This window comes from Haemaphysalis longicornis, unplaced genomic scaffold (assembly GCF_048455015.1).
Source record: "Haemaphysalis longicornis isolate Haplotype H1 unplaced genomic scaffold, Haemaphysalis longicornis Haplotype H1 scaffold_2, whole genome shotgun sequence".
Lineage (NCBI taxonomy): Eukaryota > Metazoa > Arthropoda > Arachnida > Ixodida > Ixodidae > Haemaphysalis > Haemaphysalis longicornis.
Genome location: NW_027526295.1, coordinates 167374729 through 167446547, shown reverse-complemented (window position 1 = coordinate 167446547; position 71819 = coordinate 167374729). Strand labels below are relative to the sequence as shown.

At 50.2% G+C, this 71819-nt stretch overlaps 2 protein-coding genes across 6 annotated transcripts in view; both read left to right on the top strand.

Moving 5' to 3' along the window:
• Window positions 1-23679: 23679 nt before the first annotated feature.
• Window positions 23680-56043, top strand: LOC144167493 (uncharacterized). The gene is made up of 3 exons (XM_077696743.1): window positions 23680-24072; window positions 54691-55125; window positions 55975-56043. The coding sequence occupies exons 1-2, from the start codon at window positions 24061-24063 to the stop codon at window positions 55093-55095; spliced, it is 417 nt and encodes a 138-aa protein (XP_077552869.1). The 5' UTR covers window positions 23680-24060; the 3' UTR covers window positions 55096-55125; window positions 55975-56043.
• Window positions 56044-65438: 9395 nt separating this feature from the next.
• LOC144169447 (uncharacterized) overlaps window positions 65439-71819 on the top strand; it is a 13048-nt gene continuing 6667 nt past the window's right edge. For 2 of the 5 annotated variants that reach the window (XM_077698612.1, XM_077698611.1), the window contains exon 1: window positions 65439-65558. In XM_077698612.1, the coding sequence (XP_077554738.1) occupies window positions 65447-65558 (112 nt within the window). In that variant the 5' untranslated portion in view covers window positions 65439-65446. Of the gene's footprint in view, window positions 65559-68513; window positions 68643-71819 lie in introns of those variants that run through there. The other 3 variants (XM_077698614.1, XM_077698613.1, XM_077698617.1) reach the window with 2 other exon arrangements.

The following is a 71819-nucleotide window of genomic DNA, read 5'->3' as shown; positions in this document are numbered from 1 at the left end:
AACCAAATTGCCTGACAGAAAATTAAGAATTGTATGGACGCCTGCACATGCTTCAATGGAGGGCAACGAATTTGCCCACCAAAAGGCCCGAGAACTTGCCGACCAGGCCTCGGAGGATGTGGAGAAACCTGTACCTCTTCTAACGTACCACGAAATAACACAACATTACAAGCTTAATCGACGGACTTTCCCGCTACCTCACCCAAACCTCACGAAATCTCAAGAAACAACACTTAGACTCCTACAAACCAACACCTTCCCGCATCCAATTAGGCTTCACCGGATATCCCCCACCCAGTATCCAGCAGAATGCAAATACTGCCAAGAACCTGGTACACTACGACATATCATCCTAGAGTGTCGAAAAAACATGCACCCACCACCCCTTCCCCGCATTTCAAATCCCCCAGAGCAGTGGGAGACACTGCTGTCCAGCCCCTGCCTCTCGGACCAGCTCCTGCTCATCGAGAGGGCAGCCGCTGCTAAGACAGCTCATGGATTCCTGTGAAGAGGGAGCCACTCCTACAAGAACACCGTAAATGCTCTCACAATAAACGTTTTCTCTCTCTCTCTCTCTCCATACTATGCGCGCCTATAATTGTGCTCCACGCCGCCGAAATTCCTTTGATTTGTAAACACGTCGAGCGCCCAAAAATGCCTGGTCGCCTACCCAGTGACGCATCCCAGGCACCGAGTCGCGAGGGCCGGACGTGCAGCGAATAGAACTTCGCCCAGTAGCTTTTAGCGTTGTAACCACGGTACACAGAACATCTGGTGCCCCCTTCCCATCTTTGACCCCTTGACTGACTTCCAGTTCCCGTCCGGTTTGGGCATTTTCATTGCGGTAATCGCTGTCGTTAAAATGTCGGCGGTTCCCCTCTGCCAGCTTTCCAAACGAACGAAAGGAAATGCTCCTTTGAAAGCTAACATCGCTTTCAACTAGTTTTGGGTGACCGACGCATTTGTATAAATCCTATCCGGGTCCTCTGGCCGGGTGAACATAATAGCGCGGCGAACAAAAAAGAAGCTTCCGCGGCTTCTCCCCACTCCCACCGCACCCAAGTCAACTCGGCTGGCGTGAACACAAAGAGTGGAGGTACGAACGATATCTAGTTGCTGGGCGATTTTAATTAAGTAAGGTGCTTAACTTAACAAGAGTGTTGTCAAAACCATTGGTAAAGTTCGGTATTGATCTCGTTTTCTGTAGGCGCCACCTTTTTCAAAGATTTAGCTCTTTTCACAATGAAAGCGTTTAAATAATAAACCGTCTAAATTATTTGCTATGCGCAGTCGGCATATACAATATACATAATAATACGCTTTGTATGGAAACGCTCCCCTAGGAGAGCCTAAAGTTGTTGTTGGATGAAATGACGAAACAGTTAGGCGAGTGGTAGCGTATTTACGGTAAGGATATGCGAACAGTTTTTGAAAGGCCCACCCGTCTACTTCGGCAGTCCTCACATGCGTGCAACCCAAGCGTGCGCTGCAGAATTAGAGACGCAAATAGAGGAAGCCATTTTTCACGAATGCACTTCCTGATATTCGAGGGAAGATGTTGTCTATTGAAACAAGGGTAAACTGGGATAGAGGTTAAGAAGAATGGAAGAAACACTTAAACTGCACTTCCTAGTGCCGTATGTATGTCTTTTTTAATGCGTAGATTGTTTGCCGAGTACCCTCCCAACCAGGACCGTGTAACGCCCTGCATTTTTAAAAAAATGAAGATATCGCGGAAGTTCCACCTGCAATCGCTTTAATGGCGTAAATGGAGATAACTGGTCGTGCGAAATTTTAAAAGATCTAAAAAATAGGACAAACATAGAAAAATTACGGAAAATGGCAAAACTGATAACGCATGGTATTTCCATAATAATGCAGATTCAGTGTTGTACACGTTCCTCTTAAATAGGAACGAAATCTCGTTCCTTGTTCCTTCCCAATTTTGAAATGAGTTCCTGTTACAAGTTCCTATATTGCGAAATGAACGCGTTTCAGTTACACTTCAAACATTGTAACGTGCCATTACATTAACGTTACATATGATTGTTTAAAATGAAAATCTGGTGCTGGATAATCCTGGGGCGAAATGAAGTGAGCAATTTAACACTCAAATCGAACTACGTGTATTATAAAAATATGAACACCGCCGGCACCAGATTACGTAGAAACGATCCTAGAAGAATATGTTTATGGAACACCGGACATATTCCAGACACGTTTGACGGCAAGTGCGGTGCTCCTCTATTACAAGTGCAACACATATGGTGCTCTCCACTTGGTCTTCAAATGCGGAGTCAGGGTACTGCGCTTCAGATGTGCAAACAGAAAGTTACTTCCATGCACGAACATAAATGTCTTGCACAAGAACCCACATCGAAAAGAACAACACATAGGCGTTTAAGGAATGCCGATTCAATGTTACAGTATGAGTGAAAAAAGAATGTTCATAATACACATTCGCAACTTAGTAGACTCCTTTGTTTGAATTCAGCAAGAAATTCATCGGTTCAACGTTGGTGTCGGACACACGAACACGTTTTTTGTCAACACTTCGTTTGTAATATTGAAGAGCCTTTCCCCCAAAGCTGCTGAGAGTTCTACCGTGTTGTACTTGATAGGTTGTATCAGTCTCTCAGGCTCATGTGACTGCCTCCGCAAATGCTCATAAGCGTGTGCTAGCACACAACCCGCGCCCTCCACGGACAGTGGTTGCTTTGTGTATATTTTGTTTGACGGCCGTTGAAACGCTCTGTGGTGCCGTGCACATAACTTTGACCGTTGGGGCTTGGTTCTTGAACTCTCGCAAGCGCAAGCATAGGAGCCAGTGCGTCAACAACAGAGATTTAGAGTGTTACTTTGCCGGGTTGAAACTTCATGGTCACCGTGTTGCCGCAGCCTCGTCTGCTGACTTTATGCTACAGATTTTAACTTTGGCCTCCGGCTTCTCTTTGTCGGAACGGAGAAACTCTGCGCACGGCAGCAGCAACCAGCTTACTGTTACCAACTCGTCAATGAAGTAAGTCGGGACGGGGGAAGGAGGGGGGTAGCGTGCACTAACATTGTGAGATAACGAAACCAGTTTTCTTTATGGGTGTATTTTCCAGATGAATTCATTGTTTCATTGTTGTTGCGGCCTCTTGAAGTGGTACTTCATCCGGCTACATGCTGCTCGCAATAATTTTTCTTGCTGGAGAATGTACTCCTAAATGTTTTCGCACTTCACGTGCAAGTTCAGCTTTACCCGAAGGTCTGCCTGGACAAGTTCGAGCTAACTTTGTGTTCCGAAGCGTGACGTGCCTTGTTGAGCATGTTTTGGATCGCAACAAAATCATAACTGGGAGGTCTGCAACAAATCCTAGAAATATAGCTGTCCCGACAGGGACGGCGAGGGACTCGGGACGTTGTATGAAAAGTCGGGGCAGTCCCGCAAAGTCCGCGACGTTCAGTAACTGTACGTGAGTATACGCTACTCAGCTCGCCATCCGTGGAGGACTGAAGCACTGGTCGGAACCGGTCCGTAACAATACACCACAGTCGTCGCACTGCTGTGATGCGAAGGAATGGTGGCGCAATGACAGCCAGCTAAATTCGAAAACCAATCGTCAAAGTTCAAACCAAGAATGACAGCGGGCGCATCACGAAACCGATGGACCGCGCGATGCGTGAGAAATTTTACGGCGGCGCGTTCGATCGCCATGTCTGTGCCGTAGGGCGTAAGAATGCCCAAGGTCAGATTCGGCTTGCAACTCTCAGGGTTGGTTGCTGTTGTGAATATGATCAGATAGGTCTCGCCTGGCTTTGGACGGCAGCGGCAATATTTCAAGAATCTGAGGCTCAGAACTTGACGCCTTGTTTTTACACGCCATGAGCGCAACGCTGGCGACCCAGGTGTTGACAGACAGCAGAGAAGTCTCGTATGGCCCTTCGGCTGGCACGGCTGCCTGTGTATACTGTAGATAACACATGTACGATGAACCTGTCTTCTCCTTTTCGGCTTTCGCGTTCCCCTCTTATGCACAGAAGAAGAGGCCGCGGCTGAAGACGAATCAAAGGAGCGCCGAAGTATCTGTATCATACGCATCTGCAGCCGACGTAGCGACAAGGCCGTGCTCACTCAGCGCAGCCTGCTCGACAGGCTGCGGCCCGCTGCGTGGTTATTCTTCTGTCTTTGTCCTTCGAAGAAGCACTGTTCTGCGGAAGGGCGGGCAACTGGGCAGCTTATAGTAAGATAAACACATTAGCGGCCTGTGTCTTTTTGTTCTAGCTTCAGCGCCGTAAAGGCGCGGCATCAAAAACAGCCAAATCCTAGCGATGGAACGCTTCTAGAAGGAACGCCGTTCCCTTTGTCGTTCCTTCGTAAACGTAACGAGTTACCGTTACTCTTCCACTCAATCTTAATGGAACGGTGGCGTTCCTCCGTTCCTCACAAAAGGAACTAATTTCGGGAACGCCGTTCTGTACAACAACACTGTGCAGATTTCGCGAACTTTCCACCTGTACTCGTTATAATAGAGAAAATAGGGATAATTGTTAGAACAAAATTTTTAAAACCTAAAGCATCAGAAAAATATACAATATTTACGGAATATGGCGAACCGTGTAGCGCCCTGCATTTCCACAATAATGTAGATTGCGGGAAAGTTCCACCTGTAGTCGGTATATTAGCGTAAATAAGATAATTGGTAGAAAGAAATTTTGAAACAATAACAAAACAAGAAAAATATAAAAAATGCGAAAATGGCGAACTACTTAGAAATACAATAATGACGACTTGTGGCTACCCATTATTTTGGTGCCACATTGTGCCGCAAGCGGGAGGGGCGTTCACTTTTTCGACGTAGTTTAAACGAACTTGCCATAGGAACTGCAGTGACGGAAACCGCTATTTAAAATACAGCTTTACTTCTGTGGATTGCAGTCATTTATGATGAACTGCGTCGCGCTTGTGGCACCAAGTAAAAATCTGAAAAAAAAAATCCTTCGCATTGGAGCGGAAATGCGTTAATAGCAACACACACACACACAGATATATATATATATATATATATATATATATATATATATATATATATAGTAATCCTTCGTTATAACGAAGTCAGCAGGACCGCTAAAAATTTCGTTATAAGCGGTATTTCGATATAAGGTTCCACTTGAGAAAAGCTAAAGTTGTTAAACTTTAATTGCGCCACAACTATGAGGAATCAAAACAATGTATTCAGTAAAGCAAAACTTTATTCAGGTGCTAAAAAGGCAGTGGTGGTGGTGGTAAAACATTTATTCAAGAGATTTGCGCTTGAAAGCGGGAGAAGCCCTCAGTCCAGGGCCCCTGCGGCAGCTGTGGTCCTGCGTTTCCGATCCACCAACGGTCGCTCTTCCTCCGGGTCCGAACTGCACAGCGCGGCCTCCCACTGCTCGAGGGTGGGGGTGCGAATAATAGGGGATGCTGGTGTGTTCTGGCAATCCCACATGGTGTGGTACAGTGTTGCATGTTCGCTGGAGTGTGGGCATGTTGGTCGGTATATTGTGGGGTGTATGATGTGCAGGAAGCTAAGGTGGGGGTATGTGTTGATCTGTAGTTGCCGCCAGGCTACAGCCTCTTCTCGGGTAAGCTTCTGGTGCGGTGGTGGGTAGGCACATCTGGCAAGGCGACGGTGTTGCAGAAGTGCGCGGTACTGCTGCTGGACAGGCTCTAGGTCACAGAGCAACTGGTGTTGTGCCCGGAGGGGGCATGCACGGGCTGTAGCGTGGGCTAGCTCGTTTCCGTCGAGCCCTGCGTGACCTGGCGTCCATATCAGTATGGTAGGGTTCAGGGTATCCTTGTGCTTTTTTAGTAACCGGGGGGCGGATGTTGAGATATGACCGTTGCCGTACTTTCGGCATGCCTGTTGCCAGTCCGTAATTACGTGAAGCGGTTTATTCGAAGTTGGAGACGTCATCGCCAGTGCGATGGCCATTTCTTCGGCTTCAACGATGTTTTTGGTTTTTACGGTCGCAGTGAAAACGACATCGCCTGAGCCGTCGATGACGCTTACTGCTGTGGCTGGATGGGATGCATAGTGTGCTGCGTCCGTGAATCGCACATGGGTGTGGTCAGAGTACTTCCTTTGTAGGAATTGTACTCGTGCTTGCATGCGCTGTACGTGATGCTCAGGGTGCATTTTTCGCGGGAGCGGAACAATCCTGATTAGTGTACGGATGTCCTGGGGCAGATTCCGATCTAAAGTGGCTGGCGTCCACTATTTGGTAGCCTAGTTGCCTCAGCAGTGTGCGGCAGGTCGACGTTTGCCTTAGCCGCTCTAGTCGGCTGACAAGGTGGGCATCAATTATCTCCCGCACCTTGTTGTGCACCCCGAGCGCTTCCAGCTTACTAGTGGTGGTGTGAGGAGGGAGGCCTAGCGCTTGCTTGTACGCCTTCCGCAGTAGTATGTCAAGTTGGTCCATTTCGCTCGGTTTCAGCGGGAGGTAAGGCGTAGAGTAGACCACGCGGCTGACAACCAGTGCTTGCACCAACTTGATGACATTATTCTCGTTCATCCCCTGGTGCCGGTTTATTACTCGACTCACCATACGCATGATTTGCGAGGTAGTGTGGTTGAGGCGCTGGATGGTTAGCGTTCCTTCTCCGTCTTGCTGGATGTAAAGTCCTAGTATGCGGATGGTTGCGACTACGGGGATGATGCTACCTTGAAGCTTTATTTGTATTGTGGTGGGTTCCAGTGGCTTGCCACGTGGCTTGCGTCTCAGAATGGTGAGCTCGGACTTCTCCGGGGAGCACTGGAGGCAGCTCTGGCTCTTTTATGTTCTTGCAGGGCGCGAGCAACCCCTTCTCCACTTTGACCAAGCAGTGACTGGCGTCCGAACGCCTCGCAGACTGCAGAGCGAATGAAGAGAAGAAGACAGTGGCCACTTTTATAGGGGACGGGGTTGGCGGGGACGTCGAGGAACGCTACGAGAACTTCACACTGGATGATGATGATGATGATGAACCGCTATTCTGGGTACATGGTGCAAGCATGAAAACTGGCCGGTTTTTAGGGTTTTGCATGATCACTGGGTAATTTTCCCCCTAGGTGTGCAACCGTGAAGCTTTGAACACTAGAATTTTTCGGCGCCCCGCCGTCGATGACACTGCTAATTCTACGCTTCGACTGTCAGCGTCGCGCACCAATGTCTAAGAACAAAATTTATTCACTCTACCACGCTTTTGGACCGTTTGTCTAAAGTTGGATGGCGCGAATCGAGCATGACCGGCTCGAGAACATCGCCGGGGAAACACCAGCTTGTTAACTCGCCATGTTGACCGCCTGACTCGCCGCTGGGTCGCCGCCACGCGGCGACGCCTCCGCTCGCCACTTCGCTCTAAGCGGGTCCAGCTCTTCGTGAGCTTCGAGTAATGGGGCCTAAAATGCATGCGTTTGGGCTGGGACAAGAAGAAATTTCGACTAAAGCGATACTTCGAGTAAAGCGATTTCGTTATAACGCGGGATTACTGTATATATATTGTAAGCGCTGGTTAGGGCCACGACGTCAGAGGAATATGCATCCGGACAATCCCCCGCTGGTTGTATACAAACTCTGTGCCAACTACTAGCAGAAGGGTATGCGCCTGTGGACTCGTATATTTCGCACGTATGCTATTTCACACGCAATCATGCTTTATCGTCATCATCAGTTGATTATCCTCATCAACGCCCGTCTTGGCTTGGGTTCAACGCTGGTCGACCACTCTCGACATGTCTTAGACACTAGAGTCACGGCCCGGGGGTTAAAAAGAAGGTCCCCTTCACCCGGAGTAGTCGGAGTGGCGCGGGCTACGCACCTAAACACACGTGCGTGTGTTATGTTCGAGCATTGAAGAAGCGCGACCGGCATATCTTGTGGATCGCGCGCCAGCAAGGAGTCTCGCGATTACCCTGCGCAGAAGTATGCGCGGTGGCTCGGCTAATTCTTTATAACCGGCGTGCGCGGCAGCCCACGGGGCTCTTTTTTTGCTTGCTTGCTTGCAGAGGCATCTGCTTACGACTGCGCCGGACACCACCCCCGCGGAGCAAGACCCGTGGACAGGACCCTGCCACGCTTGGGCCTTCTGCAAGGACCCCCGGGTCTTAGGAGGCCACCTGTGGAACCGGTCTACTGCCATCCGGGCTGAGCCATGGGAGCTCCTGCGGAAGGCGGACGCCTTCACGCACGGTTCCTGTCGAGAGGACCGGCGACTGCAGCCGAGGGCAGCCAGCGTCGGCCGTGAACGTGCCGCCGCCGAGACTTCGGGAAGGACCACCCGGTTTCCGGAAGATCACCACTGGCGCCCGACTGCACCCGTCAAGCACCAGTTGTTGTGAGCGGCGAATAAACCGCTGTCTTATTGAACCACTGCTTCAGCGTATGCTCCTTGTCGGTACCAGCAAGGCCGAACTGCTACTGTGGCTGCCAACGTGGTTTTGCAACCGGCTTGTGTGCTATGTTTTTACGGTGGTTCCGTTACTTCTTTTATTATATGCTTTTCACTGCTGTGGTTATCTTTTTTTTGTTAGCAGCGATGGTGAATGTAGACGACGCCCTTGGGAAAGTGGCCAGTCTTTGCGCCGTCATGCCTTTGCGCCAGCCTTTGCACCAGCACCGGCAGTTACAGTTCGAGTCTACTGCAGCTACGATCACCCGCAGAGCGATGCGGACTTTTTGGACCTCCTGGGCGTGTACAGGTGCTCCAAAAATTATACGGAGCACGGTAGCGGTGGCTGGAGCGGGCAAAACTGCATGGCAGCGTGCTGTATGCGTAGATGCGCCACAGATAGCGATAGTGCGTGGGTGGCGTGGGCACATACGGCTGGCCCCTCTCGATGTTCTGACGCTCGCCTTATCGCCGGCTCAAGCGAAGCCGCGCTGCTGCCACCCCTGCTCGCCAGGGGCGCTTTCGGAGCTTCATGAAGGCCTGTTTACGCAGAGCCAGCGAAGAAAGCTTCGTCTGCAGCGGGGTCCGCTATCTGCTTCATCTTGAATGCCACTGATTTCACTATGGGTGCCTGCCGTGCTTCGCGATCCGCTTGAGTTTGTATCATGTGGCTATAATAATGCTTTGCTAGGCTAACGCGTAAAAAAATGAGCAAAAAACGAGAATTTCATGCGCGTACTGGCTGCATTTCTTTAACAATACAGATGGGCTGTCAAATAAAATGAGAAGTGATACCATTGGAGTCGACTTACTTCAACACAAATATATTTTATTACGCGGGAGACACAACCTACACAAATTCACTTAAAAATGGAGGGTGTCACGGCTTGAGAAGGAAGCGATTGGGCATATTTTGCAACAATGCTTGGAGAAATTAATCAAGGGTGGTTACCATTGAAGCAAATTCTGAAGCAGCCCTTTTTCTTGTCAAGGTATGCTGTTAGTAAACGGTGACATTTCGGTTACCTTCATTGCTTCGGCCATCCCCGAGCGAACTACTCACACCAATAAAGTTATCCGGGTCGCTCGCGGAGGTTGTTTCTGTCTTTTGTGACTATGTTCTAAAGACATCTGAAGTTGTGATGTGGATAACACGTGCAAGCTTTCACTTCAAGGTTGTAAAAACGTTTTAAATAGATTTGTACGTGCCCCTTTGGCGTGCGGTTCAGTAGCTGGGCACCTTGTTCATTTGTCTGCGCCTGCGGGTTCTGTCCTGCATCTATAGGAAGTTTTGCGTGCGCTCAACAACTATATTTTATGCACGAAGTCTGCTTCGCCGACAATGTCATCTCACCTTCACTGTCCGGCAGAGTGCGTGCCCTAAGTGTGTTGCTTGGCCGCGTTCGTTCCGTTACCGGATCAACGTTCATTGTATCATCTAGATAATCCAATATGAGAACGATTGCCACACGCCCACATGCACATATATCGACGGGTATTGTAGCACTTTCCAGTGCAAGAAAGGAAGATACCGCCTAGAGTACCACTCAGCGCCAGGCGGGAAATCGTCCTTCTTTCAGTTCAAGGAGTGCCGCAAGGTGAGATTTGTCGTCGTATTGGAAGGTCTATGACTGCTGTGAACAGAAATATTCAAGCCTGCCGGGACGAAGACGGTCGCCTTGCCGACGCTCCACGTTCAGGCCACCAGCACTGCACTTCCGACGAGGTGGACCATTGCTGCAGCCTTCGAGGATACTTTTCAGAGTGCGAGGGAAATTCGTGATGCCCTGAACCTCAACATCAGTCTGGGCACAGTTCGAAACCGTCTGGAAGACGCCGATCTAAACGAATGTGTGGTGGCGCAAAAGCCGTACTAGCGGCAAAGCAAAAGGAACAACGCCTCGCGTTTGCTCGTGCTCACGATCAGTGGACTGTGGACGAGTCGCGAGAGGTCGTCTTCACCGATGAATCAACCTTCTCTACGAGATAGGGCCAACAGCGGCGTGCACAACGTCCAACAAGTTGCAGGTACCCCGCAAACTTATTTGTACAAAGCGAGAGGGAGGTTGTTAATAAGCTCTCTCATTTGCACGACAGTGATAGTAGAGAAGTTCAATTGGTTGCGTGTTTTAGATGCGACTGCATCTCATTCACTCGCCTTGTCCCTCCATACGGCATTGTTGTTGCCCGTCCACACCCCTCCCCCATTCTCCTCGCCGCGCGAGCTGCGCTCTCCGCCGCTCACCCCCTCACCTCTCCGATAGCGAACACTCTCTTGCGAGGGTCATTGGCTTGGATTAGATTGGATTGGATTTGGATTGGATTGGACTAAAGTGGATTGTGTTGGATTGTGTTGCGTCATAGCCGCGCCAAGTTGCGTCATAGCCGCGGCAGGGGGTTCACAGCACGTTTCACGCGATGGGAGAATCAACCTAACGGGAACAACGGAACCCCCTATGCGTCGCATCTACACAGGGGTTCCCGCGAGGGGAGGTGGGAGAAATTTTTAGGTAATTGTGAAGCCAAAAAGTGATTATTCCTCTCTATTATTGCTTCACCAGTGAAATGTTTGAGTTAAACATCCTTTTCAGTTATATACTACGTGGGCCTGGGTCTCTACCACTAAATATTTTGTTTCCTCATGAGATACCTGCCGGCCTTTATGACGCAAGTGTTCAGCAGCAGTCGTTGTTGCGTGAACGTCTGGGGAGCTGTCAGCGCAGAAGGCCAAGGTCCACTGGTCCGTCTGCCACCGAACTTCAACGATGAGAGCTACTGCGACCTACTTGAAGAACATCTGCTCCCCTATCTGCTGGACGGGCCTTTTAAACATGACATTTTCCTTTTTTTTTCTTCAGCAAGATTACAGCCCCGTCCACACTGCGCGTAAAGTAAAAAAAGCCTTGCTAGAAGAACGACCTGTCCGGTTGCTGGAGTGGGCACCTAAAGGCGCTGATATGAATATCATTGAGAATGTCTGAGAATACCTCAAATATAGAATTTCTCGATATAATCATGCCACAACTACAGACGACCTTTTGGTAGGCAGCAAGAGAGGAACGGTAAACTATTCGAGAGTTGCCCTGAAACGTTGATACTTTGTATGCGTCGATGCCTCGGCGCATTGCAGAGGTAATCAACGGGGGTGGCAACTCCACCCGTTATTAATTAAACTCTTGTGTCTGCCGAAGAAGTCTGTTTCAACTATTTGTTTCATTGTCAGCACCTTTGATACATGTTTTTCATCAGTGCAAGATATTGTCGCAAAGCCCTCGCTAAGGAAACTACATTCCCATTTCTTGTATACACTTTATTGAACTTTATGTAATAAAACCGATTTGTTTTGAAGCAACTGGCCTCCGCTCCGCTCACTTTCTCAATTTTCTTGAGTGCTGATTAGAAACATCGAAGCAATGCAGCCAGTACATGCATGAAATTCTCGTTTTTTGCTCATTTTTTACGCGTTAGCTTGAGCCAAGCATTATTCCAGCCACATGATACAAAATCAAGCGGATCAAGCGGAAAAGCGGATCAAGCGGAAGGCACTCATAGTGAAATCGGTGGCATTCAAGATGAAGCAGAAAGCGGACCCCGCTGCAGACGAAGATTTCCTCAATGGCTCTGCGTAAACAGGCCTTCATGAAGCTCCGAAAGCGCCCCTGGCGAGCAGGGGTGGCAGCAGCGCGGCTTCGCTTGAGCCGGCGATAAGGCGAGCGTCACAACATCAAGAGGGGCCAGCCGGATGTACCCACGCACAATCGCTATCTGCGGCGCATCTACGCATAGATCGCGCTGCAACGCAGTTCTTCCTAGAGTTCCTGTATATCGCTTAGCGCAAGAGTTGCGCGTCTGATTGCCACATGCCGCGGGTTCCAGTTGGACAGAAAGCCCGCTTTCAATGCTGCGCACAGTCAGTTCTACTCTACTGGGCATCGGCGGTTGTGGAAGCGGCGGCAGCGGCGGCCGCTCATCTGATAAGCGGTCCAATATCGCGCGCCAGTTTTAAATGCAGAGCATTTCTTAACCTCGCCTCTTCCTGCGTCTGACGGCGTCCACAGCTCCGCGTCCGCAGCAGGTGCGCCTCTCCTCCTTCCCTCCTCTCTCTCAACAGCAGCTGGCGCGCGCATGCGTCGTAGTCAGCCCGTTCGCTGCGCCGCGGTCTCGGCGTAACAGGTGCGTGATAGCAGCGCGGTGGGGCGTGGAAGGGCGCGCGCTGCTTGCGCATGCGCGCTCTCCCCCCCGTACTGCTCTCCCTCTACTGCGCGCGCTGCAAATATGAAGCGGCTAGCGGTCGCTCGTGCTTCACTCACTGCGTTGCTCCTTCCTTCCTTGGTTGACGCTCGCTCCCACGTTTACTCGTGTCTGCTACTCCAGCATCACGGAAGAAGCGATGGAAGCAACACTGCCTTCAACCAGTACTGAGGCCCCAATGCTCTGCATTTACTCGTGTTCCCCTCGCGGGAAGGCGCGGGAATTTTTTTGCCCGGCCGCTCCTCGCCACTCCTCCTCGCCGCTGCCACTGGCGCGGCGGCCCGGCAGCAGCTTTTTCACGCGAGAAGGGTGGCTTTCCCGCACGACCTGGAACCCAAGATGGTGGATGGACGCGCAACTCTGCTCCCCTAGGGGAGCTATATACAGCAACTCTAGTTTTGCCCGCTCCTGCCACCGCTCCCGCGCTCCGTATTATTTTTGGAGCACCTGTACAAAGCAGCTGTCGGAGCGTCGGAGTTCAACTGGGTACTGCCGCTGGCATTTCATGGTTCAGCGGCATGTTTATGGCGCCTGCAGGCTCCATTGCAAACGTGGGACGAGTTCTGTCGGCGTTTACGCGGCGAATTCCTGCCCCCAAGGTATGAATAGCGTATACTCTGTGAACTTGACCACGGAGCAAGATATAAAGAGGAGCGCCGACTGTGGCCCAGAAAAAATCATTTGCTCGGGCCGATAATGTCCACGCGTCGCCGGCCGCTCAGCTTTCCCTTTGCTCCCTTCCTCCTTCGTTTGCCCTCTCGTCGCTGTGGCTCTGTACATGGCTCTTCCCTTCTTCGCTCTCCCCAGAGGCGTCTTTTCTTTAGTAGCGACGTCTGTCCTGTGTCTGTCCTGCTATGCAGGAGGAATGCGTTCACGCGCGGAATTTAAACACCTGGGCTCAGCCGCAATTGACGGCGCAGATATTTGCACGCCTCCGCACACACAGTCTAGCGTGATTCTGCTTACGACAAATCAATGCAGCGCAAAAGTTACCCTCTGTTGTTAGCCCGCTCTCCGGCCACATGCTTAATTATTTATGCTGCTTCTGCGCACGAACAACGCTTATAAGGGTCGCCCGGAGTCTCCATCGGCAAACGGCAATGATGCACATTTCTGTGCTATTAACTGAATTGGACGGCTGCCCTGTTGTATAAAGTATACAAAAACACTGCCAGCTTGATAAGGCACCCAAGAGTATCAAACGCACACTCTAAGAAAAAAGGGTAGAAAAAGGGAGGAAATGGAGGCTTAAATTTTCTCCCCCGGACCAGCGAGATTCTCTCTTTAGCTAATTACACGTAGCGCCCTCTGTACGGCCTCTACGAAACACCGAAACGGGGCAGGAAATATTCTCCCCTATCGTCTGCAATCTGCTGTTGGCGCCGACGCCGAAAACGAAACCGCTCATCGTATCACTGTGGCATTCGCCGATCGGGCGCATACGACGACTATGAGCAACACCTCCCCTGTGGTGTGCTGCTGGCTTGTTTTCTCGCTGTTTTTCTTTTTATTATTACCATGTACCCGCCACGCTAACGCACGGCTCGCCATCCGGGTGTTTGAAGCACATTCTGTGGGCACCGCTGCATGCTTGCTGTGGGCGAATCGCCTGCGCCCTGTTCAACGTTACCACTGCATTTGTGGACGTTCTGTACTGACGCCCAAGGGTAAAAGAGGTCAGCGATGATAGCAAACTGCCCCTTTTTTCGTCAACGAGCACGGACCGCAGCATATTGACGCATCAGTTACCAACAACAAAAGGCCCCCATTCGGTAACACCTTGGCTGAATGGTTGCCAGACCAGTGGTGCGCTCTACGCTGCGAAGGCGAGGCAATGAGTGAATGTCATTACCCAAACACACCTGCCGTACTGTTTCGTGAAACGTTTTTTTCTTCTTTGAGCTATTTTGCTGCTTCTTACAAAACCTCAAATTAATAAAAGTTTGCAATTGCACGGGTTACATTTGATGAAATAACAAAACCCACCTAAGGCTTACGCACTGCCATGGGTTATCGAAACAAGCAACGATCTCACTGTTCCTACTTGCATTCTCGGCGATCAGGGTTATAAATACTTTGTGGCCGTTTCAATGTTTAGTTGTGGCTTGTGATCAAGTGGATATGTGAAAAGTGTACTATATGTTGTGGTGTATACGTGTATTATGCTTGCGATGTTGTGTGTTGCGTGTATTGCGCGTTGGCAGTGCCTTTAATGAAGTGTATGTCGCTGTGTTGTGCTATGTTTCTTCCCAGTATGTGCCCGCCCACATGCGGCTTTCGTGATGTTGGCTGTAATAATATACGTTATCCATAAAGGAAACCAAGGAAACGCCTTGATGTAAGAGCCTACTGATGGTGATACTTAGTAGCTGCCCCTCTCCACCCCTACTTTTTTTTTGCGTCATCTATCGGTCATTTTAAAACGTTTATGATTGCTTTACTTCGAGCACGCTAGAAGGCGAGCACTGTCGAGGATGCGACAGCGACGGATACGTTTTCCGTGTTGCCTGCATTGCCTTTGCGCTGAGATTTACGATTGCAGACGATCCGCGTTGTGATGCATCGGTTGTAGCAAGGTGAGGCGACTAACAACAACTGGTTGTTCTCAAACGGCCGCATTGGATGCTTGTGATCTCGTGTGCGGTGAACGGTGGGGTTACTAGCCTTTCGGAAATAAAGGCGGCATTTTGGAAGCAATCGGTATGACTTCTACTGTGTTTACGGCGGCGTGTTCGCTCTGAACGTGTAGGCGGGGCGCGCAGCGAGACGAATGCAAGTCGCGCATATACGATTGGCGACATCGCTTGCTAACCGCAGTTCTGGTGCTCGGTAGGTAATTTCTTGGTTATTTTAGCGCATTTTAAGCGCACACAACCACAGTAACCTACTTATTTGTACTTCCTCGATCCTCAAACCGATCAGCTCGCTAGGCCTTTCTCGCATGACAAGCCTTGCTCGGGTGACGCTGCCAGGGGAGGAGCGCTCCTCCATTAGCTCACGAAAGGGGGAAATCTTCCTCCACTCCTAGGGGTAGAAACGCGCTTCTCCCTCTTAAAGGGAGAATCTTTCTACCTCTTAGGGGGCAATATATGATAGATTCCTGTTTCACCCTTAAGGGAGAAACTACCAGACCCTTTTTTCTTAGAGTGCAGTCTTCATTGTAACTCGTGCCGCAACTTACCGCCCGATGTTCACTGTCGCTCTACAGTCGTGTTATCTCGTCGATAACGCCGCGGACTCCAAATAAAATGCTGCGACTTGTATGGCTGCAATTTTGAGCCTACCAGGGTTCCCGGCGTTTTTTTTTTGTCTTTAAGCGGCTGACCAGCAAAACAACCGGCTCGTTAAACCTTTTCTTTCTGCGAGTCATCACCACAGAGATATAGGGTCCGGACGAATTCAAATATCGCGAAATAAAAGCTTGTGAAAAGACCGCAACCTCAGGGCCTTGATCTTGAGCAGATTGCTACGTCGGGGGCAGTGGCGGGTGATGTTATCGCGTTTCTGTTATTTTCTGATGAGCGTGTGAGTGCCGGTCCGTGTTCTAGGCACACTCTGTTTTGGACGTAAGTTGGAGAACTGCGAGAAAGCTGAGGGAACTTTTATAATCGCTATTGATCAGATGCAGTTGCTCCTTTCGCCTTTTGTAAAACCTGTTAAAATACAGCCGAATTGGTGTTCACAAATTTACAAAACGGAGTCGTATTTTCTGCAAGCACTGCGCAAAAGGTAGTGTCTTTATAGCAGCCATGTGTCTATATGTGGTCTCTACATTTTATTTTCCCGCCATGCAAACCAATCCTTAACGTATCATTGCCGTACGACCACTCAATTCCTTCGGGTCAGGGTTACCCAGAAGGTGCTGTCGAATTAGTTAATCAAGCCGTGCGAAGGGGGAGCGCAATGAATGCGAAGCGGCGCCAAAGCAGACCCAAAGCACTCCGTGCCCAAAACTACCGTCGCAGAAAGCAAACGACAAAAGCCGACGGAGTGCGTTCCGCCAACGCGCCCGCCGGCGCACGAGGAACACCGGCGCTGTGTAAGGTCCCTAAAATTACTAAGGTAGCGCCAACTGCTCCCTCCTTCTCCGCTGCCCTCCTCTTTTAGATGCAGAGCATCTGATTCACTCGCCTTGTCCCTCCGGCGTCGTCGTCGTTGTTGTCGTCGGCGTTGTCCACCCCTCTGCCATTCTCCTCGCCGCGCGAGCTGCGCTCTCCGCCGCTCTCCGCCGCTCACCCCCTCTCCTCTCCGATAACGAACACTCTCTCGCGAGGGGCATTGGATTGGATTTGATTTGATTGGATTGGATTGGATTGGCTTGGCTTGGCTTGGCTTGGCTTGGCTTGGATTCGGTTGGATTGGATTTGGATTGGATTGGATTAAAGTGGATTGTGTTGGATTGCGTTGCGTCATAGCCGCGGCACGTTGCGTCATAGCCGCGGCACGTTGCGTCATAGCCGCGGCACGTTGCGTCATAGCCGCGGCAGACGCGCTGGGGCCGGCGCATGTGCAGTACTCTCTCTTCCGCGGTTTCCTCTCCTTCGGGCGCGCTGCGCATATAACCGGTGTGCCGTTCTCCGGCGAAGCAACATCCACGCTTGGCTCAAACACCTAGAGTCCACGCCGCTTTACAAGTACGCCAACGTCGTCATCGACTGGGACCAGCTTACGCAGTCCCCTCAACGTTATGAGCGCTATAAAACGCGTTCCCTTCGCCGCTCCGCCAATGCGTCGCATCTACACAGGGGTTCCCGCGGGGGGAGGTGGGAGTTTTTTTCTCTCCCCTCACCCGCGGTGCCGCGGTCCCTTTAACTCCGCGGCGGGGCGCCATTTTTGTTGGCTTCCTCAGAGCAGACGCCCTCGCAACGCTTCGGGCCGCTCGATGCAGTTTTTCGTGCAGTTGGCTCTTGTTTTCGCGCCGCAATCGCTCTTTGGTAGCATTAATAAAATTTCTAGAGCCCCGTTTTACCAACACGCATTAAGTGAGGCTATTTTGTTGTATATTTTTGTCTAGAAGGGGATATTTGCGGGGTGGATGCTGCTGGCGCTACGGACAGCGCTATGTTTGTTTACGTGGGCGGCATGCTCAGGATAGTTCGTGAACGCGAAAGGATCGGACGTGGACGTTTCAAACTTCTCTGTTACATAGTATTTCTAGAGCCCCGTATTACCAACACGCCCTAAGTGAGGCTGTTTTGTTGTATATTTTTGTGTGGAAGGGGATATTTGCGGGATGGATGCCATTGGCGCATACGGTCAGCGCGGTGTTTGTTTACGTGTGCGGCATGTTCAGGATAGTTCGTGAACGCGAAAGAATCGCACGTGGACGTTTCAAATTGCTCTGTTACAGTAATTCCGTTCTTGTATTTGCGTGTATAAGTTGTGGTCGTGCAAGCGCTGCACAGAGGGCTTGCGCATGGTTCGCGGTGACCTTGGTTCGCGGCAGTTCGAGCGCTGCGCTGGCTTTTTTGGGTTCGAGTTTTTTTCGTTAGTTGTAGATCATTAGGCAGCGCTCAGTATGCGTCCCGCATTAGCTACTGACATTCATGCCACCTTTATTCCGTGCACTTTCCGGTGCTTTGACGCTGTTGCAAAATGTATGTCACCTTCACGTCGTTATAGGCTGCTGGCAGCGTCAAAGTTCTCGCGTCTCCTCGTTGGCCTCGCCCATGACGGCTGTACTTTTTGCAGTGCGTCCGTGGCATAGCAATGCCCGTGCGATTGGCGTTCACAATTACTTCGATTAAGGCCCTGTCGGGCATATCTGGAAAAGGCTGGCACAAAAAGCACGCAGTTAAAAAATGCGCTCAGCTTACAATTAGCTGTAGTGCCCAGTTCTATAATAACTACCGTATTCCAAGGCCAGAAGTGCTCTAACAAACGCAATTGTGAATCCTTTCTATGCTGTACAGCTAACATTGATTCATGTGTGGGCTTTGATAAATTACAGCTTGCATCAGCCGAGCTGGCCGTGACTACACTGACCTTATTCGAGCAGCCGAAGGTACAACTTGGCATCGCGAAGCTACATAAAGTGACGCCGACGCAACACTTGTTTGAAACGAGCAGCTGACTCTTCGGTTTTTATCGGTTTTTATGCGCTGGCGGCTTCGATAAGGCCTGCTCCGAGGCAGATTAGCCTAAAATGGCGGATTGAAATGGACAGTGGCGGCGAAGAGAAGAAAAAACAAACAACGCGGGGCCGAGGTACTAGGTCACTGGCCATTGGCCAATGGCGCGCGGCGTTCGCCGGCGAAAAAGAAAATGGCAAAAAACGAAGGAGGAAAGGAGCGCGGGCGAGGGCGAAAGGCGGCGAGATCTAAAGATGGCGCTACCTAGGGACCTTAGCGCTGTGCCATTCGCTGCGCCATCTACATTGTGCTCCGCGAGTGATGGACATTAAGAGCCCGCCGGAGAGAGCGAAGTCGGCGCTCCTGTTTATCTTGCTCGGTGAACTTGACCTTCGAACCCAGCATCCGAACGAATGTCTTTTGGAGTACGTTCGAGCTTTGCAGGACTTGTACCGCAGAGCAAACCCGCTAACGCCAGAGTCTGACCGCGTAGCGAGGCTTCTGCGACAGTGCCACCCTCGCTTCATGCGTTACCTTCATGTGCGCAGATTTTCGAGCCTTCAGGACGTTGCCAAACATGCGCGTTCTATTCAGGAGTGCTTGCTCGCAGCCGCCGAGTACGTGTCTCCACCAACATGTGACGTGTCCTTGGAACCCAGCTGTGCCTGGAGGGGAGATCCTGACTACGAACCATGGCATTCAGCACCAGCAGCAACGAGGCCTAAGCGGTACCGTTCCTGCGCACTCAACAAAGCGGGCTACGGGGCCAGAGGCCACTCGGTTCCTGACGACGCGGGCTACGGGGCCAGAGGCCACCCGGTCTCTGACGAGGCGGGCTACGGGGCCAGATGCCACCCGGTTCCTGACGACGCGGGCTACGGGGCCACAGGCCACCCGGGTCTTGCCAACCTGGGCTACGGGGCTGAAAGCCACCCGGCCCTAGACGAACCTACAACTGGGTCGCATTTGCCGGCACGTGATTAGAAACAGGAGGGGGCCAATACCGAACCTTGAGGTACACCTGATGTTACTTTGAGATAGTCGGAAGATTTATTATTGACATTCACGAACTGAGAACGGTTAGTTAGAAATGCTTCGATCCAATTTAGTACACTTGGGTCTAAGTTTAACTGGGATAGTTTTAGCATTATTTTTTGGTGGGGTATGTCGAATGCCTTTGCGTAATCTAGAAAGATTGCGTCAGTTTGTAAGTTGTTGTCAAGGTTAGCATGCAGGTCGTGAATAAATATTGCTAGTTGTGTTTCGCAAGAGAATCCTTTCCTAAAACCACGCAGGCTGGGGTGAAAGAAGTTGTTAGAATCTAGAAAGTTTTCTGATGGAAGCGAAAAGCAAAAACGCCCGCTTCTGCGAGATTTCGGCGCACGTTAAAGATCCTCAGGTGGTCAAAATTAATCAGGAGCCCTCCACTACGGCACGCCTTATTGCCTGCGTTGCGTCGGCGCGTTAAACCCTACAATCAATCAGAATCTAGAAAGTTTATAATCTTAGAGTAGATGACATGTTCCATGATTTTGCACGGGGCTCTTGTTAAAGAAATGGGATGGTAGTTCAATGGACATTTTTTATCACCTTATTTGTAGATGGGAACGACCTTGCCCATGTTCCAGTAATCTGGAAGAATGCCTGTGGAGAGCGACTGCGCATACATCAAGCACAGCAATGGGGCGATTGTGTCATGGATATTTTTTAACACTTTTAGATGCGAAGCATCTCATGCTAGGGGCTGTGTCCCTCCTTCCCTTGTCATTGTTGTCCGCCGTCCGCACACCCATTGCGCATGCCTGGCCAGGCACCGCTGATGACGATTGTGGCAGGATGCCCATAGGGATTGACCAATCAAAGAATCCATCACGAGTTAGCTTCGCATTCAACCACCGTCGTCATCTTCCCCTAGGGGAACCCTGAGTAGTATGCGAGGTATTCCTCCTCTCCTCTCCGACACTCCTCTCCTCTCTTGCTTTCCTCCTCTCCTCTCCAATGCTCCTCTCCTCTCCGTGTTTGCGCAACGAATGGCAACACCTGCGGCTCCGCGCGCGTTAAAATGCGAAGCAGCTTAGGGCTAGAGACGCGACGGTAGCCGCTGCATACTCCGCTGGGGGCGCCACTGTAGCTCCGCGGTATAAATGACGCGCGCGCGCGCTCGGCTCCCCCCATTCTCCTCCCGCAACGCCGCGGTCGAACTGAAAACTAATGGGAACTTGAGTCAACCCCATGGCTGCGTCGCATACTACTCAGGGTTCCCCTACAGGAAGATGGTGAAATTTTTTGAGTTAATATCATCGACGCCACCTGATGAGGACAGTTTCATGTTTTGAATAACACATGAAATACTGTCTGCGCAAAAAACAATCGAACACATACTGGATGTGAACAGCTCCGGGGCAGGAGGGGAAGGTAGGCTAGATTCGTTAGTATGAAAACGTGGTGTTAAAAACATCAGCGCATTGATTATCTGAAAGCACGGGACCAGAGTCATTAGTAAGGTGCATGGTGCTTGAAGACCGAGGGTTCACGATTTGCCAGAATTTTCGTGTGTTAGTGGTTAGCATTGTTACGAATCGGCCAGCGCCGCAGTACTTCCCCGCACCACTCCTAGGCTGTGCGGCGAAGCCACTCGTGCGCCTTCGAAAACAGGCGCAATCATGTCGGTGGCAAGTTGCGACAAAGCCGCGTCAGACGCTTTGCTCTCGGCAAAACTTCGGCGGCTGGCGGCGTGGCTCGTCTCCACGCTCTTCAAGGACACAGAGGCCCCGTCGATCGCAACGGAGTCCTCCTCTCTCCCCTCTCTCGGACTCAACGCAACGTGCCCGAGGCTATGAACGGCTTACGAACTCTGGAAAGAGTGTTGTGCGTGTTCCAGCGTGTTGGCGTTTTGACCGTTGTCGCTTTTGGGTATAAATAGAGCTGCCCAAGCGTTGTAAACCATTCCTGTTAGAGCAGCGAATCGATGTTGTCGCTCTGCTCGAGTCCTGTATTGTAACCTCGCCCGTCGGGGCATTGTTCTTTGGCTTCGGCTCACCTATCGCTATGAAGTAAACAGTTACGTTAGCCTACGGCTTCTGGACTTCTTCACGGCTGCAACAGCGGCTGGCCGCTCGCATCATACACGCTACCACTCGTATGTCGGAGGCCACGAAGATCGGATCGGGTGCCCCCGCCCGGTCGCAACAGCATGCATGGTAAATCCTGGTTCGAAAACGTACATTTCGCGTTACTAATAGCGGTGGTATATTCCTTTTCGGGTGTGCTGTATTTCGCCCAAGCGTCAGGTGTTTCTTTTGCTTTTGCTGTGCGAAAAAGGCGCTTTTTTCTATTCGCCAAGCTCTTCACTTTGTTTGTAAACCAGGGCTTCTGCGGCGTGCTACGGAATGATGTTGTGGGGATAAATGTGCCAGTTAATTCATTCATTCTATTTTTAAAAATCTCCCAGTTATCGTTCATAGATCGGGTATGAAAGCTATGCTCGAAGACTGGAAAGAAGTTTTTAAGCTCGTTGTTCATACACGATACACCACATAAATCATACACCCCATGGCAGTACGTCAAATTAAGGTCGCTTAGGGCACATAAAACATACACCACATAACAATAAGTCAGCTTGTGGTCGCTCAGGGTACATAAATCATGCACCACATAACAGTACGTCAGCTTGGGGTCGCTCAAGGAACATAAATCATACACCATATAGCAGTACGTCAAATTGAGGTCGCTCAGGCTACGTAAATCATACACCACATACCAGTACGTCAAATTAAGGTTGCTCAGGGTACTTAAAGCATACACCCCATACCAGTACGTCAGATTAGGGTCGCTCAGTTCATACACCACATAATAGTACGTCAGATTAAGGTCGTTCAGGGTACATAAATCATACACCACATAACAATACGTCAGCTTGGGGTCGCTCAGGGTAGATAAATCATACACCACATAGCAGTACGTCAAATGGAGGTCGCTCAGGGTACATAAATCATACACCACATAACAGTACGTCAGTTAAGGTCGCTCAGCATTTCCTTTGGGCTTGTTGCGTGATCGTTGGCTATCAACTTTGGTGTTGGGAAGGGGGGGGGGGAAGTTCGACTGGTTTTGGACTTTGGTGGTGCGAAGTTAGACTGGCTTTAGACTTTGTTGGTGTGGGCTTGGAAGTTGGCTTTGGGCTTTGGCCGAATTGAAGTAGACGTTGGCTTTGTACTTTGGCCGTTTTGATTTTAAACTTTAAGAGAGTGGATTTTGGACTTTGGGTTTGATTCAGGTAGCCTGGGAGAAAGCTTCACGTTTTCACGATCTTTCTCTTGAGAAAGGGGCTTTAATTTTTTAACCTAATCCCATATTGCCGCAGCTCGGACCGTCAACGAAGACCACAAACTTCTATAAGCTGACCATATCTCCCTCACGCTCCTACCTTCACCCGATTTGGCCGATGGCCTTCCGCTCTCGTACAGTTTTCTACGTATACCCCAGAACGAAAGCTACTGGGACGGCAGCGCACTACGCAACAATTTATGAACGCAAGATACGCCGGAAGACTGCGCAGACAATAAAACACGCAGCCAGACTTGCTAGCAAGCGAAACAGGAAAAGAAAAGCGCCTAAACAGCACTCTAAGCTGCTCAACCTGTTTCGGGCTTCAGCCAGGGCACGGTAGAACAAGCGTGCGCAAATTAGCGGAGGAAGCGGCGGATAATGGGCAACGTATGCGCGCTGCTGGCGTCGCTGGAGCTCAGCATTCAGAGCCTGAAAGGGCGCGTGCCGTTTCTCCCGGACAAGAACATCGACGCCTGAGATACGGCCTGCGCTGATAAAGAAATGCTTCGCCGCCGACGGGCGCGGAAGCTGGTATACGCATGCTTAGACACGGAATGTTTTACGCCATTTCGCAGGAAGAAAGAGTATAGAACAAAGGTGTTAGCGTCCAGCTTGAGTTCTTTAGTTAGTTCTGGCTCTGTTGGCACGGCTGCGCCACTAAAGCGGATTAAGCTAGGCGTTATCCGGAGTGAGCAGAGCGGGTCGTGAGGAAATATTATAGAAAATACTCGCATCGAGTTGCACTTTTTTTTTCAGGTTAGGATGCAATTGAGAAGCAGATTTGACAGGGTGCTATGGGGCGCTGCTGCACCACGCGGAAAAGGGAGAAAGAAGGGTGGGTGTTGCGACGCGCTAATGAGTCACGACTCGAGGCGTTTTCTTTACCCATTGAAGAACGAAGGCAACGGGGCGCTTGGGCGCGCTTGAAGCGCACAATATAAGAACTGGCTTTCGCCCTTGACCCTTTGCTCACAGCACGCCTAGACACGACCCGAGCTACACCATACCGGCAGGAACATGAACGCACTGGTGAGTAGGTTGGGGAATCACTGGTTGTTTCCATCACGCCGTTTCCTAATACGTGGAATATGTTTTGGCAAAAGTCGTCAATAGTATACCCTCCAGGGCGGCCTTTATATGTGAAGGATATCTTAGCAATCAAAATGAAGTTCATGAATGACGCTGAACAGGTGTGATCTTTATAACCTGGAGGGTTGACAGGTCACCTTGGCCGATGTAATGAGTTCTAAGATAAATTTACCTTCGTACGTGAAGTGTCGACGTGAAGTAACGTGCCGAGGAGACTACGTGCTGTGTTACATTTTTCAACGCAAAGAATAAGACCGATGTATTTTAGTCGAGATAACTGGTGCATGCGGAACAAAATGTATGCAGACTGATTGGGAACGTGGTCTTCCACAGTGCCTACGCAAAAATGCGGCCTTGCCATCGTCGGCCATCTTGCTGCACGCTGGAAATTGGTAGCGGCGCGTATACTGTGGGCAGGAGCAGTCGTAGCTCTCCTTCCAGTGGGGACACACGGAAGGAAGAGGACAACACATGCGCTCATTTTGTTCGCCTGTTTCTGTACACCGCGTAACATAAATAGAAGCGGAACCACAAGTACGAAAAAGCAACTAGCCCACTTCCTTGTATTGCATTAGTGTACAACTCCTAACGTGTCGGCCTGTCAAATCTCCACCGTCCTCTTCCCTTAGCGATTTCTATTCCCGGTGCCACTGCTGAAAAACTTTGTTGACGAAAAGGCGGGAGGGGTGGGGTGATAATAGAAGGGACTAAAGGCGAAAGCCTACGTGTAAGGCTTCCGAGGCGCGGGCCCCTGTGCTCGCTCTCTCGACCAGCGTAAACTGGTCAGAGAAGGAGGAGCTGATAATGGCAGCCTGCCATGCGTCAAGGGTATTGGAGATAACGTGAGAGTGTTCTAGAGGGGCCGCCATATAACCTGGCGGGCGCATGTGGCATACAAGAGGGCACAAGGTGGCCACGTTTCCGTGTTCGCACTACTCGCGCGCCATCTGTTGTGGCAACGCCGTAAATTGTTGGTTGTAGTGGACGCCGCAGGATGGCGATGCTGTTGCACGCCAAGCAAAGAAGGCGTTCCGCGAAAATGTGCTTTGTTACCAGCTTAACTGCTTCATTTATAATTACCATGTTCAAAATACTTATGTATTCCGAGCACACGTTTCTAACTCATTGGCCACAACGCATTGAATAGACCTAACTTAAGTCAGCTACAGTTGTGTAACTGTATTGGCATATGCGATGCGCTCTAGACTAGTATTCATCTAGCCCCGGGTTTGATTCTCATCCAGGACGAAATTTAACCAGTTTTCATTTTAACTCAATCATTTTGCTTTGTTTAAAGGACCTTCCGTGGGAAATCTGCCGTCAAAGCGAGCATTCTTTCACCCGTTTTGATGCTTAAGTTTTACTTACGCATTACTTGGCTCACTTGGCAAAAAAAAAAAAAATGCACCGTCCCCAGATTCTGGTAGGTAGGACCCATCAGCAAAATTACTGTTGGCTACCAAACGTGGGAGCAACACTCTCATTGGCTGTGAAACCATGGACCGCCCCCTTAAGGAGCACGAAGTACGAGGTGCCATTCACAGTATAAAGGAGGCTATGCATTCACAACCTGCGAACCCGCTCCGCCCCGGGTCCAGACGGCATTACAAATAAAATGCTACCGAATCTGGACAACAATTCTGTCGGGGCCTTAACCCGGTACATGAACGTGTGCTGGGAACGGGGTCAAATCCCGGGCCAGTGGAAAACCGCGAAGGTAGTCATGATTCCCAAATCAGGCAAAAAGCTCTAGATAGAAAACTTAAGACCTATATATCTTACTTCATGTGCCGGGAAACTTATGGAACACGTGATCCTCATCAGAATCAACAAATACATGGAGGAAAAAGGCCTATTTCCACACACAATGATCGGTTTTCGGCCGAAACTCTCAACACAAGACGTGATGCTTCGACTTAAACATGACATCATAGACGGAGCGCATTGCTCACCACTAGACACATGGGCTATACTGGGAATTGATCTTACAAAAGCATTTAACTGCGTCAGACACACGGCCATCCTCGAAAACCTAACCAAACTGGGTCTAGGCCACAGGACGTACGATTACGTTAGCAACTTTCTTTCGGACCGCACGGCTACGCTCAGCGTAGGGGGTATTCAATCGGACACGCTGGAACTGGGGAGCAGGGGGACGCCGCAAGGCTCTGTCCTCTCTCCGTTCCTGTTCAACGTAGCCACGATTGGCCTCCCCAAACTCCTTGATAACATTCACGGCTTGCAATACAGCCTGTATGCAGATGACGTCACGCTGTGGGTTCCGGGTGGCAGTGACGGACAGATACGACATACTACAAAGGGCAATAGAGGTAATAGAAACTTACGTGATCCCTCGTGGCCTGAACTGCTCTCCAGAGAAATCAGCGCTTCTACTCTATCGCCCGACTAGCAGGGGACGCCGGACAGACTCAGTACCTCCGGACATTCAGCTCTTTACATGCGGAGGCCAACGAATCCCGACAGTTTCAAGTATCCGAGTCCTGGGCCTCCGCATCCAGGCCAACGGGCACAATTCAGAGACCATATTTGCTCTCGAAAAGAGCGTACACCAAACAACTCGCCTGATCCCCCGAAAAGCCAATCGACACCACGGGATGAAAGAACACAACCTCGTGAGATTGGTACAAGCCTTCGTCATTAGTAGAGTAACATATGTCGCCCCATTCCTGCACCTGAAACGCGATGAAGAAGCCAAGCTAAATGCCATGATAAGGCGGGCTTATAAACAAGCCATTGGGATCCCGTTAACAGCCCCAAACGAACGGTTCGAGGCACTCGGGCTTCGCAATACCCTCAGCGAGATTATCGAAGCTCAAAGGCTGTCACAGCGGGAGCGACTTATCAAGAGTCTAACAGGCAGACAGATCCTCAAATCGCTTGGCATTTTTCCCGCAGGGATACCCCTGAGCCAAAATGGACCTACCAGCGGAAATAGGGGATCGCATGTACATACCACCGCTACCGAAACACATGCACCCCGTACATAACCAAGAGCGGCGACAGGCCAGGGCCAAAGCCCTACACAAAAGATGAAAAATCTGAGGACGTGGTATACGTAGACGCCGCTGATTACATTGCTCGCGACGCCATGGCCCTCGCAGTGGTCAATTTCCGTGGGGATTCAATTTCCTCATGCTCGGTCCACACGACGGACACAGAGGTGGGCGAAGAGGCGGCCATCGCCCTGGCGATGACAGCTTCTCCAAAAATTAAATTCATTGTTAGCGACTCTAAGTCGGTTATTTTAAATTATTCGAGAGGGCGAATTTCATCCGAGGCGTCCCAAATCCTAAAATCTCGATCCCATGACGAGCGGAACGGGAAGATTACTTGATATGGGCACCGGCGAGTGTGCGCACGATGCGGCTCGAGGCTTTACCGACCGAGCTGGCGTCGACACTTCTGACCCAGACGCTCACTCGCTTCGCTGGACGGGCAGAGACAGGCTTGTGTCTTACAAGGAGCTGACTACTCATTACCGGCTTGAACGAGCCCGCTACCCCACCGATCATCCATCCCTCAGTAAAAGGCAATCTGTGGTTTGGCGGCTTCTTCAGACGAACTCGTACCCGAACCCCGTCGCGTATAGTCATTGTTATCCTGGACAGTTTTCAGATAAATGTCGGAGATGCAAGGAACGGGCTGATCTGGCTCATATATTATGGGCATGTCCTCAGGCGACTCCTCAGAGACGGAAAATTAGCAGTAATGAGCAGTGGGAGACCGTACTGTTCAGCTCAGACCCGGCGGATCAAGTCTGGGCCATCCAGTTAGGCGAAGAGGCTGCTAGGACCCAAGGGCTCCTGGCCGACGCCTGGGGTGGAGGTCTAGCTCTCCTCCACAAACTGGACAAATAAAAGTTATTTCTCTCTCTTTCTGGCGCAGGACCTCTAATGGAAATTCACACTGGCTGCAATGTCCTACACCCACCAAGGTGGATTGGCGAGTCCAAATGACTGCAGCTGCAAGAAGCGCACAGCCAATTCCGATTCGACAAAATTCCCATGGTACTGCAAAAGCGGGTCTACAAAGGAGGAGTCATTGTAGGAGCAGGGAAGCCTGCAGTGGTTAGCGTGACATCACTTCTTCGTTTCTCTCGTCTTGGTTCACCTCCTTTTCCTCGTCGTTTGCTGCATGTGCTGGGAGAATGGCGGACATTACCGCCCTCGTCCTGGCTGCGAGATTGTATGTCGGCACCATCTTCTTCATAACTTGCCCCTAAGCCTGACATACCAACTCACATGGATTGCCCAGTGACGATGGCAGCAGCCGTTAGAGGCTCACGTCCGTCCGATGCTCCACGTTTCGAATGGCTGCGACGTTAACATTCTCACCCACAAATCATGAGCACCCTCTCAAGGGAATTGGCTTTAAGGATCTCAGCCACCAAGAGAAGTTACCAGGGCAATGTTGTAACTAACAAAAGGTTGACAACAACGACAACCCAATTTGGCTGTGACTTCAACATACCAACCCCCTATTCTCACGTACGCAGTCGGGGGGATTGGGCTGGCGACGAGGACCGCAGCTTTCCGAAGCTGATGGACGATTCACCAATTACTCAACATACCCGTTCACACATACGCGTTCCCAACTCGGCGAGACGTGATGCTCTAGCAATATGACATGACATTAGCTTCGGTACTACGGAAATTTGTTATCATTTGCGCCGTCGGAAATTTTTGTGCCATCTGTCGGCCATTTTGTGTGCCATCTTTCGGTCACGAGGACACCGGAATCGTGACCTACAGAATAAGCTTAGTTAGGCCTCCGGGTTCTCGGAGTTTTCTTTGGGGGGGGGGGGGGTGAAATTCATGGGGTGTTTTCGGAGTTTATTTTTTCGCGATATTTCGGTGTTTTTGGGTATTTCGATAATACTCCGAAAGTGGGATTTAATTAGGAACTGTTTTAAATGTTCCTAATGAATAGCTCAAAACTAACACTTCAGAACGCTTTTTCTTTTTTTTACGAGAGATTGCCCTACCGCGCAAGACAATGTTTTCATATGTACAGCACTGCACCAGTAACGCGCAAAAATCCGAGAAGAGACCAGTGCTGGGGCTCCCATATCCAGCGCTTGAGATCTGGGGGTCTCCCAGGACGAAGCCCGGTGCCCCGTAGGTGTTTCGTTCGGGCGTCTCTAAGGACAAGTCCACAGCAAGTGCTCAACATCAGCTTCTGACGCAGGCAGCTCGCAGAAGGGGCAAGTGTCCGCCAACGGCTCGCGATAACGGGCAGGCCAAGCGTGAGTAACTGCTGGGGATAAATAACGCCATCCCAAGTTGAAGCCTCCGCAGCACGACCTCCTCCCAACGGGCGAGCCCACTAGGCAGGTCAGTTCCACGCGGTGGAAGTAAAGCACGCGTGGCGCGACCGAGGGTTTGCTTTTCCACCAGCAGTTCTTCTATGGTAGATACTGGTAGTGGTCGTGGAAGGCCTCTGTGGCAGGCGCGATCTGCGGCTGTGTGGGCAGGAAGCATGTCCCGGCGAATCCACAAAACGCGGACAGGGCATGGAGAAGTGCCCATGATATATGTGCGGTAAGGCTTGCACAAAGCGCAACGCGGCGCAAATCCCGAATCGGTGCCGTTGAGCCAGTATAAAGTTCCAGCTTGTCCGCACTGTTCAATGTCGGTGCAAGAGCCTGTAGACCATCCCGAATGGCAGTAAGTTCTGCTAGCAGGCTTCGTAGTGCACGGAGTGTCTCGTACGCGCAACTTTGTTATACGGCAGGGTGAGAGGGACACGTCAAGGCCGAGGTGACGAAGCAGTCGTACGCCCCGGCGTTCACAAAAACCTGGACAACCAGCGGTTGCGTCTCAGGCGCCCAGTCAGGTTCATGGAGGACGGCATCTGGAGGCTGGTGAAGGCCCGTGGTACGGACGTGTAGCCTTGCCAGAGGAGTATTGCGCGTCACCTGATGGTACAGCCAGGGAGGCCTGACGGCGGAAAAGGCTGGCATCGTATCCGGCGGCTGGCCCATATAAGCGACGAGAGCTGCTGCCTCTGGAATCAGTTCACGTTTCAGCAGGCGTGCGAAACGATGCTGATGAATTAATTCATCTAGCGTGTTTAGCTGGGCTTCTGCTTGGAGATGTGGAATTGGTGTTAGGCGGGGGAGGGCAGTAATGGTGCGCTTGGCGGCCGTGTTAATGGCCTCCAACCGGCCCCGTCCGCTCGCGTCATGTTCTGGAACTGTGCCTAGTACACAAGCCTAGGTTGCATTACGGAGCGCACTAAGAGACGGGCAATCGTCCAGCAGGCTCCGCTTGACTTATGAGAGATGCGACAAACAAGGTGGAGCATTTGTCCGGCTTTCTGTAGAGCAGAAAGGAGCCACTGAGCCCCTGAACCTGCAGCCGATATCTCCAATCCCAGAACATGAAGGGCCCCAACGATGGGAATAGCGGACCCATTCAGCTGCAGACTGATCGGAGATAATGAAAGAGAGCGACGGCCCCAAGCACTCACGACGGGAAGCGCAACAATCTTCTCTGGAGGGAGGGTGAGGCCAGCATACTCGCACCATTTCTGGTTGTCTGCCAGGCTTGCTGGAGGCACTCTGCTTGTCATGACAGGTCTAGATGAACTGTCCATGCAGTAATATCATTCCCGTACATGAGGAAATACAAGTATTGGATAGTGCAAAAGTGCCAAGCTGGCGACAGCAAGACAGCGTTAAAAAAAGCAGCGGAGACAGAACACAGCCTTGCGGTGCGCCACGTACTGGTGAAAACGAGCCGAAACGGCCGCAAATGATGCCTATAGAAAAAGACCAGTGTTTAAGAAAGTGTCGCATTAAGTCACAGTCTTTGTCTGGGAGACCAAGACAGCTTAGGACTTGTAATATTGCAGCCTGACTAGCGTTTTCATACGCCTTGCATATGTCCATAGCTAGTACAGTCCCAACACGGCGAGAACGGCCTGCCACCAAAACCATAGATGACAGGTATTCCAAGCCATCTTCAGTACCAAGATGAGGCCTGAATCCGATTTGCGCCTGGTGATACCATTGAAAAGTGTCAAGCCACCACTAAAGACCAGTGGCAAGCATCCGCTCTATCAGCTTGCACAGCGTAGATGTCGAAGCGATTGGCCGGAAGTTCGTGCGGTGGTTCCCCGGGCTTTGGGATCGGAACAATAGCCGCCCGAAGCCAGGATTCAGGGAGTTGACCAGATAGCCACACCTGGTTTACGGAGTCCAGAAGCATCGTGAAAGCTTGGTCGTCGATATTTTTGTATACCTCATAAGTTATGCCGCCAGGACCCAGAGCAGTCCACAGTTTAGCTCGATGCATCGCGGCAAAGAATTCAGTCATTGTGAATGGTAACTGAATTCCAGAGATGGCATCATGAGTGGGCGGTAAGCCCACACTGCCCGGAAGAGAGAACGGAATCGGCATTGCCGCTGGCACAGCATCAAAGGCAGGAAACAAGGCCCATGCAACGTCGTGGGCGAATTGTACAGGATCCTTGTTTGATGCAATGCAAGCGCTAGCTGCTGCTTCCGGAGGACGACTTCCCGATTCCATGGCGCGAAAGGTGCGCCAGACCCGCCGCGGTGGCTCAGTGGCTAAGGCGTTGCGCTGCTGAGCACGAGGTCGCGGGTTCGATTCCCGGCCGCGGCGGCCGCTTTTCTGATGGAGGCGAAAAGCAAAAACGCCCGTGTGTTCGAGATTTCGGCGCACGTTAAAGATCCCCAGGTGGTCAAAATTAATCCGGAGCCCTCCACTACGGCGCGCCTCATCGCCTGCGTTGCGTCGGCGCGTTAAACCCCACAATCAACAATCAAGGTGCGCCAGACAGACCTCGTAGAAGATGACGGACCAAGAGAAGCGCACCAGACAAGCCAGCACTGCCTGCGCAGTCTTTTCTCAAGCCGTCTAGCCACCGCCATCACCACCACCACTACCATCACCACCAGCCTATCTACGCCCACTGCAGGGCAAAGGCCTCTCCCATTAGTCTCCAATTATCCCACTACTGTGCCAACTCCGACCAATTTATCCCTACAAAATTCTTCATCTCATATGCCCATTTAACTTTCTGCCGCCCCCTGCAACGCTTGTCTTCTCTAGCAACCACTCTGCTACCCTTAAAGGGGTCCTGAAATACCTTCCGCCGATGCATGGATGTACATGTAACCAAATAAAGCAATGTATCAGTAATCTTCTCCCGCAAGAATTTTGTTAAAGCGATGAGTATTAGCTGAGAAATCGTAAATCAAAAACCGCGCAATATCATCGCGCCGCGTTTCCTCCTCCTTTCAACTTACTTTCCGCTGTTGACGCCGCGCGAGCCTTCCCTCCCATGATGCTGCGTTCCTCAGCGGTGACGTACTTCCGCTATTGCGCTGCTAATACTGCGGTCTGCTACGGGCAAGCTTTGTTGACACCATGAATCCCGCACTCCGCTCAAGGCTGGAAAAGCGAACGAAAAATCTGGCCGCATGTGTGCGTCGCCTGGCCTTGCCCTTTGCTTCAGTTGCTATCGGCGGTGAACTCGAAGCCGCACGGCGAGGATCGTGCGCTCGTTCTCTTTGATGCAGCGCGCACTGTTTATCCAAAAAGCGCCGTATCAGATGTGGCCCCGGTGGTGCCGGGTCTTATTTTGCGGCGGTGGTAATTCCTGCCGGCGGCATGTGAAAAAGACATTTTAAACCAATACAGAACCCGTGCACAAAACGCTTCAATCATGTGACCAGTTCAGCTTGGGGCGACGCGTGGTGGAGAGCGGCAACGTTGGCAAAACATGCTCCGCCGTAGCTCTGAACTTTCTAGCGCTGGAGCGAGCGCCATTTCTTTGACAATCTCAAACAACGTTTGCCTTGGAAACAAGGCACAAGCCACTCTAGAAGTCAGTTACGGTTCCGTGATCCCGGTTCAGCTCGGGGCCCCATCTCGCGACATGTGAGTACTGCAGGCGTACCACTCACTCCCATTGGGAAGTGCGAGATGCGTTGGGCATTACAGGAGGCGATGGTGTGTGTGTTGTGGTCGTCTTTGTTTCGCGATGAAATGCGACGTTGGCGACGTTGTGCTTCTGCGGGTGGATAGTGCTTCCCATGGTCTGGATTATCTTTCTCGAGCGACGTACGACTCAACCTCGCCTGGGGTATTTGCAGTGTGCGTGGCTAAAAGCCATCTCGGCTTGTGCGCCAGAGTTAAGTGACTTGCTGTTCCTCCCCGCAAACCACGCGCGAGGTGAGTGCCGAATTTACGAGGGGCAGGAGGAGGCAACCCATCGTCAGTCAATCGCGGTTCGGACTTGCAACGCATGTTGTGACGTTGTGTTCGTTCGAAACGCATCTCTGGATTGTTTTGAAGTGGAATAAAATGTATCCGTCAAACCCGGGCATTCGGCTCAGGGCGTTCTCTGCGATTGCACGAAAGAAGTGCCACGGGGCTTCAACGCTTTCTTTATGGAACGTACTCAGGTAAGAGAATATCCATATCGTGTTATGGCCGTGTTGCATTCAATACAAACGGTTAAGCGTTTGTTTACACTTTTTCCGTTTGTCGTAAAATGTCCAAGCACTCCGGCACTCCGCTGGCAGATCAGCCGGCGAGCCGACGCTGAGCAGACGACTCATCTCTTTGCCGGAAGTGCGTGAGAAAGTCGCCCAATAGCAGGATGTCTAGCTGATGACGAACATCTGGGAATTGTTGACGTAGACATGTGTAGATGGCGGCGTCCAAAAACACGAAGGGAAGGGTCAGAAAAAAGCGACAAATTTTGCAACAAAAGTGTGAGCTTTCCGCTGCGCGTAAAAGAGTAATACTTGGCACAGATGGCGTTGACGACCCAATCTAACGATTGCGCTAGTTCATTTAGTGTGCTCAAAACGCCTTTCAGGGCCCCTTTAATAACGAACGGTTATCTTGCCTTCGCATTACATGCCCTGTCACGTCCATTTCTTCTTATTAATTTCTACTAATATGTCATTAACACGCGTTTGTTCCCTGACCCACTACGCTCTCTTCTCGTCCCTTAATGTTACACCTATCATCTTCCGTTCCATTCCTCGCTGAGTCGTTCTCAATTTAAATTGAACCCTCTTAGTGAGCCTCCAAGTTTTTGCCCCGTAGGTGACTACCCGTAAGATGCAGCAGCGGTGAGGCGCTAATACTGCAGGCAGGCAGGTATGGACAAAGGGTCCCAAGTGGCAATTAATTCAGCTTGCTTACGTTTGGCCCAGAGTTGCACAAGCTGGAGATTGGGCCTGGGGTGGGTGTCCCCCACCCGCGTATGCTGGGAAGCGTCCGCAAGGACACGGTGAAGCAGATCGGTGGGGTCTGGGAGAGTCGCTGAGAGGGTAGCGTTCAGGGTAGATCGGAAGCTATCCTAATTCATCACTGTGCACCAGCGCCGAAGGCTACTCGTTAACCCCGGAAAGAGACCGATGCGAATTGGGTGGTGATCGCTGCCCCAACAGCCCGCTTCGCGCTGCCAAGAAACCCTTTTCGTACCCAGCCACCACGACAAGTCAGGTGGATAGGGGCAACCGTACGTGGACACACCGGCGTGTTGGGCTAGTAATGACATTCAGAAGTGCAAAGCTGGCATCGGTGAAGTACTCTAAGAGCACTCGACCACGCTCACTTCAATACGGGCATCCCCTGTCACAGTGTGGAGCATCGAAGTCCGCCGCCACAAGAATGGGGCACCCAGGGATAGTTCGCCGCAGTTGGGTAAGCCGACCCAGCCGCAGGCGCGGAGCACGACCACTATAAGGGCACACAGCACTACCACACAACGCGGAAGCAGCAGTTGTACCGCCACTACTGCCTGCCAGACTGTACACCACGAGTTTAGAGGGATAGGGTTTCGAGGAAAGCGAGCTCGAACATAAATGGCCGCCTTGCCCGGAGGTGTAGAAGTTGAGCTGCACCGCCGATCAGGAATGTACGGCTTAGTGTATGCCGTAAATTGAGGCAGGCTGGGGATGCAGTTCGTCTCCTGAAGCAAGAAAGCCCAGGCACAGAGCTCACCAAGACGTAGCCTTTCACGCATCTCACCAATTTTAAATGCAGAGCATTTCAGTAACTCACGGTGTCACCCGCGTTGACGTCCGTAGTCCGCGCCGCACCCCTCCCTACTATATATAAAAAATACTATCCGGCGCCCGGTTTCGATCCCTCGACCCTGCGGGCGGAACGCAATGTACATGGTGCTCTACCCACTGCGCCACAAAGCCGACACAGATCTGGACGCTACGAACGCACCTTATATCGCTGACTCATTCAAATTACTGCTGACGAGCGCTCTCTCGTCAACAGTTGCCACAAGTGCAACAACATTAACGTAACGCAAACTACTTAACGTCGTGCGCCACCGGAAATGCTCTGCATTTGATCGTGCCCCTTGCGAGGGGGATGTTTCACTGCGTCTTCTCTCGGTCGCGGGACGGGTGGCACCATCTGGCGGAGGCGCGGCACAACTCGTAGCACTTTCTTTGAAAAAGTGCCGCGAAAGCGCGGCAAATATGAAATAGGGATGACGCGCTTTCGAGGCAATCCGCCGACGCGGCTGCTTTGTGTACAGACTCGGCGGCGAGCGTCCCGGGATTCTAGCGCGGACTTGGTTGCCTTTTATCTACGCCGACGATAACGAAACTGGCATGGAAGATTTGCTAAAGCTGGTGTTCAGTGTGCTTCATTTGAAAGAGTAGCTTCCCAGCGATAACCTTCCAATCGCACTGGACTGTACGTGCGGTACATTCGTTTTTTTGTTTTTTTTTGTAGAGAGGCCCCGACAGTTCCACTGAACAAAAAATTACACCATCTTCCCATAGGGGAACCCTGAGTAGTTTGCGAAGCAGGCACGGGGTCGATTCAAGTGCCCATTAGTTTTCAGTTTGTCGTTTCCGTGAGGTTGAGGTACGTAGCTACCGTTATATTTACCGTTTGGTTTCCATGTTAACTACCACACTTTTCAGTTACCGGAACTACGAAATGGGAAATTGCGTTGACCCCATGGCTGTTTCGCATACTACTTAGGGTTACCCTACGGGAAGATGGTGTAATTTTATTGGAGGGGGGTGGGTGTGTTAGAGTGGAGAGGCATTAAAGAGAGAGAGAGAGAGAGAGAGAGGGAGAGAGTTGTACGTGCTACGAGTTTGTCTTCATTTAATAATTATCATAATCATGTTCTACGTAGGTGATGTCGAGCTGTGGTTGGCGTTCCACTTTGATTATGACCTTATGGTGTGTGAAATGTAAAGTCAAGGGTTGTTGTAGTGGATGAGCCCTAAAGTTGCTGAAGATGAGGTCGATGCACGTTCCCCAAATGGTTGTAGGCTGCTTGTAATCACGGCCTGCCGAGACTCGCCGACGCACGCCGCTGCCGACGACGATTAAACGTCGAAGGCGCGTGAAGCGTGCACGTCTCGTGCCGGCCTAGGAAGACACCGGCAACACTGTCGCTCCAGGAGCCATAGAAGGGACCGGGCGTTCAGCAATCTGATCATGCGCAGTGGGGGTGTGGACGGCGCAACAAGGACAACGACAAGGGAGGGACATATCCCCTACCATCAGATGCTTCGCATCTAATATATTGTTGTGGTTCAGGCATGGTAGCGGACTGGTTAGCGAAGGTGTGCGGGAGGACGGAAACCAATGTCTGTAGCTGCTGCACCACAAACTGGAGAAGTTCCTTGTGGGTCAGAGTAGAGGAGGCAGGCGGAGAGGGAAGGTCAGTCCTAGACGGGGCGTGCTGATGAGCCTTGGAGAAAGGACGAGGTGGATGGGCCTTCTCCATTTCAATATGCCGCAAGGCTAGCTGTTGGTCTACGGCCACAAGCTCATCCTCCGCAGAAGACAAGGGGTCTACGAAACCGCTTTCCGGTAGCGGCGCAAACCCCGAACAGTGTCTCAATATGTTGGCTGCGAGGGAGGCTCTGTAGCGTCCTCCTCCTCCACTGTATCCTCATCCTCTTCCGCCAAACAGTCGAAACGGTTGTATGTTGAGGTTGGGTCCGGCTGGGAACAAGCACGCCATGCACGGCGCTTCGCGCGCGTTGGCTTGCTCTGGGTGGGGCAGCCTTTATGTGTGATTTCATAGTCGTCAGAGGGACAGAGACCACATTTCAACTTTGGCTGCTGAAGTAGTTTCGACCTGATTGGAATCCGGTGTTGGGCAAGAACATGAAGAGCTCATGGGGCCCTGGCGAAAGCAGCGGTAGGAGCGCACTGCACCTGCTCGGTAAGGACGGAGCCTGAGGACACCATTGAAAAAAAAATTTAGTGCCCTTCCACTCTGTGAAGAAGGATTACCTGCAAAGCAGCACGCCCTTCACGGAGTGCACGAAACAAAACACGTTTGGTTGTAATTTACGACTGAGCATACTTCCTAGCCAATTACCTGAATGAAACGTGGAAAAGACCCGAGCTTTATCTAGCGCACAGTCGTAGAGCTGTCTCTTTCCCCCCCGCATCGTAGGCATCTTACCGTTTCAGTGACACGCCCACCCAATCCCCTCTACCACAGATGACACCGGACCGGTCGCATTGGGCTGTTTGACGGCCACGTTGAACCTCACGCCAACACAACGGACATGTCTTCAGTAAGGGTATGAAACCTATATCTGCGCGCGCCCGCCCCCCCTCCCCCCTTACCACCATCCTCTCACAATCTCTGCATGCATACACCGGAAACCGGTCATGAGCGGGTGCTTAGAAGTGAAAGATACTGTAGAACATATCGCTCTGAAGCCCTTTAAGCTGAACGAGTGATATTGGCCCACGTCGGCGTTCCAAGCGGGCAAGTTGCTGTTCATCCAGGAGGGATTCGCAGCTACACGACCAGCTGGAAGTTAAGGCGGCAACGACGGCGGCAGTGGCTTTCCGTGGTTTTCGTGCCCATTCACGCTTCTGTTCGGGCCTCCTAAGTTTCCGCTCTTCTTTTTCCAAGCTAGCGACATCCGCCCTTCTCATAGCGAGTTAACACCTCGAGGGTTTCGACCTCTATACTAGTGGACACACACGTGGGTATCGCTTTCGCTGCCCAGTCGCAGGCATCTCATTGTCTGTGCAACACACCAACCCAGATCCAAACGGCTCGATTGCAGAGGACAGCTGACTGGGACCATTGAGCCACGAGACTGTCACGTTTGAATCTCCCATCACCCCAACGGATATGTAATCGGTAGCGGCATCAATCCCTGCTGTGCGTGTATGCCCTCTCCCTTAACCCTGACCCGTGCACGTCTAAATCGGCAACGGGGGATAGGCGCCTACCTAGGCGTGAAATACTCTGGCGAATGGAGAGACACAGACTTTATATGCGACCAGACAAAGATCTTTTATTATTTTTCCTTCACAAGAACTATGAACAGCTGGTCAATGAGGGCCACCGACGCGACAATGTTGCTCGGAATGGCTTTCAAGCTAAAGAAGAATAATGTGCTCACGCCGGCGTACCAACGGGACAAGTGGCGTTCAACCGGCGGGGGCGCGCAGCTAGTGGGCGAGGTGGAATTTAAAGCGATAAGTGCCGCGGCTACATTATCGGCGGTGGCGGTAGCGCCGGCTTTCCGGCGCCTTTACATCTGTCGCGAACGCGACAGAGAGACGAGCCGAGACACGTCTGAACGCTATGCCGTGCACCCAGAAACAGAACCCCGTTTTATTCTACGCTCGTGGCGTTCGTGGCTGTTTGCGCACCGGCGACGCGTGGCCCGCTCTCATTGGCTGTCGCTCAGCCCCAGCGCTATCGCCGCTGGAGCGCCGCCACATAGCCCCCTCCCCTTGAGACGGAGTTTGGAGGAGGAGTCCGTGTAGAGAGCGGTACAGCAAAACGCACAGTCTTTGCGTTGCTAGGTTCACGGGTGGTGGTGCGAAGGGAAGGGAGAGTGGTGGTGTTCAGGGTGGAATGGTGGGTGATGGAGTGGAACGCAGGCAGGGCAGCTTCGGTGAATGCGGGCTTGAGACGATCGATGGAAACGACGGTGTCGCGGCCGTTGACGCGAACTGTAAACGTCTTGTCAGAGGGTGAAATGACGAGATGAGGGCCGGTGTATGGCGGTTGAAGTGGCCGGCGGGTACTGTCGACACGGATGAAAACGTACTGGCTGTCAGAAAGGTTTGGATGGATAAAAGTGTGCTTGGTGGAACACGACCGTGGTGGTTGGGGACGGATATAGCTGAAAAACTGGGTTAAATCGTTTACGTAGGACAGTCCAGGGGACGAAAGGTTGTCTTGCGGCTGGGGAGGAATCAGGAAGTCTGCCGGTAAGCGCAAAGATGTGCCATAGACCATTTGAGAGGCGGCACAACCAAGGTCTTCTTTGATAACAGTGCGTAATCCTAGCAGCACAAGAGGAAGGTGAGCTGTCCACTGTTCAGGTAATTCGTGAGCCATCAATGAGGCCTTTAGCTGACGATGAAACCTCTCGACCATGCCGTTTGCGTGAGGATGGTAGGCCGTTGTTTTTAGATGCGTTACACCGAGTAGGCATGTCAAACGGTGAAAGAGCTCGGACTCAAATTTGCGGCCACGGTCTGTTATAATCTCCTACGGCACGCCAAAACGGGCGATCCACGTGGACATAAGTGTGGAACCAACAGTCTCAGCCGTTATATCGTCGATTGGAACCACCTCCGGCCAGCGAATAAAGCGGTCGATCACTGTCAAGACGTAATGTTAGCCCTTAGGTGGTGGTAGCCGGCCAACGAGGTCGACGTGAATTGTAGAGAACCTAGAGTCCGGCAAGGGAAAATGGGCCAGAGGTGATGTGGTATGCCGAGAGACCTTGCATTGCTGGCAGGCGAGGCAGGAACGAGCCCATGCGCGTACGTCAGAAATCATGCCAGGCCAGACGTATTTCTCGGCAACTAAACGCCGTGAGGCACGTACTCCAGGATGAGAGAGATGGTGAATAGAGTCGAAAGCAATGCGCCTGAGAGAAGCAGGAAGGTACGGTCGTCTGCGGCCTGAAATCGGATCAATGTCGCAAACGATAGGGCAGATAATGTCCTGGAGTTGCAGAGAGGAACTGTTTGAAGAACGCAGAGTTCGGAGCTCTTCGTCATCTCGTTGGGCTTGCGCCAACTGCTGAGTACTAAAACCGGAGCGTTGTATGGCCGAAATACGGCTAAGGGCGTCGGCTGGGATGTTGTTAACTCCCTTGACATGCTGAATGTCCGTCGTGAACTCTGCAAGGTACGCCAAGTGTTGCGTCTCTCGGGGAGAATATGTAGTCTTCGATGACTTGAAGGCGTTCGTAAGAGGCTTGTGATCGGTGAAGATCACGAAGCTGTGGCCCTCAAGGGAAAAAACGGAAATGCTTAACAGCGAGGTATGCCGCCAGAAGCTCCCGCCCGAAAGTGATGTAGCGTTGCTCAGTTGGAGGAAGCATCTTCGAAAAGAAACCGAGCGGGTGCCAGGTGCCACCGATGTGTTGCTGAAGTACACCTCCAACCGCACAGTGGGAAGCGTCTACCATCAAGCTCGTGGGAGCGTTGTGGCGCGGGTGCACAAAGAGAGTAGCAGAAGCCAGGCGCTCCTTGATGGCAGTGAATGCGCGATCGGCAGTTTCAGGCTATTCAAGCTTGCGCTCGGTAGACTAGGAAGCTTGAAGGGAAATTTTTAGAGGGTGCACAATGGCCGCACAGTTTGGGATGAACCGTCGGTAATAATTTACCAGTCCTAGGAAACCGCGCAGTTGGCGTAAGGACTCAGGCCGAGGGAAGTCGATTATGGCCTTCACTTTGTCTGGTAGAGGGCGACTTCCATTGCGGTCAACGAGGTGACCGAGAAACTCCAATGACGGCACACCGAATGCACACTTTTCGCTGTTCGGGATGAGGCCATGCTCTGCTAGGCGTTCGAAAACTATCCGCAGATGGTGCAGATGCTCAGATAACGACGAACCGGCGACAAGAACGTCATCTATGTAGGCGAAAACAATAGGCAAGCCACGGAGGACGACATCTATGAAGCGTTGAAAAGTCTGAGCTGCATTGCGCAACCCGAAAGGCATTCGGGTGAATTCGAAAAGGCCAAACGGTGTAATGATGGCAGTTTTCTTGACGTCATCCGGGGCTACAGGGATTTGGTGGTAGGCTTTTTGGAGGTCAAGCTTTGAAAATATGGTACATCCGCTGAGGTTATTGGTGAAGTCCTGTATATTCGGTAGGGGGTACCTGTCAGGTACAGCGGCCACGTTCAAGGAGCGCTAATCACCGCAGGGTCTCCAGTCACCAGATTTCTTCGGGACCATGTGTAAAGACGAGGACCCTTTGCTCGAGGACGGGCGAGCAATGCCAATCTCAACCATGTAATGAAATTCCTGCTCCGCGATTTTATGTTTCTCCGTAGCAAGGCGACGCGCCACGGCATTCGTAGGGGGACCGGTTGTAATGATCTGATGAACGACGTCATGCTTCACTGGTTTTGTCCAGTCAGGAGGTGCAGTCAAGGAAGGAAACTCATTCAGGAACTCCCGGTAAGGAGAAGGTAAGTCGCAAAGAAGCGTAAAGGTGAGCGGGTAGACGGTAGACGATCGACCTGTGATAGAAAAGACGGTTGCGGCGTCCAGGATTCTTTTTCGGGCCATGTCAACGAGGAGGCCGAAGTTCGAAAAGAAATCGGCTCCTAGAATGGCGTGACTCACGTTGGCCATGAGGAAAATCCAGCGGAACGGACGGCGTAGGCCGATGTTTACCATAAGGGATTTTTTCCTGTACACGGGGATGCTGGACTTGTTAATAGCTTGAAGATGGCACAGTGGTGGTTGAGTGCGGTCACAGGAATTAGCGGGGAGCACACTCACTTCAGCACCAGTGTCAACTAGAAAACGCTGACCACTCGTTGCATCTGTTATGTAGAAGAGGCGGCTGTCGTTGGCTGGGGAATCGGTCGCCGCCGCAAACGATCCCTCGTCGCGTTTCCCGACCAGCCACAAGGACGGGTGCAACGTTGCGCCGCTGCACCGAAGCGGCGATGGTACCAGCACAAGGAATCAGTGTGACGGGGCTGCTGGCGTGTTGTGTACTCCTGACTGTAAACGTGCGGCGACGAGGGACGGGGAGAACGACGAAACCGACGAGTGTTGCACCCTTGCGACGAGCGGTAGTCAGCAGACGCGACGAGCTCCTCCAGGGTTTGCATGCGCTCTTGTAGAGCGGTGATGTCGTTGGATACCGATGAGGGCAAGGTGGTAGAAGCCCCCACGGTGGTATGTTCGGGAGATCGAGCGGATGCCACCGTGGTTGGAGACGAATGTAATGCGGCGAATTCCATTATCTTGTCGGCATGCGCGGCCAATTGTGGCAAGGGAAGGTCACAAGCCGTCGCGAGGATCATTTGCACAGACGAGGGAAGCCGTTGTAAGAAAAGTTCCAGCAGCAAGCGGACGTCCGTGGCGGAAGGTGTGTCGCCGAGCAGGATTTGCAATTCGCGAAGGAGCTGCGAAGGTCGACGATCACCCAACTCCTCCGCAGAAAGCAGCCGCTGGAAACGCTGCCGTTCCGAAGGCCTCGTGCGGCTCAAGACGGCAGCGTTTAATTTGTCGGAAGGGTTCGTGGTAGGTGGGTTTGCGAGGATGTCGCGAACTTCGACCGCGATATCAATAGGTAGTGACGGTTGGAGATGGTTGAAGCGGGTCTCTTGCGACGTGATGTGGCTCACTCGGAAACTTGCCTCGGCTTGAAGGAACCACACGTCGGGGTGCTGAGCGCTGAAGGTGGGCAAACGGCAGGCGATGGTGAAGATGCCATGTGAAGAGGCAGCGGAGGACGCAGAATTGCCGCCGGTGTCGCGAGGAGGGTACATTCTGGCTCCTTTACTCCGCTGCAGGGTCCGGGTCACCAATGTCGCGAACGCGACAGAGAGACGAGCCGAGACACGTCTGAACGCTATGCCGTGCACCCAGAAATAGGGCCCCGTTTTATTCCACGCTCGTGGCGTTCGGGGCTGCTTGCGCACCGGCGACGCGTGGCCCGCTCTCATTGGCTGTCGCTCAGCCCCAGCGCCATCGCCGCTGGAGCGCTGCCACACATCAATCCGCCTTTTTCATTGCGGTGTGCTGCCACCTAGCGTGCCTAGCGGAAGTTGGGGTGGTAGGGTTTGCCGGCGTTTCCTCCGGCTGCGTTCTCGTTGTATGCACGGCAATCCCACATTACGGCGAGAAGCAGCCGAAGTGTTTCTTCTGTGTTGGTGTTATAACGCCTTAAGATGACAGCCCCTGGTCATCACATAATACCAGGCGGCTTCTTATCACTGAATGAGGGCTGGCAGAGAAATCTCGGACAGATCCGTGTGCCGTCCGAGTAGCAGAGCGAGCAGTACTTGGAGTCATCTGGCATGAAGTGCGATCGCCAGCTCAACCAAGGCCGGCAGTTCGCAAAATGCCTTTAAGCGCTGGACGCATGTACGATTGGTACACGCGATTCGCATGCGACTGATCGTTACGATTCGCATGCGACTAGTCGTACGTGTGAATTTGAGACGGCCCGATGCGCGCATGAGATGCGTCGTCGGCGTCGCTCCCCCCACTGCTTTTGCTTCATGGTCAACTACGATGATCGCTAAGCTGAATTTGTAGATTCTGCGCGTTTGTTCGCAAGAAATGGATAAAGCAAGCAATCGTGAAGCGTTTTCTGCCTTCGGAAACAGTCCGCACACACGCCGGCCGCGCCTGCCAGCTTGGCACACTCAGCGGCTCGAACCGGCGCAGACCACGGTAGCAACCACGCTTGTCGCTGCTCTTCTGAATCAATCTGATTGCTAAAAAGAAGTTCCACATGCGAGAAAGTACGTGTTAGTGTGGTGAAAAATTGTGCTAAGGATTGTTGTCAGGGCTTATTTTAAAAGCGGCGATCAGACATCTGCCGCGATGCAAGCCTACGCTGACCGGACGCCGCGGCGCGCGGTGCGCCGAGCGGCCCAGAGATGGCGATACCTGCGCGGAAGCATCGAAACAGGCTACGCAGATGTCTCGGTCACCGATCGCTCAAACGGCAGTTATAGCTTAAATAGAGTTCCTCATGCGAGAAAGGGGATGATAGTGTAGTGAAAAGTTGTGTTGCGGATTGTCATTCGCAGTTGCACAGATAGCGGCGATCAAATATCCGCCAGGATGCTAAGCCCAAAGTTCCCATCACCCGAGCCGACGCGAGCGACGCAAGCCGCCGTAGCCGATCGCGTGTGGCCGACGGGAAGCGATAGAAGCCAACACCGTTCCCTTTTCGGCACTTTGAGTTACAGCGGAACGCAGCACAAGTTGTGGGCATTGTTCCGCGCACAACGAGCACACACGAAAAATCAAACGATGTAAATACAACCACGACCCCTTCCCGCTTGTGCGGGAGCTGTGGGGAATGTCGTCTGTTGCCCCTACCAGACTGCTTAGGGACTTCGCCGCTAGGGGATTGCGCATGCGCAGTGAGGTTGTGAAAGAGGCGGATTCACGCTGGTGTTTGTTCTCCGCATGTATGTGATAACGCGCCACGTCTGCTGTCAGCTGACTGCGCAACTTGTGAAAGAGGCATCAGTGGTAACGAGGGAAATAATCGTTGTGATAACCGTTGTAAAAGAGGGGTCGGCGGTCGCGTGGAGGAGCCCGGGAGCGGCGCCTAGTGAATCTGCTTCACAGGAATGAAAACGGGGGGGGGGGGGTTGAGACATATACTGCTTTGCAGTAAAAAGCCGGTTTGGGGGCTCCAGCGGACCCCGTAGCGTCACGATGCAGGTGCTGCCGGATCCCATATACCTCACGAGAAGCACTTCATGCGTGTCACACCTGGCGTTGCCAGGAAGGTAGCCCGGATCCTCCACGGGATCCACGCCCGTGACAACATAACCGCGGATGTCAGATACTGGTACCAGGTACGCTTGCACTTTAAGAATTGTGTCGGCAGAAAGAGCTATGTGCTGCAGAGAGCAGAACTTAGCCACTGCATTTAGAGATGTCAGCCACACTGACAGTGTTCGTAGTTCGGTGATAAGCGTATCCAGTAAATCCCGTTGTTTTGAAGCAGTCATCAAGAAATTTCTGCAAAGTCTTCGTGGGGAGACTCAGTATGTTGAAATGCTTCCGAGGCTTGATGGAAACTTTGTACCTGGCTTGTGGCAAGGAGCAAGGAGCTGGAGGCGAAGCGAGAGCTAGAGGAGAAGCAGATTGCTGGGTGTTGCCAGAGGAACAAGCCAGCTTTGGAGCAGGTGGTACAGTCACTCCCTCTGTAACTCCAGTATGCAGATCGCTTCGTGGACGGGTCGGCGGTTACCTCCATCAGGGACGGAAAGTCATCAGTGGTTCAAGCAGCAGCAGCAGAAGACCCTCCTGAAAGCTGTGTTGTTTCAATCGGTGGTATCTGGTCAAGTCCGTCTGCCATGGCGGGTCCGTGTCTTTGTGGCAAGCACGTCAGATGCTGCTGCAGCAAATACTTATTCTCTGAAAGGTTTAATGGCAGACACACATATCTTCACACGAGCGCGATTGCAGAACACGTACGTTTCTCCTATTCCAACTTTAAGGATTGTTGTAATATACAATAGCACACTTTACGAAATTTTACCGCTAATGGAAGCATGCTCCTTCAGATTGGTGACTCTCAGTGTAGAAGGTGCCCTTCCAACGTTTGCGTTCGAAGTGGCAAAAGCGAGAAGCCTCTCAGCGCGCCGCGAGAAAGCACTGGCCTCTGCTCAGTGTGAACTCTCCAAAAATATGGGTTCAGCTAGCAATGTTATTTATTTCATAGCTTTGGAAGTTTGCAAAATAGTTCATTAGTTCGCTTATGTCGTCAGTTTCAAGACACATTAACAGATCGTATCTGTACACTCTACCTGAGAAATACAAAAACGACGAATTTCTGATGGAGGTGAAAAGCAAAAACGCGCGTGTGTACAAAATTTCGGCGCACGTTAAATATCCCCAATTGGTCAAAATTAATCCGGAGCCCTCCCGAACGGCGCGCCTCATCACCTGCGTTACGTGGGTGCATTAAACCCTGCTATCAATCAATCAACAAAAAGAGTAAAAAAGATGCATTCCACGGCACGTGATGTCACAGAAGCTGTTTGTGTCCAACCAAAGCAGGGTATAAGATTCCTTATACACGTGTACTGGCTTTACAGGAGGACAAAGAATCCTGCTTTCGTTGGCCATTCGTTGTTATCGCAGTAAAGTGTGATGAGCGAGTGTTACGGATAGCCGACCGGATATCCTAAACTCGGAACTTCGATCGTCATTTTTTGCCGCCCTATGTTTCAAAATCGGTGTTTATCGGATAGATCAGAACTGTCCAAAATTTCACCGGCAAGTGTTTTTCGGATGTTTTCGGAATAATCCGGAAACCCGGAGTTCCAGGTATAGTGCTGCCACATAAAAACGGTTTGTTGACAAATTGCGGAGTAACTTTAAATAAAACTTGAACTTGGAGACGCCCAATACTACGACTTCTTCGAGCGAGGAAAGCTTAGCTGTGGTTCTAGAGGAGCGTGAAGACACTAAATGGGATATCGTAAGGTTAATCGAAGTTAGAAGAACAAGTGAGGGCGTTAACGTGTTGAACGGTGGGTATATTCTGGGCAACCAAGGCCATTGAGAAAGGAAGGAGAGCAGGGTAGGTTTTCTGATCCACAAACAGATAGCAGGGAATCTGAAACAATTATACGGCAGTGGAGATACGGTGGCAGTCATTGTGATCCAGTTAAATAGGAGAAAAAATTTGGAGGTTGCACAAGGGTATGTGCTGGCCTCTTGCAACGGAGATGATACTGCTGAGAGTTTTTATGGGGATATCGAATCGGAAGTGAATAAGGTAAACACTCAGTACACTACTATGATTGGAGATAACGCAATAGTAAAAAGAGGTAGGCAGAAGACCGCGCATCGAGAAATGTCAGAGTAGGTAAAGCCGAAAGGAAGGGGGTGTTCACTGAATTTACGAAGAAAACCTCGCAATCCAAGCTATCTTGTTCACTACTATTTCCTCGCCGAGCATTGATGAAGTATAAGTCGGCATAGAACCTTTCCTCTGTTTCAATTATCTCATGGATGTTGTTGGTTACGGTATCTGCTTCCTTTCTTAACGCGTGCATCCTACCCGAACAGTCACCTTCTTTGTTTCCCTTAACCTCACGTTTCTTTTATGTTCATTCAACCCGAGCGACGTCGTAGGCCCGAATGGCATCCTTGTTCCCGTTAATCAACTTTGACAACTCGGCCAGTGCGATTCAGTCTCTCGTTCCTGCCTCTTTCATGTTTCATTTTTTTCAATCAGTTCTTTCGTTTTCTGGGATAGCTTAGCAGTATGGTGTTTAGGTTGTCATCGACTTACGTCTGCTGCAGAAGCTGAGATTATCTTGGGCTACCTTACAGTACGTCTACGCTTTCTTCCTTTTCCCTAGGACTGCGAATTTGTTCTGGACCGTTGCCCAAAACTCCTGCGCCCAATCTCTTGCTGATTGTAGGTTTAGTTTCCTTTTTTTTCCCAGTTTCGTTCTTTGTCTTCTTAGATATAGCCATACTCTGCACTTCAGCACCCCCTGACCATTGCTCTTGACCTCCGCAAGAACCTCTTCATTCTACTCAATACTTGGATTTACGCCTAAAATGAAGTAGATTTCATTTTTAGTTTCACTTTTTGGACTGTTCCATCTCCATTTCCCGTCTATTCCTTTCCAGAAGGATGCATCACCTATCCTCGGGTAATTTTCAGTAAAACAGGATGCGTGGGAGCAGCACTCGAAGAAATGAAGAGTGGCTAAACCGCAGGGGACGACGGAATGAGCGCGGATCTGCTAAAAGGCTGGTGCCTATGTTGAGTAAATGTGGAAAAATTATTCTCAACATCACTCCGGGCACTGAAGGTACCACTCTCCTGGAAAAACGACAACATAATTTTAATTCACAAGAAGGGTGATGCCAAAGATCGAAATACATACCGAGCCATCAGATTACTCTTAGTTGTATACAAACTGTTGACGAAGATAGTAGTCCGTCGCATAAGTGATACCCTAGATTCCGAACAAATGAGTAAACAGGCTGGATTGCGGAAAAGCTACTGAGCAATAAATCACATTCATGCTACCAACCTAATGTAAAAATCGGCGGAGTACATAAAGCATCTTTACATACTTTTTATAGATTACGAAAAGCCTTTGATCGAGTACAAGACCCTGCAATGGTGTAAGCAGTGGGAGCATATGAAGTAAATGAGGCGTACCTATCGCTGCAGATACGAGGAATGTACAGCACGAAAACGCTTCCTTAAAATAGCACTTTTTATTGGGGAGGGAATTAGACAAGGCGACACCATATCACCGAAACTATGCACATAGTGTCTAGAAGGGGTATTTAGGACGTTTGATCGGGAGAAGACAGGGATACGTGTACGTGAAGAACAGTTGAGTCAGTTGGGATTTGTTTAGTGATACGAGGGAGGACCTGCAAATAATGCTTCAGAGAGTTTACACAGAAAGCGTTTTCATAGGATTATACGTACGTAAAAGTTACACGAAATTAATTTTAAATACACGTACAACAAGCACCGCTTTCCGTTTAAGCAATCAGATACTAGAAGACGCGGAGGAATACAACAATCTTGGGCGAGTTGTGAGTGCCGATCCAAACCACGAGAATGGAATCCGGCGTTGAGGCTGGAGAGCATTCCGCAAGCTCTGTGAAGTAGGCAGGCCACCTTTGTCATTAAAAGAAAAGTGTACCATCAGTTCGTACTACAGGTGATAACTTCTAGTGCCGAAACTCAGGAGATCCTTGAAGGTAAAGAAAACGTAGGAGGGCCCAACCACCCATAGAAAAGAAAATCATGCACCGCTTCGTTTAACGATTACGATAGTTAAACGCGAAGCTTTCTCGTGACGGATTCCTTGGTTGTCGTCTGAGTGGGGACTGAGTTTCGACCGCGTCGAAATGGAGCGATCGGACAGACACCGGCTTCATAACGCGAGGGACCCAGGTTTGATCCCAGCCACTGAAGAGTTTTTTTTTCTTTTACTTTATCCATGGTCATTCACCATCGTTAGAGAAGGTTGCATTTGCTGCAGCGCGTTTTAGCATTACAGGCGCCATCAGTGAGAACACTGAAGCTCTGCTTTAAAAAGTACGTGTAGCGATAGAAAGCTTGCGTCTTCAATGTATTCGATGGACGCTGCTCCGGTTAATGATACCAGAGCTAACGTCGAAAAAAAAAAGATGAGAGTCTTGTCTTGAGATAAAGATGGTTAAAATGCAAAGCTTTCTTCCGTGCAGCCAGAGTCAAAGTCAAAGTCCAAAATTCAAACTGCTTTGACCATGTCGGAATGGCGCAATATGATAGACATCGGCTTCGCAACGCGAGGGACCGAGGTTTGATTCTGTCTACGGGAAGCTGTTTTTTAATAAGGCACTTCGTGTTTTATGATCATGATCATCATCATAATGTGCACCTTGTTGAAACGCATTGTGTAAGTTGGATTTCCAGCAGTGCGTCTTGGGCGTAACGATTTGGATTTCGGATTTTGAAACATTGGCTTTCGACCAGAGAAAGCTTCATGTTTCAACAATCTTTTACTTCACCCACACTCTTCATCGTCGTCAGAAAAGTTGGCTTTTCTGCAGTGCATTTTGGTGTGGACGGAGATGTTTATTCTCTCTCTCTCTCATTAGTGAGGGAAAGAAAGCTTCGCTTTATAAAAAGAGGAGTTGGGCTGGACAGGTAATCCCGAGAACTGACAACTGGTAAACCACCTTGGAACGGAGTGGATACCGAGAAACAGTACTAAACGTGGGAAGACCGATAAATCGATGGAAGCATGAGATAAAAAGTGCACTCAAAAAGCGCAGGTTAGGAGCAGTCGGAAGTCACTGGGAGATGCCTTCAATCGGGAGTAGACACAAAATAAGCTTATAATGATGATAATGGTGATGATGAACCTGAAGGAACACTTCTGGTGATCGCACAAGTAAAAATTGGGTCACTTTAACCCAGTCACCTTTTTTGTGCATGCTGTGCGACCTCAAAGTCGATACTGCTCAATTAAGACGGCGGGCTTCATTCACGTGGCCAGCTGGTTGGTTCATGATGGCATCGCGTGTGCCTGAGGTATCATGTTCCGTCTGCTGCAAACGATGCATTTGCTGATAATTTTCCTCAACACCCGACGCCCTTGGAGGGACCATAGTGTTGTGCATAGTCATGATAGTGTGTCACAAAGAAGTCCACACATCATCAGATGGCGAGGGAGAGAGATAGATAGAGAGAGAACTTTGTTACACAATAATGAAAGAGTGGTTCCTCAGCCCAGTAGCCCGTGTGGTGTCCAGGCTGCCGTAACCCTGGCCACTAGCAGGAGCTGGTCCTCAGGTCGACAACTGGACAGCAGTATCTTCCACTGCTCAGGGGAAGGGGACGGGTTCAGAGGCGGAAGGTCTGAGTTTTTTGTGCAGTCGAATATTATGTGTGCCACAATTCGAGGTTCCTGGCAGAATTTACACTCTTCTGAGTAAAGTGTGGGGAAGCGTAAATCCAAAAATGACATGGTGAGGTAAAGTGCCGCTTTGAATTTGTCTGAATGTGATTGCTTGGCTTTTGGTCAAAGATGTGGGAGGACTGGGAAAGGTCTGTTTCGTGGTTCGATAGTATTGGGTGGTTTCTTCTAACTACCTCGTAATACATCCGTCTACGGTTCGCACTCAGCAGTGCGCTTCCCGCCGTTACCAATTACACGCCCAACGCCTATCACCCACCCTGTCCCCTCCCCCCCCCCCCAGTTGCCGTCGAACTTGTTAGGCTGCGGGCTTCACTTGGCAGGCTAAAACCTCTTTACTCTCCTTCCAACACATTCTTCACCGCACCTTTAGGCACCTTGGCCATCCTTCCTGTCCGACCTGTTCTTCCTACCCATCCATCCCTCAATCTTATTGGGACTGCATCCCGCCATCTCTTGCCCATTCCTCGCCTCCACCACTCCCTGGGAGCTCTGGCTGTCTCCCCCGTCGACAGTAAACATCCAGGCTGGCCAGGAAGCACTCTATTAACATTTGCACCGGATCCACACTGGCATCCTTAAGTACTACGTGGACCCGGTGAACTGAACATTCAAATTAAGACCTGGACTTAGGTCCTGCAGAAAATAAACGTTTGTTCTCTCTCTCTCTCTCTCTCTCTTGTTAGGTGAGAAGTGGTACGGAGACACCTCCGGTTTCAGCGGCTCGGTCTTGAGCTTATCGATGGGCAAAATTGTTGCTAGTCAATGCAGAATGGGGGGAGTCCACACAATGTCCACCCGATGAGCAGGCGGATGTTGTTTCAGAAATCTCCGTCTGTTGGGGGTACCAACCGCGACAGGAGCCTACGGCAGGCGGCTTGTGAATCAGTTAGTATAATCTTGGAGGTGGCTTGGGTAAGGGCGAGAGCAATAGTTAATTCTTCAGCGTCCGGGGAGGCGGTTGGGCGGATTAAGGCGATGGTGATGAGGGCGATATTCTAAGTTGCCACTGCCACCATAGTTTGGTTATCTGGGTAACTGGCTGCATCTGTGTAGATTACGTCGGAGTGTCTGTTGTAAAGTTTTTCTTAGGATTTGCTTCGGTCTTCTCTACGACAAGGGTGGAGGTCCGTGTGCATATTTCTAGAAAGGGGGCGCACAAAGATGGACTGGCGCCAAACGTCGGAGATGGTCACCAGGTAGGTCTGGTCAGGGTATGACCATTGAATATTTTCAAGGACCCCATGGCCTCCTTAGGCTTGGGCAAGTCGAAGGCGTTGACTGGAAAGGTGTCCTTCGATCACCTTCTCTACCATTCTGTGGAGCCACATGATCAGTATTTTGGCCATAGACGTACTAATCGGATGGCCCACAGCTTGTTTGGTTGCTTTCCGGACAAGACGATTGAGTTTGTCGGTATCGGTTCGAGTTGGGACAAATATTGTCGCGAACCATGCAGCCAAAAACGACTCAGTTATCTTCAAAGAAAACATGTTTATTGGAGCTAACTTGTGCTCCCCTAACAACTCCAAGAATACACAGGCGGCGAGGCAGCAGCCAACAAAGTGACGTGCCCAGGCGGGCGTCGGCGAGTCGAATACCACGGCGTCTGCTCTGCAGGCTTTTATCTTTCGGCGCGACTGTTTCTCGAACCGTCGGTTTACATCCAGAACACTGTAGATAAAAGATTATTCTAGTCTGGTTACGTTAGTTCAAAGCACTCTCCCTAATAAAGGCGATAACACGTGTGGCATAAAGAATGGAACGCGCGCTTCACTTGGTCCACGGATAACATAGATAACACAGCCTGGCGCAGCCAGTCGGCAAAAGCATAAACAAAATCAAATTCATGGTTCGCGACAATATACTGTGTGACAGAAGTGAGGCGGGAGATAGAAATGGCCTGAAGGAGCCAAAGAGTATCTTTTTCTTTCATGTCTTATTGCCGGTTGGTGATGCGACGAATCATACGTGTTACCTGATCATTCGCTTTACTGAGGTTTAAAGTGTCTGGTCATTTCTCGTGTTCGCTTGGATAGTAGGACCCGGGATCTTCAGGGCTCGAGCCGGTTGGATAGTGTGTCCATCGAGGGTAATCGAGAATTTGTCAGGGTCAGAGTTGAGGCGAACTATGATCAATTTCAACTTTTTAGAAGAACAGCAGAGGCCATTGGCTTGGGCATACGCGTTCACTATGTCCGCAGCACGCTGGAGAGTGCCCCCGAGAGAATCAGTGCCTGTCCTCAGGGTGATATCATCCGAATAAAAGGCATGTCGAAGGTTGGGTATTTGGTTTAGGGCAGCGGCTAGTCCAATGAATGCGATGTTAGACAGGAGGGGTGGCAATAGAGATCCCTGGGGCGTGCCGCGACTGCCGACTTGGATCGGTTTGCTGGTGAGGTTCCTTTAGTTTAGAGGAGCCAAGACAACAAAATACAAGTTTGTATTATTCGAAGGATTTCGTGTTTTATATTGTCCCCACCGCTTGTCTGGATGTAAACGATGGTTTATTCACTAACAAATTATTGATTTTAAATTAAAATTTTGATTTTCCCGCTAAATCATGTGTTTTAGTGGTCTGCAATGACATCGCAGGAATCGACCGCTCTGCACCCGATTGCGAAGCCTTGTTTATCGTTAGTGGACCTAGATGGCGCCACCATACCGTGGCAAGCCGTTTTCTGTTTTTGGGTTATTTTTGACCATGTTTGAACCTGGCTTGTTTTTGTTGAGGCAGAAAATAATCGTTTCGTGAAACATAGTGCTCGCTCGACAAATACGGTGGCGTAAGACACCGTTGCTTGCGTCAATCGGCCAGTGTCGTCTGGAACTACTCCAAGCTCCGCAGTCCTGTGCAGCTAAACCAAGCATGGTGCGTGCGGTATCAACAGCAGCATACGCATCGGTACTTCTATGTTTATGTGTGCTTTCGTAACTTCCATGGTTTGTCCCACCATTCTTACTGCTCTAAAAAGAATGTGCCCTAAACTTAAGCGCTAATAGCTCGTTCGGCAAGCTTATAAACTCTGCCTAAGTTGCGTTTGCTTTTGCCGGTCTCCGCCAATCGCAGAGCTGGCTGGTATGACATCATAAGTTCGTTTGCAGGAAATGAGCTGGTGGGTCGCATGGCCATTCCAGTTTTTCCTAATTGTATAGTTTATTTGAGCAAAGTTTGTGTTAAAATTGGTGTCAGTATGATTCTAATGAGGCAATCTTTTGAATGAACCAAACTTGTGTTTTGTCTTCATGGCTCCTTTAAGGATATGGTTTAGAACATCGATTGAAGAGAATACATACAGTGGTTACTTGTTGCTATGGGGTTGTGTGCGCGTGTGTGCGATGCAGAATAAAAATAAAATTTGCCTCAAATCTAAGGAGAATAGACTGCACACATAATGCTGATTTTAGAGGCAAGTTCATTCGTGGAGACTCTTTCCCAGTAGCTAATCATCATGCTGCAGTACATAGTTGTGACGGCATATTTCGAGGCCCAAGCTTTATTTTCGTGGCAGTCGCAAGAACGGGTAGAAGAAGTGAAATCAAACAGCTTCTGCGAAACTTGCTGCAGCCATTTTTCTTGTAGTGGTGGCGAAATTGAAATGGGAGAAGGAAGCGCCAGAACATACGGAAACTGTTCCTGGATACGCGCCCGCTTCTTCTTGAATCGCCGCAACAAGAAAACCTCGCAAGTGTTTATTCACTCTTCTAAGACTTCGACGCTCTTAACGTAATCCAGGCTGAGCCAGAAGGGCAGAAGTTTAGTGCGGCATTTGGGTGATTCGAGCGTAAGTTGAGAAACTCGCCCATTAAAACGTTGACATTCCTGGGCTCGTCCTTAGTTTACTCTAGAAGACGGGTCTTGTATAGGGCCCTCTCGTCTCTGCCGGAACCGAAGGTCGGTAAATTGGGTAAAGACCTCTACTGATCTGTCTAAGACTCTTCGGGGAGTAAACAAGGTGTGTAACGCTCATACAATATTACCTGCGCGTTTACTTCCTAGTCCCAGTAAAACAACAGTTCAGCTCGTCGACGGTGTGGTGAGGATACACTTTTGGGCTGCGGCGGTCATTTAGACTCGAATAGTGATGTTTCGGACCTTCGCAGGCCTTCGTTGCCACCGCCTTCCTGAGCGCGCTGAGCGCGTCCTGGGCTACGCCTTTCCTGGGCTACGGTGGTCTCGGAGGCCTCGGTGTCGGAGGAGCGGAGTCTGGTCCCGTGGCCGTCGCCTCTTCTCCCGTGTCTGTCGTCTCCCAGGCGAAGTCCACAAACATCGGTCCCGTCTACAGTGGGCACTACGCATATGGCAGACACTACGGCTATGGTTGGCCGGCTGGATACGGTGTGCCATACGGATACGGTGCGCGCTACGACTACGTGCCGCACATCCCACATGCGATCGGGTACTACCCGCCATACCCCTACCCAGGACTGGTGCCCGGTTTAGGATTGAGCCCCTACGGATACGGCCTGCATGCGATCGGCGTCGGATACCGCGGCCACTACATTTAAGCAGCATAGAAGGAGGCTCACCGGACACAGGTAAATGTGACCGGATTTCCAGCAACATCAAAACACAGTCCTGATTAGGTGGTCAAAGAATAAACATTAACTGAGTTTTGCATCGATCTTTTGGAACTAACATGGCGGTCTGCAACTTTGATCAGCAAGTGCAGCAACGCCTGCACACACAAAAATTCTTGTGTTCTAAGCACTGCCCCACTGCAAACGTATTTGGCTCGAAAATAAAACCGAGGTGTTTACCCACTTACAGGACGTCAAGAAAGTTATACAATGAATGGAGCAGTAGCACGGCCACGAAAACAGACGAAAGCAAGACATCGGATGTTCTGTTTCTTAGTCCCCCCGTAAGAATGTGCCATCTAGCCTTCCTGCCGGCTAGAACTGCCGAATGCCGAATTCGGCTCCCTGCCGAATGGATGTGTGAGCATGGGGGAATTTAGTTTCTCGTACATAATTCAGAGGGAATAAACGCGTCTTTAGGACATATTAGTAGAAATTAAGAGGAAGAAATGGACGTGGGCACGACATGTAATGGGAAGGCAAGATAACCGTTGGTCACTAAGAATAACAGAGTGGATCCCTAGAGAAGGCAAGCGTTGCAGGGGGCGGCAGAAAGTTAGATGGGCAGATGATATCAGGAAGTTTGCGGAGATAAATTGGTCGCAGTTAGCACAAGACCGGGGTATTAGGAGATTAATGGGAGAGGCCTTTACACGGCAGTGGGCGTAGATAGGCTGGTGATGATGATGATGACAAAATCCAGATTCACTTTGGGTTAAGCTTCAAGTTCTCTTGTTCTGGTTTTACGTACGTACGTATGTACATTTTTTAATTGAATTTTTTGTTTTGTTTTCTGTTTTCTTTCAGATGACCGCAGGGATTGTATCCGCTTTGCAGGCGAGCTTGAAGAACTGCGCGAAGTATTCTGCGACGCCTTTTCGCACCATCAACTTAGAAATAATAAATGTTCTCTTCTATTGTTGTCATCAAAGTTGACTTTACCGTTTGAATTGCGCGGCTGCTACAGCCCTCCAGACTGCGGCAGTGTGAAGTGAATGCAGTTTGGGAATAAAAATACGTCATACACAAAGATGTAGAGAAAGGGGGGAGAAGAAGCTCTAAGGAAATATTGAAGAGAACAGCCCCGTTTTCGGTGAGGCTTGCTAATTCAAATGGCGGGAACAAGATGAGATAAAATAAGGAAAGAAATTGGGCTCGTCTCTGCTCAATTTACTGCAACTATCGCCGGTGGGCGGTCGTCTTCTGCCGCCTCTGTCACGTAAATGCCTCTCTCTTCTCTCTCGCACCCAACTTTCGCCACCCTTTCGTACCTCACACGTCAAGCAGAGAGGATGTTTGCTAAAGTCAATTCAGATTTTCCCCGTTCCGCTCGCGGCATCTACTGAAACCTTTTGTTACTGTTGAAACTTGGAACATTGCCGCAAGGCCCAGGCTGTTGGCATATTAGTGCCACTGACTGAATGAACTGTGCAGTCTGTGAATAGGACCCCCAGACTGGAACTGTGTACATTGTGGGAATTGTGACCTTTCCCTTTCTCCTCCTCCTCCTCCGTCCTCACTTCCCCTCAGGGCCTCACAGCCTCTCGTCTTTAATATTTATGTTTCCCTCACGCAAGGTCCAGGCTCGCGCGAGTGCGTTTTGTATTTTTGGGTCAAAACATGTTTCCTCAATGCGTATTTTCTTATTTTCTATTGCAAAAATCAAAAAGCCATGTATATTTAAATAAAAGAACACTGCGAATGTTACTTATTTATTGATGCTTTGCCTCAAATATGCCTAATGTTTTATTTTATTGAACAGTGTTCACAAATATAGAGTGTGTGTGGTGATTGGCCATCAGCCACAAGGCGGAAGAAGACGGCGATGGCGACTGGGAGATTTGCCAAGCGGGGAAATAAATAGTAGGAAGCGGTGGAAGCCGTCGGTGAAGCCGGGGTGCGTATCGCTGGCGTATAGTTGGCTCCCACGTCACCAAAGCCTGCTGACGTAGGAGCGTACCAGACAGGCAGGAGAGTTGCGTTGCTGCCCTCGAAGCGACTACACTTGAACCCAAGACGGTTCTTTGTTGGGCCGTCCGGACCCGCACGCAGTGGCATGTCCAGGCGCCCTTGAGTTGCTTGCAGTGTGATGTGGCTAGGCCTCTCCCTGCAACGGCGGGCCTTCCACTCGTGGTGATGCCTGATGGTTCCACCGAGGGCTGGAGCAGCGCGCGATGGCGAGTCCAGGTGTCCTCCCGGGGCCACGGGGTCCTAGCTGGTCCTAGGCTTCGCCCTGTGACGAAGGGCCTTCCAGAACCGCCAGCGATACGCACCCCGGCTTCACTGACGGCTTCCACCTCTTCCTACTATTTATTTCCCCACTTGGGAAATCTCCCAGTCACCATCGTCGTTTTCTTCCGCCTTGTGGCTGATGGCTAATCACCACAGTATGTTTCCAGATCCAGTGGTTTGGAAAAGTTTTGCCTATTTAAACAGGTCGTTCAAGTATTCCTTTAACTTTTGGCCGGAAGCCTGAATTGGGGGACAGACAAACAGTCAGACAAACTTACAGGCAGACAGATTTTAGCGTTTAAGTAGCCCAACAAAGACTGTCGTCGTGAATAGCGGGGCGGGGGCAGGAAAAAAAGTGTAAGACACCGTATATACGTCACGATAAGGTGGTGAACACGAGGATGAAACAAAGTAAACATCGTACACAAGACATGACGTAACCGAAACGCTAGGCACATAACGAGATGTACAGGAACCGTCCTAAGTATTGGGAACAAGTATTTGTGAATATCACAAAATATTTGTCTTACTGGCATTATGACAGCCATTACCGGTTCTCAGGAGGTTTTTTCTATTAGGGAAGACCCTTTTAAATGCACATCTATGCAGCCAGCCAGTTTCTGGAAGAAGAAATTCCCGTAAATTTACGACACCTTGTTCATATTACTTTTGACGGCACCTATACATACACGTGAAGATTAAAAATGCGCAAAATATCAGCCCAAACGTAATCCCAATGCTAGCGCTGACACCACCGCCCCAGTCGGAGTGACCACTTGTTAAATTTCCTATCACTCCACTATCATTTCCTATTGTTCCGCTGACGCTACCAACTGTATTACACGGGAGCTGCCTTTTGATTCCAAGAATAGAATAGCGCAGCACCGTGCTGGCCTACGACGTACACTGCAGATTATGAAAGAGGAGAGGTGAGTATGATACTGCCATAACTCTGGAGTTAGAGTAAGCACTCCATATTTTCAGCAACCCGGCATAAAACGGCTGCGGTCGGTTAACGTGTAGAGTTAGAATGAAAGTTCCAGCTTTGAAAACTTCACATTGAATCGGCACGTTGACCCAGCCGTTAAGCTACTGGCGTAAAGCATTAGCATTGACTTCGACCTGGCTCTATGCGCCGGCACTGCGCGATCTGCTGCATATGTCTACACTCCACTCCCGTTGATATGAAGTCCACGGGGACTGCGAAACGCTTTAAATAAACCAAACTTCTAATTAAACAAAAAGCACAAAAGCAGAATTCCTATTACTCCTCAACATGGGCTCTTCTCGATTCCGTTCATATGGCCGACTTTCACCTACAAGTCGAGCGTACGACACGCGTTGCCATGACTGTTGAGACTGATAGCTAAAATCAAAGCCTTACGTATTCAGGCTCCGCCATACAAACTGCACAATAAAGGAGGTTGAAGACCTCAAAAAAGAAAGATGCCTACTCTGGCGTGAGTCTCATTTGGCTTGCCCCTTTGCCAACTGCGCGCTGCCTCAGTTGCGTAGGCGGAGACATCCGTAGAGAACAGGGCAATGTTTTTGCGCTTAAAATTATTGAATTGTATACAGAAGTGACGGTCACCTCTATGTTTTCTATTACAAATAACGTCCAATTAAGCATACAATGAATTTTTGCTTTGAATAATCGAGCAAATTCTTCAATTGGATGGCATGTAAACTTACAGAGACTAGCACATCACTTCTGATTGTCTGAAACTTCTAATTAAGCGACTTCCAATTATCCAGAGTTGACGGTACACTAAAGAACATTTTTTGGAGCAGGACCCTCCGAAAACGTGGTCAGGATGGTTTGTGGCAGTATCGTAGAATGCGATGAGCCCCGGGAGCACATTTGTCTCTCTCTCTCTCTGTCTCTCTCTCTCTCTGCTTGTTTGTGTTTGAATGGGCTACGCGTGCGTGTGTGCTGTGCATGCGTGAGAGAGAGAGAGAAACTTTATTGCGTGTCCGGCAGAGTGAATTAGGCCGTGGGGGTCGGCCCCGGTCCCGGGCGGGTCGAGCCCGTAATGGCTTGCGCCACCGCAGGTCCTTCCCGCTGTCGGGTCAGGGCTTCCTCCACCTGCCGGACGGCCTGGAGTTGTGTGTTGTAGTCTGAGGAGGTGATGGCTTCTCGCACTTTTGGTGGCAATTCTTGTGCTTCAGAGTATGTCTGTAGGTGAGTGCAATCGTTGAGGATGTACGCTGTCGTAGCGGGGGCAGTCTTGCAGATGATGCAACGGTCGGTGTTGTATAGCGTTAGGCAGATGTATCTGGCGAGAACGGGTGTCAGGATCGAGTCCGTCTGTAGCTGGCGGTATAGCACGCCTTCGCGGCGCGTTAGTTGTGGGTGTGGGGCAGGGAGTCGCTGCCTGTTGTGGCGGTACCATCTCAGGATGTCTCCGTACGTCTCCAGTGGTGCTGGTTCGGTCTCTTCGGCTCGCAGTTGGCTGTTCCGATTGCGGTCCGAGTGTTGGCTGGTGTGCGTCGCGCGGTAAGTAAGTCCTCGCGCTGCGCGGTCAGCCTCCTCGTTCCGGTTACGTATCCGCCCCTTCGGGTCGAGCGGTCCCACGTGTGCAGGATACCAACTGATAAAGATCCAGTGTTGGCGGGTTTGGCCCATCCTGTGGAGGAAGCGGGCCGTACTGGTGCTTGTTGTGCTGTTCGCAAAGCGGAGGATCGCTGTTCTTGAGTCGCTGAGTATCGTTCTACATCGAGGGTCGGTCGCGGCGAGGGCGATCGCGAGCTCTTCTGCGTGGTGAGAGTCCGTGGCCTTGAAGCTGCCGGCCGTGCGGATTGTCCCATCGGATGCTGCGATTGCGACTGCCGTGTAGTAGTTGGGCCGGGCGCGGTCTTCCGCTGCGTCGACGTAGTATGCGGTGTTATCCGAGGCGTACGTGGAGGCTAGCGATCGGGCTCTAGCCAGCCGGCGTTCTGGATGGTGTTCCGGGTTCGTATTCTTGGGAAGTGGCGTGATGAGTGCAGAAACAATCACCATCACTGGCTGGAGATGTAGGAGAGGCTAATAAAGAGCGTTCTCAGCAAGGCCACGGCCCCTGGTCCTGTTCCGCGACATTCGGCGTTGGAATGGCCCGCCAGCGCAACTATGAGGCCCCCGCGGGAATGGAAAACCATGATACCTGGATCCAGGAGGACTTGCCCTTGAACGGCGCCCGCCATTGCTGACTGCCATCGCGCCGACCAAATAAAACCCGGACCCTCCCAAGAGAAGCGTAGGAGTCAGAACAGTTTTCCCGAAGAAATTCACCCTGAAGAGGGCAACGAGGTAGCGTGCCAACTGCAAATCATCAGGTACAGAGGGCAACACACTTGTCTGTAACACAGGTTTCGTACTTATAGGCTTATCTTGCCTCGGCCGAAAAGCATTTGAAGAAAACTATTATATCATTCTGAAGTCTATACCATATATTTTGACCTCAACATGTTTTGTGACAAGTTTGAGTCCACAGTTTTGAGAGGTAACTAGTTGAAGTTGAACTCAGTGTTATAGACAAGGGCGTTGCAAACTGTACACGCTACGGGAACATCTATCTGAACTTTCCAAAAAAGCAGACTGCACCCTAGTATGACCAACTTCAACAATAACTACGGTCCGTTCCCTTCGGAATCATTCGATTGATTGATTGTAGGGTTTAACGCGCCAGCGCAATGCAGGCGATGAGGCGCGCCGTAGTGGAGGGCTCCGTATTAATTTTGACCACCTGGGGATCTTTAACGTGCACCGAAATCTCGTACACACGGGCGTTTTTGCTTTCCTCCGAATCAGTCGACCTAATTAAGATTGATATCTGGATCAGGAATCCTACAGACTTTTATAGCTTTGTAAATTGCCATTAAGAATTTCACGATTGCTTCAGTGTGGCTTTTCGTGCGAAGTGGCTGCCAAGTGAAAAGATATAGAAAGTAATAAGCTTTCTCGGTACACGGTTTTCCATTCAGAAAGTTGCTAAACACAAGCACTCAAGTGGACCTTTTGCATCCGACGCTCAGATAGAATATGTTAAATCATCTTGGAGCCTATTGGAGCCTTTGATAAGGAACCGGTATACGGGGATGAATCCCTCACTACCAAGACAAAACCCACAAAGACCGCCACCCTACTTTCATCAGGTGACTTTGACGCTGCCACATTTGCTCAGGCATGGTGGTGGACAGATTGCGTGGAACCAAAATATGGACAGCGTGATGCAATATTTACTGAACTGTTCGAGCGCGTACCCGAATATCAGAAGCCATTTGTTTCAATTCATAGGATACTGGAAAGTGCTGACATGAATAGCGACTCAAACCGGTGCACGAAACGCATTCTGTACACATCAGTAAAAAGAAGTTGACTGCTATTCTAACTGAGGGTAATAGCAGCAACTATAGACTTCACTACAAACCCAGTGAGGCTTGCGAAAGGGAACGGATCTTTCATTGTTAAAGAGCGAGCTCATCCAGGAAAGGGACAGCCCAAGAACATGCATTTCCGGTCAAGCCGATGTGATACTGCCCGTCGATGCAAAGCATGCCGATATTGTGTCTCTGCAATGCAAACAACTTGCGTTGTACCTTGACTGCCGCTCTGGAAGAGGATCACCATTACGGAGCAGCATTGGACTTCAAAGCACCCGTGAAAAATGAAGCTAAACCAGGCTGACGAACCTGTCCTTACTTCTGTTGTCTGGCGAGTTCCTTCCAATGGCCTTAGGCGTACCTGCACAAGTATTATTGCCACAGGAGGGATTGTGTTACGGAAAAAGACAAGAAAGAGGGAACAGGTGCGAATAAAGTGCTTCTAAGCAAACCTTTCTCCTCAGGCCCTCTTCCTGAATAGTGAGAGAAAATGTGAGCTTTCATGTGTTTTATAGGGAGACTGAACAACATATATCAATCTCGACTTGTTAAAAAATCTCGGCACAACCTTCACGTCTACCTTAAAGGAGCCATGAAGAGAAAACACAAGTTTGGTTCATTCGAAAGATTGCCTTGTTAGAATCATACTGACACCACTTTTAACGTAAACTTCGCTCAAATAAGCTACATATTTAGGAAAAGAGGGAATGGCCATGCGACCCACTAGCTCATTTCCCGCAACAGAACCTATGATGTCATACCAGACAGCTCTGCGATTGGCGGAGGGCGGCCGAAGCAAACGCAAATTAGGCAGAGCTTATAAGCTTGCAGAACGAGCTATTTGCGCTTAAATTTAGGGCACATTCTTTTTAAAGCCCTAAGAATGGTGGGAAAAACAGTGGAGGTTATGAAAGCACACGTAAACATAGAAGGATCGATGCGTACTGCTGTTTGTACTGCGTGCACTATGCGTGGTTTAGCTGCACAGGACTGCGGGCTTCGGTGTTGTTTCAGACGACACTGGACAATTGACGTAAGCGACGATGTCTTACGTGACCGTATTTGTCGAGCGAGCACCATGTTTCACGAAACGATTGTCTTCATGAACAGAACAAGCCAGGTACAAATACGTTCACAAACAAACCAAAGGCAGAAAACGGCTTGCCGCGGTGTGGTGGCGCCATCTAGGTTCACTAACGGTAAACAAGGCCATGTGATGTCATTTCAGACCACGAAACGCACGATTTAGCAGGAAAATCAAAATTTTAACCTAAATTCATAATTGCTCAGGGAATAAAGCATCGTTTGCATTGAACAAGCGCTGGGGGCACTATAAAACATTAAATCTTTCGAATAACACAAACTTGTGTTGTCTTCATGGCTCCATTAAGCGGCACAGACATTTCGTCGAAATTTACAAAGCGCTCCCTAAACGTGCAAGTTTAGTACCTACTCTTGAAAATTTTGCTATGCTTAACCAAGTAGCCGTTTACAAAGTCTTTATCTTTTGTTTACTATATTACGCTTCGGAAGCCGGGTCGTCGCACTTTGCATGTTATTGATATGATGTAGAGTCTGTACAAAAATTAGAATCTGAACAGAAGGTAGAATCAGTATAAAACATAATCTGTACGACGCTCCAAGCAACGCCCCGCATATTGACCGTCAATCTGCAGGTAACGGTTGACGACTTTACACCTAAAAGCGTAACGTTAGGCCTCACGCCGGACCGTCACATGCATCATGGTGACGTCAGTCCACTGCAAACCCGCGTTGGCAGCCACATGACACGTCGCAGTCATTGGGGACGTCAGGCCCGTGCATAGTCGCGTTCGCTATGAATGGGGCAGTAATTGGGGGTAGATATGTTCAAAAACTTGGAGGCTCACAAAAAGGGTTCACCTTATAACAAGGACGACTCAGCGAGCAATGGAACAGAAGATGATAGGTGTAACATTAAGGGACAAGAAGAGAGCGGAGTGGGTCAGGGAACACAACGCGTGTTAAGGGCATACTAGTAAAAATTATTGATTGATTGTACGGGTTTAACGCACCGACGCAACTCCGGCGATGAGTCGCCCCGTAGTGGAGGGCTATGGATTAATCTTGAGCACCTGTGGGTTTTTAACGTGCGCTGAACTCTTGTACACACGGGCGTTTTTGCTTTTCGCCTCCATCAGAAAAGCGGCCGCCGCGGGCGGGAATCGAACCCGCGACCTTGTGCTCAGCAGTGCAACGCCTTAGCCACAGAGCCACCGCGGCGGGTGCTAGTAGAAATTAAGAAGAAATGGGTGTGGGCAGGGCATGTAATGCGAAGGCAAGTAACCGCTGGTCATTAAGGGCAACAGAGTGGATCCCTAGAGAAGGCAAGCGTGGTAAGGGGCGGCAGTAAGGTAGACAGGCAGATGAGATCAAGAAGTGTGCGGGAATTAATTGGTCGCAGTTAGCACAAGACTGGATATTTCGAGGTTAATGGGCGAGTGCAAATTTAAAGCTCGACAAATTTAGACAAAAGACGAATGACACAAGGACGATGCGCACATGCACTGGTTTTTTGTATTTTTTCACCTTTTCGTGTGTATATGTTGCTTCGTAAATAAAATTTCCAGTGGAAAGTAGCGCTTGTCCTTCTGTCATTCGTCTTTTGTCTAAATTTGTTGCGCTTTAAATTTGCACTATGGAGTACCAACTAGCTCGAACCCTCACGTTGTTAATGGGAGAGGCCTTCGCCCTGCAGTGGGCGTAGATAGGTTGTTGTTGTTGTTGTTGTTGTTGTTGTTGTTGTTGTTGTTGATAATGATGATGGTGATGATGCTGATGTTCCCGTCTCAACCAACAGAATTTTCGCTATCACCGCAGGCACTTCAACACCGGATTTTGGCGGAAAAGGCGTTTTAAGACTCTCAACGCGAAAAATAGCACAGAAAGAGGGAATTGTCTGCAAATGCCTAGGCATGCTTTCCAGCCGCTCCGCTACCAACCAAGCGCCTTTAAAGTTGGCTTCACTTGTGCACATGAAAACCTCGCAGGGGAGACATTTTACGAAATGCGATGCAAGCTTCACGACATACACAAATGCATTGCTAGCGCATCGTGTCACGCAATTGTTTTGTTAAGCCGCAAACCGCAGATGTCTCATCAAACGCGAGAAGTGACCGTCATCGGCTTCAAAATTAACGGTAGTTAAATGGTCGCCTGCGTAAAGTAAAACGAAGAAACAAAGAAAGAAAGAAACAGACAGACAGACAGACAGTCAGGCAGACCGACAGACAGACAGACAAAGAGAAATAAATAAATAAATAAATAAATAAATAAATAAATAAATAAATAAATAAATAAATAAATAAATCACATTTGGCTTCATGCCGAATGTGATAAACGTAAACACGATGTAGCAGTAAGGAAGCTTCTGATAACCACCAGGCTTTCGCCTTCAAAGCACGGAAGCAAACTTACACTCGAGAAAATTTTTTTACTTTTATATTTTACTTATTCCTTATCGACTCGAAAGGTACCAATATTTACATATGCGCTATTATGACGACTACGTCTTCTAACTGGCTGAGTCATTACCTATTTTGCCGGTATAAGGCGACACACCAAAAGTGCCCCGGTTTTTTTCTGGGGATCTAGCCGAAGAATGCGTACGCATTAAAGTAAACGCGACCCGTAAAACGCTCGGTTGATGTCGCCCCATCCGAATGGCTCCAAGCGACATTGTATAGTAGCGGCGGCACATGCAAGCCGTCACGGTGGGCAGAGCAGGATGGGACTGTGCTGCTGCAAGTCAAGCGAAGGTGTGTACTACTATTTTTACGACATTCTTTCAAAAATAGGAAAACCGCGCCAGCAGAGGGATATAAAGTAAAGCTAGAAACCGCAAAGCGTAGCGTTTGTGCGTGTTCGTCTGGGGGGTATTACTTCGCCCGTGTGTTTTTCACACTCTTGCCAATACTGAATCTCCACCAGCTCACCTAGCTGAACTCATTTGTTCTGTTATTGCGTAATTGTCATGTAAATGCTACGCTCGGAACGCCTATTGGCCAGGGGCTTGCTTATTTTCGTGGCCGAACTTAATGTTAGTTGGCTTCGAAGTAAGCAAAAAAAGCTAAGAGATTATGGTGGTTCTTAATATTTTCTTCGCTGTTTGTTTTTTGCTACAAAAAAGGAGGTAATATTATTTTTTATTGGTCAGAGGGATCGCGACTACGGAATGACAGGTAGACGAGTACGCTTGAAGCCGGAACGAATTAATTTGATACTTGTAAAGCAGTTTCAACAGCACTAAAGAAATTGCGGAGTAAAATTGTTCCCCTCTTTTTTTACGCACAATACAAACTAATTTCATTTCGCCTTTTTGTCGGGCTATGATGGAAGCAGCGGTAATGAACGCCGTTACGTGTCTAGGAACTCGGTCCAAAACGCGGCAACAGCTGTCTACAGAGACGGCGCCCAGTAGTGACTCATGTCACACAATTGTTAACTATGCCATATTCAGCCGACATGGCGCTTGCGAGAACAATGAGTCAGGGTGGCCCGGAAGATGATTGCACGCTGCTTGTAATACTTTGTGCCTACGACCACATTATCGCGGTTGGAAAAAAAATTGTACGGATGTTCTAGGAATTGACTATTACTGCGCATGCATTCGTTCCACCCGCTTGCTACAGCAGCCCACTTTACAATCAGCTTCTGTCCGAAGGCATCTTACCTGCGGCAAATAAACAGCACATAGCATCATTTTAAAGTCGGCTTCACCACGTTACACAAGTGCATTGCTAGGTTACGTGTCACGTGTTCTTGTTGTTTATTATTTATTTTATATTTTTCTCCCGATTGTATATGTAGCAATCTTTTACATTTGCACTAAATAACTATGAAATGTAAAGGCGACCAGTTGCCATCTAATGCGCTTTTTCTGTGGGGTACTCATCAAGGGATGCTCACGTATCATACCAAGCCCGCAGGCAGAGCGCACGAGCCGGCGGAAGCGGCACCTCTGCGCTCGTATATCGCATAACTGCGTACACGTACCCGCATATGGCCCCGACCGACAGCCAAATGGGAAGGCCGCCGGCTATATTCAAGTCACCTGTGCGTGGAATGCGCGTCCGCGCGTACGGTGACCGAGTCCATGGCCGCGGGGACCGTGTTCGATCAAGGCAACGCGACCGAGCAACGCCCCGTGAGCGGGAAACAATCCCATCCAGCTGTGCGCATCCGCTACGCTGCCGTTGCAATTTCGGCGACGTTGAACCTCTACATGTGCATTGCTCATGGATAACGATGGCGGGGAGGCGGGAGAGAGGAAAATAGGCTTAGAAAGGGAGGATGCAGAGGGAGGGATTAGAGGGGAAGAGGACGCCGCAACAGGCAAGCCAGAAGCGCGGCGTTTCGACGGTTGCTGTGAAGAGGGCTATGAGTGAATCGCATAGTTGCCTAGAGAAAGTCGAACAGCTTGGACGAGAGGTAACCGCGGGCACAGAAATAGTGCGCACAATAGAAACCCAGACGGATCATATATCACCCAGGGTGACGCCACCTTGCGTACGCAGCGCCGTCTGGTAGCTGGCCACCGCCTGTTAGCTGTTTGGTGGCTGGTACGATTCCTCGCGGTGTATTCGCACTTCGGTTACTGGATGAAGTTTGAGAGCTGGTGCGCGATACGCACCGCTGCGCGTTATACTTCAAATGCGAAAGTTGTTGCTAGGATCAAAAATTAGAGAGTTACCTTCAAAGTGGCCATGAAGACAGCACAAGTTTGGTTCATTGAAAAGACTGTTTTGTTCCGATAATATTCATGCCAATTTTATGGAAAACTTGAAACAAGCAATGGAGATATTAAGGGAAGCAGATTAAGCAGTCGGGACTCCACAGCCACTTTTGGGCGCGGTCTCTATTACATCACAGAATCTTGTTTGTGTAATTGGCGGGCGCCTACCAAAGCCACTGTTAAAAAAACATGCACTTCCAGGCACGGAGTCTGTTAAATTTAGTCAGTATTTATAAAAAACATTTTCTTCAACTACTTCAGAATAGGTTGGCACGGAGAGTTCAGCTGGACAAAATCGACAAAAAGCTTTTGTGCTGCTACGCGCACAGTAGAGGATCTGCAACTGGTTCATTTCGAAGAAGTCCTTTCATTACGAAAAAATCGAAGCCCTTTTTTAAGAGAAAGATGCTTAAAACGCGAAGCTACACGAACGGAGTGAAAGCTCAAAGTCCAAAATTCACGCTCCCAAAGTCCACAATCCAAACTGCCAAACACTAAATCCGAACTCCACTTCAACTCACCCAAAGTCCAAGGCCAGCGCCTTCGCAGCGAACCCTAAGGAAATGCTGAGCGACCCCAATGCGATGGTGGAACGTTCATCATCAGCTGAAATTCTATTCGAGTCATCGAGTGCTACACCGTACTGTGTTTTGTGCGTAAAGACCTTCCATTGTCTACGTGTGTGGTATGATCGATGCGCCTTTGCGAAAACACGTAGTGTAAAAGTGGTTTTCCCGCAGTGAGTTTTTGGCGTAACTGCATCGCCATCAGCCCGGCATACAAAGCTTCGCTTTAATAACGCGCGAACTCGCTCGCAAATTATGCCTATGATCAAATTCAAAGCAAGCATGCGCCCTCACCATGACCTATGCGCGCACACAACAAGAAAGGAAACGCTGCACGCGCGCCGCGATACCTGAGTGCGAGGCTAGGTTTCCCCCTCGCCCTATGGAACGGGTATACACAAACATTGTTTGGGGGAAAAACGCGTTCATCGCATTCGGAATCCATTGGTGAAGCGAACGGCGAGCCGACCTCGACGAGAACAGCGTTCTCAAAATATCGTGTTCCACGCCTGACCTCGACCCTTCGTCGCCTTCACACAGTAGTGAGTGATATGAGCTTCTGGTCACACCCCCGTCTCCGGCCCTCAGCTAAATTTTGGTTTTAAATGCAGAGCATTTCTTTAACTCACATGTAGCGTCCGCCGTGCGTCCGCAACAGCTCAGCGCGCAGGCGCGCCCTCTCCCCCACTCCTCCTCTCCCGCATCACGCTATCTTCATCGCTCTCAACAACAGGTCCGCACCCCTCCCCTGCACTATATAAAAAAATAATACTTACCGGCGCCTGGTTTCGATCCCATGACCCTGCGGGCGGAACGCAAGGTACATGGTGCTCTACCCACTGCGCCTCAAAGCCGACACAGAATGAAAGGCTACGAACGCGCCTTATATCCTTGACTCATTCAAACTACGTCAAGAAGCTGCTGATACAACGCATTCACTACCTGTGGGCGGAACGCGAGGTACATGGTGCTCTTCCCACTGCGCCACAAAACCGACACAGAATGAAAGGCTACGAACGCGCCTTATATCCTTGACTCATTCAAACTACGTCAAGAAACTGCTGATACAACGCATTCACTACCACCAACTCCCCAAACACTAAACGTTAACGCAATACACCCACCCCATATGCGACGCATTTACTCGAGTCCCCCTCGCGGGGAGATGGGCCCAATTTTTTTTGAGAAGGTGTCCGTACTCAAACAATCCTTGGACTTGAAAGTTTTCAACACTTCTTTCTATCGTCCCCTGGCGACTTGGCAGCTTCGACGAACTCTTGGGATGCATTGACGGCAGTCATGTTTCGGGCTGGTTGGCAATGGTTCCTGACTGGAACTGCGCGCAAAAAAAACTGGAGCAGGGAAGAGAACACACCCAACGCGTTATCGCGTTGTGTGTGTTGTCTTCCCAGGTCCCGTGTTTTTGTGTGCAGTTCCAGTCAGGAATACTCTGTCTGCGGGAGACTGCTATATCGTGACGTTTCTTCCACTACTGCCAAAGCAATGAAAACGTGACATAGCGCTTTCTCCAAGGGGTCCAGCCAGGTCTTGGTTAGCACTGTACCATTGAATAAATCTAGCTGATACGCATCCAAGGGTTGTGCGTACTTCGGCGTTAGAGGAAGTTATTATTGACCGTAACTAGTGGTTGATTGAATCTAATCTAATTATTCATTATAACAGCAGCCCGAAACTCACAGCTTTATCGAAAAATCCATTTTTGAAAAATCCACGCCGATGATGTGTGCCTCGTGGGTACGAACCTAGGCAGAAGCCAATTTCATTCCCATTTCCTGGTGGGGTGTGGTGCCCCGTGGCCATGGTTCTCTCGCACGGCTCAGGTAAAATATACGTAATTAACCCGCAGCGCCCGCGTTCATTCAGTTAGGAACGCTCGTTGGGTTGTTTTTACGATAGTAAGCGAAAAAAAGTGGCAGTGCGACGCCGGCACGTGCGGGAGGAAAAGCAAGCACAAAAAATTGCGCCCACCTCCCCGCGAGGGGAACTCTGTGCAGATGCGACGCATCGTGTGGTTCACTTGATGTTTCCGTTGGATTGATTCTGAAATCGCGTGAAACGTCTCGGGAACGCGTATGATTATTATGTTTTATGATTATTATTATTATGTTTTATTGGCCAATCTTGGTCAATCTCTCTAAGTGGTATGCTTGGGGCTTCGCTGTCGCAACGACCTTTACTCCATCATTGTTGCTGTAAGTGGGAGCTTCTTTTCTTTTATTGCAAGTGTTAATCATTGCCTTATCATGCGTTGTATCAGTAGCTTTTTGACGTAGTTTGAATGAGTCAAGGATATAAGGCGTGTTCGTAGCATTTCATTCTGTCTCGGTTTTGTGGCGCAGTGGGAAGAGCGCCATGTACCTCGCGTTCCGCCCACAGGGTCGTTGGATCGGAACCGGGCACCGCTAACTATTATTTTTTTATAGTGTAGGGGGAGGGGTGTGGGCGAGAGGGGGGCATCGGAGAGGAGAGGGGGTGAGCGGCGGAGAGCGCAGCTCGCGCGGCGAGGAGAATGGGCGAGGGGCGGACGACAACAACGCCGATTTTCTTGAGTAACTACATATTAGACTCCGCTGTTCTTCCTCAGTGGTCTAGGGGTAGAGTCGTGGGTTATCACGCCGACTGTTTGGGTTCGAGCCCAAGTGACTGCTGTTTTTATAGACGATACTTTCTTGGGCTACTTGAACGCGAAAATTTTGCTTTGTCTGTCTGTCTGTCTGTCTGTCTGTCTGTCTGTCTGTCTGTCTGTCTGTCTGTCTGTCTGTCTGTCTGTCTGTGTTTCGATTCAGCCGCCCGGCCAAAGCTAAGGGAGGTGCTGAACAATAGGTTTACATACCCGCAGCCAAATCTAAACGTCTAAATGTGGTAGCAACATTCATACCTCTGAACATTGTTGAGCCAAAACAAAACATTACGCATATCTGAGGCAAGACATAATACATAAGTGATATTTGTAGGGTTCGTTCCAAAAGTACACGGATGGTTGATTTAATGACAAATACTCCCAGAAAAATACTAAAGCTGGCGCCCGCGGTTTCCCTAGCGACATTTTAAGAAATCAAACAGCAGCAGTAACGAACCGTTCCACTAGATAGGTTCAACGGTCCGCTTGGAACGCACGTGGAGAGGGTGCCTTGATTCCCGCGCGCCTCTATCGTATGCCAGCGCTGGCAACGAGGCACCCGGCTTGGACCAGTGGAACGCGGTAAATTTAAATCGACTTGAGCAAACCTCTAGCGTGTTTATCTTGGGAGGAGTGAGGCGGGAGAGGAACAGCATGAGGGGAGAGCCTGAAAGAGTAGGGAGGCATTTACTTCGCAGGGGCCCCCGACGACATTTGCAATGAAGTGAGCAGATATGCGGTCAATCTTTTTTTTTTAAGACCAAATTTTTTTTGCTACAGCATGTTCTTTTAGGTCAATTCTATGAATTCTTGTCGAAAATAAGGATAGTTGGTGTAGCCTAATGACATATTTATTAGTTATTTTATTCTTGTAGATCGACGCGAAAAAGAGGCTAACGTGGGGTGCGTATAGGCGGCCAGGTTTGTCAGTTACGCTACCCTGAGACAGGTTTGTAAATCTAAGGGCACAATGTTTTCACACGGCTAAGTCACCTAAGCCGTCCAACCATTGTGGTGTTGTGGACGCATGCCTCGCGTTCCAGGGCCACTGTGGTCGATTCTCAACCATATCCAAATT